A 72089-nucleotide genomic window follows, 5' to 3' on the forward strand; every position below is an offset into this window, starting at 1 on the left:
AATCATACACAGAGGTCAGATAATTAGTTTTTAGTCCAAGAAAACCATCAATTCTTAAATTTGACTCAGCTATTGGCACACAAATGTTGTGGCTACTTCAAAGAATCAGGATACTTTTTCTGTTAAATGAAAAAAATATGAGTGCCCAAAGACATGCAATCATCAGTCTGACCAAGCTTATCATTTTAAGTTTTATGGAGATAGAAAAATTGATGAAAAAGTAGAACAGATCCTTACATTTAAGGGATACATAACACCCATGAGATCATGAGAATGTCATTGAATGAAACTAAAAGTATAATGTTTCAAATGTTGACATAGCCTCTGGTTTAAGGTAAAAAATGAAAACGCAGAGATTCTTTTGGAGGTGATCAGAGTTTGATTTCCTTGGTCTTTTATCGGCGTGAAAGTCGTTGACATTGTTAGAGAAAGAGTTATGTACAAAAGAATTTTATGGTTGGTCTTTTCTCTATAAAAATTGTTATTTTAATTGAAGAACTTGTTCACTGATATTATCCGATTTATTTTCATTCAAAGTTAACCAATATGAATTTTTAAAGGACTATACCAAAATTTATATATTAAAAACATACGTAATTTGCAAAATATTGACTTGCTCGCTTTTAAAAAAACACAACCGTCATATAAATTTGAAGAACATTATGAAATTTCCAATGATTTCAAAAGCTTATTGCATGTATTTTACTGCTGGAATTTTCTTGCATAATTCGTTGTTCTTGTTATCTATTTAATAAGACTATTGAGATACTTCAATTCACACTAATTTCCACAATTTCCAATGTTGAACTAAGGCTAATTTTTTAGAAAATGCAACTGTGTAATTTTGAATGGCAAATCTGTAATTTCTGAGCTTGGATGAGAAATCAGAGCTGCCGACAAGTCCAGCTGTCTTTTCCAACTGCGACACGTGGCAAAAAAAATCTTGTAAATACTAAATAACCCACAACGTAATAATTCTTTAAGATTATTAATATTGTCCTCCCATATTCCTTATTTTCGCTAGTTTTTTAACTAATAATTACGAGATTAGATTAAGTAAAAATTATTAATCGGGAAGAAGTGTAGAAAGAAAAAAAAAGTTATTGAATTGTAATTTGTTTTTTTAATTCCGACGATCGACGCGGCAGTTTTCAAATCCAGAGACGGCCGTTAAATTAACCGTCTTAGTCGCCGTTAAGGAGAGAGGAGAGAGAATCAGGGGGCGTAACGCCTACTGCTAGAGCTATTTAAGCTCTCTCTAAGCAGAAGAGAGAGAGAGAAGAGAGAGATAGAGAGAGGAGAGGAGAGAGAGAGGCGACGATGGGGTTGATCTCGGGACTGTTGATGGGAATGGTGGTGGGAATCGCGCTGGTGGCAGGTTGGGATCGAATGATGAAGTATAGAAGCAGTAAGCGCATCGCCAAGGTAGAAATTGCTTCTAAATGGGCTTTTTTCTCTGTTTTTCTGCTGAATTCCTTGGTTTTTCTTGCTCCTGTCAGTTTAAATTCGGCTACAAGAGTATAATTTTCAGTTATGATTTTTTCTCGGGGTGTAGAATAGGTCATTCGTTTCGTTGTTCCGCTTTTCCTCCAGTGGATCTGTTGTCGCGTTGCTGAAAGACGGAATTTTGTGTTTTTCTTGCATCACGCAAACAAAAAAATTGCAATTCTCAAAAAAAATTGCCGACAGCCGTAGCCTTATGTCCGGTGACGTCGTGAATTCGACTGCTGGCACAAATAGAAGAGCTAATTACGAAGGAGTGCTTTGCATCCTTGGTCTGAAGTTGAAACAAATCATTCAATTGAGCATTTCTTTGAATACCGAGGAGGGGTTATCCAGAGATTTGTGTACATCAATAATTCAACCCGATTTTTACTATCTTTTTTCAGGTGGAATAGTAACGTTCCGTATTTTTTAAGAATTCCGGATATCTTTTAACGAATATGGAAAAATATCTACCCATCGTTTTCACTCTAGACTCATAGGGCACTCAGCGGCAACGATCACACATGATATTGTTTTTGCGGAGAATTCAGTGGCTTAGGAAAACCGGAAAATTATGAAACGATGGAAATTCATGTGATCAATTCCTCTGGGTCACATTTGATATTTCCGATCTTGCTCTTCAGAGCCTCATGATTATCTCCACTCAAAAAATGATAAAATAGTGCGGTACTACGGATAATCTTCATCGTCCTATCAATTCGAATAATGATTTTAAGCATTCTATGACTATTTACGAATAAGAGTCTGCACGTGTTCAATATTTGCATTTTCTTAATTCATCTCTGGATTTACTGAAGATAAAATTGTATTTATATCTTCTTTGCAGGCTGTTGATTTGAAAATCCTTGGTTCCCTCGATAGAGATGATTTAAAGAAAGTCTGCGGTGACAACATCCCTCAGTGGATATCATTTCCAGTGTTTGAACAGGTTCAGGATTACTTTCAGTGGCAAAAAATATGACTGTGAATGTTTTTTTTTTTTTCATCTTCTGGGTTTTCATTCGATCGTATGACAGGATAATATTTAGATCATGTCGGAATTCATGATCAAATTGCATCTGCTCCACACATTTTCTCAGCAATAGAAATATATTTAAGAGTGCTCTCCTCTCCCCTGTTCCGTTCTAATTTGAACATTATCATCACGTAAATTTGTCAAAATTTGGTTGCGATCTAAATGGATATTTTTGGGAGATGAGATTTCTTGCACTGAGGTGTGATCCTCTCGAAATCCCACACTGTTACTTTTTTCTGAATGCAGTGCCCCAGCGTTAATTTTCCTTATAAATGAGAATTAGAATGGTAAAAAATTTAAAATATCATCAATAATTGAAGTCTGCTGTGGCCCTAAGGTTATAGGTCTGCCAATGTTCCGCCGGATGATATTTATTGCCCATTAACATCCACGTATCATTTTATTCCCAAGAAAGTTGCCTTCAGTTTTCATCTTTAAATGGACTATCCTTGTATGGGCAAGATAATTATAATGGGAAAATAATGTTATAGTGTTATTCTGACAACAAAATCGGAATTTGGACTTATTTAATGAATCCGTAAATTGAGTGCATTATTAACACAAAAAATGCTCTTGCTAGAACATGAAGTTGATGTGTTAGGATTTCTTCTTTTTTCTGTGGTTCATAGATCTGGGATAATACTACCTTTCATATCTCAGTGGATAAACGGTCAGCCTTCAGGTATGGCTCGTTAGGGAAAACTTTCCTGCCACAGCATTCTTGACATCCTGACCCACTCTTCAAATATTTCTGACCTCCAACTATTTGTATCTATCATGTCAAGATATTGCACTCCGAAGGTTGATATATTTATTCTGTTTCTATTTGGTTGATTCTTTTTTCGTTTTCTATCCGTGTTACTCTTATGATTTTTCTATTAATCTTCTTGTACCTTAAGAAGTCAAATATATATATATATATATATATATATATATATATATATATATATATATATATATATATATACTTGGCGAACTGGCAGTATATCAAACAGAGCTTTGCTTCATGAGAAAAGACGATGGATGAAAGACCCTGATATAATGTGAATATAGAGCTTTATGGACAAAGATGTTAGAGAAACTCTTTTGCATCTAAATGTTACCACGTTAGTGTTAGCAATTGGGTTTACTTGTGTTGGCCCTCAATTCCTGTAAGATATTTTATTGTAGGTTTCATCATAAATTTTGCTCTCTTTTTATGGAACGCATTTCCTATTTCCTATTTTATTTGGGCTTTTAATATTTCCGGTTGATTTTAGTCATGTACTGTTTTTTGCGTTTTGGCTATTCCTCGTCCACTTCTCAATTTGTGAAACTTGACATGCAGGTTAAATGGCTGAACAAGCTGTTAAGCAAGTTGTGGCCTTTTATCGCTGATGTAAGAGACATTTGACTTTCTCCTTCATGGCATGATACTCCCCTAGAACTTTATTCAAGTGATACTAGTTGAATAAATTGATTCACCTGAGTTCTCGATAAAGTAGATAACCTCCAAAATGAATAGACACAAGGATTCAGTGTTAGCATTTTATCACATTCCTTATTTATTCCTGATTGGTTTGGTTTTTTGAAGAATTCTCATTCCTCTCAATATTTTTTTACACAGTTACACTCAGAAATATTAGCAGGTTCTCTAATCACATCAACCTAATTAAAGCCTCTTACTATTTCATTCCTTAGCGGCTAACTAATCTGAAGGAAGATGATTGCTTGCTGTTATGGCTTTTGTAGGTTAGTTTTCATGACCGTCATGTTTGTTTGTTGATAGAAAATTGGAAGCTTGAAAACAATTCAGGTCATTGATTTCCATTGCAATGATGCTTCTTATCACTGATTATAATCAATGGATGGATTGTATTTCATCATTTTCTAAAACCGAACCATGAAATTTTTGTTTTGGTGGATCATCGATTTTTCTGTTTATTATATTGGAACTAATTTTCCTTTTTTTGTGTGTTTATTTAATTAGGCTGCAACGGCTGTTGTAAAAGAATCTGTGGAGCCAATACTAGAAGATTACAGACCTCCTGGAATATCTTCACTAAAGTTCAGCAAATTCTTTTTGGGAAACGTGCCACCCAAGATAGAAGGTGGGTAATTAATGATTGAAGGCAGTTTATCATGTTCTTTCACCGGATTAATGATTGAAGGCAGTTTATCATATTCATTTTCTTCAAAAAAAAAAAATCATATTCAAATGCAAAAAAAAGTTTTTTTAGGGTTTCGTTCCTTTTCTATGCATGAACTTCCCACAAATCTCCCGTTTAATATGATTACTGGAGATGCACATTTTTTTACGTAGAGACAATCATAGAAAATCTTGGCAAAGAGATTCCCTGTTGGAGACCTACTCAAGGAACACTTTCTTGACTGCCCTCCTTTGGGGAGGATTATATGTATAAAGGGAAACTTTTTTTTTTTTTGAATTAAGGGAAAATATTCTATGAGTAGATCACAGAATTACCGCTGATTGGGTTTGGGATCTTGACACCAATCATATAAACAAAAGTATATAGTCCTTGGTTTTGCCATCTTCATCTTCTCTTTACGCATTCTTGAGATTCCAGGTATCCGTGTTCAGAGCCTCAAAAAAGGTCAAATTACGATGGACATTGATTTCCGATGGGGTGGAGATCCTAGCATTATCCTTGGCGTCGAAGCACTTGTCGCTTCTCTTCCCATCCAGGTAAAACTTGATTGTATATTTCTCAATTCTTAGACACACCCTAATTTAGAAAAAGGTTTTCAGTAAACTCAATCCGTCTATCATGTAAAATTTAAATCCTATTCTGTACTTATCATATATTTCTGACCTTTTGATGTCATTTAGATGATTATTAAGATAGTTTCCTTATGCAACCCGCAGTTGAAGAATCTACAGGTTTTTACTGTTGTACGTGTCATTTTCCAACTATCTGAAGAGATACCTTGCATTTCGGCTGTCGTCGTTGCCCTTCTTTCAGAGGTATAACATTTTGGAAATTTCAATTTATTTCTCGAGGCATTCAAGTGGCATGCATTTCTCTTTTCATCTTCACTTTCGTTTTGATTTTGAGTAGACTCAGGTCTTTGAATTTTAAAAATATATTTAATATCATCTTCAAGAGAATGATTAATTTTTGCTGCCTAACTTGATGTAGCCCAAACCTAGGATAGATTACACACTTAAAGCTGTAGGTGGAAGTCTTACTGCGATACCTGGACTCTCTGATATGATTGATGTAAGTTTTCAGATCAATGCAAAGATAATTATCTCAATTGCCGTCCTGATTTAAGCCAGTTTAACACAATTACTTACATGCTCTCAGGACACTGTGGAGTCAATCGTCTCTGATCTTCTGCAGTGGCCTCATAGGATTGTAGTCCCAATTGGCGTTGATGTGGATACAAGGTATGTAATGCTTTCTTCATCGTTTTGAAGTAATCTTGTCCTAACTTGTCCTAACTTAGGTGTAATATTTGTATGAATCAAATATACTGAGACCTCAAATCTGATTCTAATGTTTCCACGCTTCCTAATCTAAGATTTTTTCAGGAAGATTGTCTCTATTGTTCTGGATATCCTTTCTTGTCTCTAATATTTATACGAATTGAATGCTGGAGATCCCACCTTTCCTGATCTATGACATTGCTAGCCTATCGTTACTATTCATAGCTATGTCCAAAAATACTTGAAAAAACGTCTGGAATTTAGCTGATCTAATGCGTTTAACGTTATGATGAGTGCAATCATCTGTTGTATAACTTCTATGCTGGACAAATGGGTGAAATTTTATTGTTGATTGTATTTTACTTCTGTGGTATCTTCCATGATATGTATCCAAACTTTCAAACAAATTAATGTTGGATTAATCCTTCCGACGGCATATCTTTGCTCTTTGATGTTTTAATTTGAGCCCATATTTCTTCTAGCTTACTTGAATGAATTACATATCCATGAATTGATTCTCCAATCTATGGATGGGCAGCGAGTTAGAGCTCAAACCACGAGGAAAGCTTTCAATTTGTGTTGTTAAGGCAACTGCACTGAAAAACATGGAGATGGTCGGGAAATCTGATCCTTACGTTGTTCTCTACGTCCGGCCAGTCTTAAAGAACAAGACAAAAGTTGTCGACAACAACCTCAATCCAGTATGGAATGAAAACTTTGATTTGATTGTGGAGGATAAGGAAACCCAGTCTGTTACCTTTGAGGTTTGTCGTCACTTAAAATATTTTTTCCACTGCAAAAGAAAACTCTTTCTCCATTTCTCGGTCGCTATATCTAGTTTTCTCTCATATGAGATATTTATTTTATCAGAATTCTTTTTTGCTATTTTTAGGTGTATGATGAAGATATTACCCAGGACAAGAGATTGGGGGTGGTGAAGTTGGCGTTAAATGACTTGGAACCTGACATACTAAAAGAGGTTGATCTCAGATTGCTTCCAGCCCTGGACATGCTCAAAATCAAGGACAAGAAGGACAGAGGAACCCTTACAGTCAAGGTTAATATTTCAGATCAAAATTATTCCCACTTATTTCATTAATGTTGGTTTCCGTTCTCAAGGTTTCCTATAAGAATTATAATGGGCCCAATAACGGCATGTTGGCCATTAGATCTAGGGTGTCTATATAGGGTCATATTTGGGCTCCATATTCTCTTCGTCTCTCCCTCATTTACCTATATTCACTATTTCATAATCGGGTATCTTTCTCAGCTTCATTTTCAAATTAGTTTCCCAGATAAATCATCCATCTCTTTTCATTCTCAAGTTTCCTTATTGGTTTCACTTCCTTTCCATTTATAATCTATTTGCTTGTGTTATTCTATATTATATGATCAGACTTTCTATATTATCTTAGAGGTTGAAATATAGGATATGAAAGCCGTCAAGAACATGTTTGAATAGGTTAAATTTATGCCTTGAGGATATTCTTATGTGTGCTAATAATTAAGGTTATTTCTGTTATATAATCCGATTAGGCTTTGGGTTTCTTATCATTAGGTTTTGTTTCTCTTTAAATGTCTGTAGCCTTCCCCTGTAGAGATGGTTAGGGAGTTAAGGAAGCAGCTTAGGAGCCGATTCAGGGCAGTTCTAATTCTCTCTCAACGTTCTTTTGCCTCCTTCTATTGCTCTATATCTCTCTCACTATAACGATATTTTATGTAATTTGTAGTAGACTTACCGGCTGGTTATTATCATATTTTAAGCCCAACACAGTTCTAATAACGTATTATGAATGCAATCATTCATCAGTCATCCGTCATGACCTCGGAATGGAAACACAACTACACCATGCCAGCTCCCATTCCATTCCGTCATCAAACGCCGTGCAATTAGTCAATTTTTAATTTTCCCTCAGTCTGGCCCAAAATTAATAACAAGCCTCGTAACAGATGATAGAACGGAATCCCCTCCAGTACCGTTCCAGCTGTCTTGGACCGTTGTCCCTTGTCCAGCCTCAAGCTTTAGTTCTAATATTCTTTTTGGTAATTTTCAAAAAAAAAATCTTTTTGGCTCAAATTTCAGGTTTTGTACCATGAATTTAGCAAGGAGGAACAGGAAGCAGCCCTGGCAGAGGAGAAGAGTCTTCTGGAGAAGAAGAAAAAGCTAAAAGAAGAGGGAGTAATTGGCAGCACGATGGACGCGTTTGGGTCTGGTGTGGGTATGGTGGGAAGCGGCCTCAGCGCCGGTGTCGGCGCGGTCGGCTCGGGCCTCGGCGCCGGCGTTGGGCTTGTGGGCAGCGGGTTTAGTAAGGCCGGCAAGTTTGTGGGCAAAAGTTTCAACTCAAAGAAGGCTGGTCCTGCTAATCCTGTCAAGGCAGAGTAATCTATCTCATGTGTAAGTTAATGTTAATTTCCTTGCTCCCAACCTGCTATGCTGGCTCAAATAAAAAATAGAAATATAATTTTTTTTCTTTATTTCTTTGTCTTGTTAATAACTGTCCGCAGATTATCAGTTTAATTGATATATAGCATGTATCTCATGTGCTGCATGCTCCGTTTTTCGCGTAATTATGCGAACTTCAATCGATCTTTGCGAGGGTGATTTATAAGTGGGAGGGATGTGACACTATCCTAATTTCATCTTGAGTTATTTTTAATATTTTCAACAACTACATGTGGATCACTGTTCTTGGGTGATCTTCTCTTTAAAAAGATGTTGCATTGTCTTGTTAATATTTGTCTGCAGATTATCAGTTTAATTGATATATAGCATGTATCTCATGTGTTGCATGCTCCGTTTCTCGTGTAATTATGTGAATTTCAATCGATCTTTGCGAGGGTGATTTATAACTGGATGGGATGTGACACTATCCTAATTGCATCTTGAGTTATTTTTAATATTTTCAACAACTACATGTGGATCACTGTTCTTGGGTGATCTCCTCTTTAAAAAGATATGGCCCTTGCTTGTTTGGAGCTTAGTGAAGAATTAATTGGATGTTCCACTTGGCTAAGTTCATGAGAAATATAGGGTTTAATTATTCAGACATGAGGATTCTTGGACTGTCTGGAAATATATGATATGGGTGAGATTTAAGACTCTCTGTTTTGACAGCTTTTAAGGAAATTTTATAAAGTGATAAGCATAATGTTGGATCATAGAACAACAATGAACCATAATTAATGATGTTAGAGGAATGCACAGCCAAAGATCTCAAGCCGATGAGAAAACAGACAGGACAAAGAAAATTGAAGAGTTAGTATTTCTCCCTTTGCTTGATATCATTTATAGTATTCCACAATGTTGAGTCCTAGGAGGTTCCATAATTGTCAGGATGAGAACCTGAATATACAATAATTTTATTTTTCATCAACTAATATGGCATTTTTTGGTCAGTTTATGGTATTGTCTATGTGACTACTTTAAAATGGTCCATAGGAAATCAAGGATGTGGAGATTGGGTTATTGAGAACTCTATAGTTGGGTGAATTCACGAAAATGGTACATTTGTGGGTTCAAACTATCATTTTGTTATACTATCATATCAAAATAATGAAATTTTTATTGATTTTATATTTTTTATAAATTCATTTAATAATACATGATTTCTACGAATAGAATTATTCATGGAGCTTTATTTAAATTCTTTCCATGAGATCGTATCAACTGTATGTTGCCATTTTTAATTATCTTTACCATAATATGTTATAATCTTGATTTTTCAAAAAAAGCTTTGAGTATTTTTCACCCAAAATAAACATCATACAAAATAACACTCTGATTCTGAAAATTGATGTCTATTTTGCTTTTTAGATATATTTTTTTAACATAAGACATAAATTGTGTCACAAAATGGAATACTTTCATTGTATTGATCCCAATAATACATCGAGACATTATTACGTCCATTTATTGATGTATCTTATTGTTTGTCTAATTTAAGTTGTACTTCAGAATGTGTCAGCCATACACGACCCCAAAAAACGAAGAGGGACAGTATTTTGATATTGGTTGATTGAAAAATAAAAAATGGATGAAAAGACCAGAACGTCATCTACCAATGCATGTCAAAGGTGACATACATATTAAAATACAGGTTGAACTTTGTGATGAGTTTTTTTGAAGTCCCGAGAAAACTCGCTTTCATGAATCTGATCTAAGAAAATAGATAGAAGGATTTATTGATATATATATTTTAAAAATAATTATGTCCCATATGTATAGTGCAGGGATGCGGACGGGACGATTTTTTTGTCCCGGGATGAAAAAATTGTCCCGTCCCAGGATACGAATGAATTTCGGGACGAACTTTCTTCCGGGGACCACCAGACGGGACGGTTTTCGTCCCATAGGACGAAAAAAGCATTTGTCTGGAGGTATCGGATGATGGACGGACGATTGAGATGTTGCTACGTCGCCTCGCTATGACAATTTGCATCAAAGTCCCTGTATTTTTAAGTGCGTGCAGACGGACGCCGCTCAGAAATATTTGTAAATATGTCCCTTCGCATTCTCTCTCCTCCATAAATCCCTAAAAAACTTGAAAAATCATATTAATGTATTAAAAATATAAAAGAGGTTTTTTCATCTGGGACGAGGGCTGGGACAAAAATTCATCCCGGGAGGACTGGACGGGGGGAAAAACCGTCCCGGTATGATTGGACAGGACGATTTTTTGTCGTTGGACGAAATACCGTCCCATCCTTCGTACCTGAACTTACTCTAGACGTCGGACAGGACGAAATTCGTCCCGTCCCGTCCCGTCCATCGACCATATTCGGGACGATCCGGAACTATACCCATATGTAATGGGATTGAAAGGAAAAGTTACAAGAGTTCTCCTTCGGGATTTGGAACTTGGATATTTTCTATAATATTTGGAGGCTTCCTTAGGAAAATAGATGGAAAAATGTTAAGTTCATCGTTGCTTAATATGAAACCCAAGGGAGTGGAATTATTGAATTGTAAGAAAATTTTATGAGTTATATGTATAGATCTGGGACGTGGACAGGACGGTTTTCCGTCCCTGGACGATAAAATCGTCCCGTCCAGGGGCAAAGACGAATTCTGGGACGAAAATTCGTCCTGGGAACCACCGGACAGGACGGTTTTCGTCCCGCGGGGACGAAAAAATCATCCGTCCGGAGGTCTCTGGACGACGGATGGACGAATTTGGACGGGAAACCGCCGGATTCACGTCTGACGGTTGAGATGTTGCCACATGGCCTCGTGAGGACAACTTATTATATATTATACATATATAACGTATTATTTCGTCCGGGACGATTTTGGGGACGAAAATTCGTCCCTGGAGGACTAGACGGGACGAAAAACCGTCCCGTCTTTCGTCCCTACGCTAACATGGGACGTAGGCCCGGACGAATTTCGTCCCGAACCGTCCACGTCCCGTCCCTGCACTATACTTATATGTGGGTCTATGTGACATATTGCAAAGTACATATAGTAATCATCAGTATCATCATCGTAAAAGTCAACGTCAACGTCATCGATGACTGCGAGCGAAGACTAGAAAGAGCAGCCTACAGAGCTCTCGTCAATGGCGACGAGATCTTCCCTTGTCCCTCTCGCAATGCTGCGCTCCGCCTCAACCCGGCGGCGGCCCCGCCGCCGCCGCCACCTCTGCTACGCCGCCGCCGCCGCCGCGTTCTTCCTTCTCCTGCTCTACTCCATCGCCGTCCTCCCCACCCAACAATCATCCCCTTCAAATTCCGATTCTAGGGCATCCCCCGACGCGATTTCCGGCGATTCTTCCGCTTCCGACGATCGAATCGACGCCCTCGACGTCGTCGACGAATCCGAGGCCGAGATCGACCCACAATCGGCGCGACCGGCCTCGCAATCTTCTCAATTCTTCTGGGATCACTCCGCCGGCGCGATGCGCCGATCTCTGGGCGTTCCTCTTGATCGTCGCGATCTTGGGGACGATTTTGCTGCTCGGATGAAGGTCTCCTTCGCATCCGACGATCAGCCCGTTGACCAGGAGATTAGATCGAAGCTGGGTTCTGTTCGTTCTATCGAGGACGCTCTTCTGATCAAGACTGGCGGGCCTTCCCCGCTGAGAGAGGGCTGGGCGACTTGGTTTGAGGCTAAAGGGAGGTATTTGAGGCAGGATCGAATGTTCAGATCGGGGATGGAGTTGATGAATCCGATGAATCATCCTCTGCTTCAAGATCCAGATGGGGATTCGTTGACTGGGCTCAGCAGGGGCGATCGATTGCTGAAGAAGTTGATGTTGAAGGATCTTAATAGTTCTCCCTTCGTTGGATCAACGCAGAGGAAAGTTCTTGGCACGGATTCGAGTAAATTTGAAGGTTTGAATCTTGATGAAAGAAGCTCGCATATTTATCCTGATGGGAGCGATTGGGGATTTTACCCGGGGATTGAACGGTATTTGTCGTTCTCTGATTTTGTGGGGAAGTTTGTTTATGCTGAGGATTGCTCGTTGAGGGTTTTCATGGTGTGGAATAATCCTCCATGGGCTTTTGGCGTTCGCTACTGGAGGGCTCTTGAAAGCCTCCTGCATCACCATAAAGATGCCTGCGTTCTTGTGTTTTCGGAGACGTTGGAGTTGGATTTTTTTGCTGATTTCGTCAGAGATGGGTAATTTCTTGGCACTCTGTACAGTCTCTTGAAATGTATGTATATGATATTGTGAATTACTCGTAGTATTTATTGTAATAATATGATAGTGCTTTAGTATTTATTTTATGAGCTTGTGATCTTTTATAATTCATAATCTATTTTATTTTATTATATTGAATTGGCATCCATAGTTTTATTGTTATATTCTATAATATAGTTTACTTTTGTTTATCATTTTCTTGCTTTCTCACGGTTATTTTATAACTTCCATGATAAACGTTTGACTGTTTTAGCATTTCAGAAGGGAAGTTATAGTTAGGGTTTGACGGTCCCGGTCCGGTCCGGCGTTTTAGCAAAAACCTAAACCTTACCTGAACTTCTGTCCGGTTCCAGTCCGTTCTTGTTCGGTCCTGGTCCAGTCCAGACCAGTCCCTGTCTAGTGAGGTTGACTAGTCAATGTCAAATTCAAAGTAGAAAATTTACATTCAAAGTAACGTTAAATATCCTCTACATCCAGTGGGTGCCCACAGATGGTCAAATATAAGGTGTCTACGCTGAGCTCAATAGAAACCTCTCCGTTAATTTGGATTTGATATTTTTAGAATTTTATAACAAATATCAAATAATATGCTTGGGGTTCTGGTCCGGTTTGACCCGTGGACCTAAACCTGTTTGACAAACCGGTCCACCCTCAAATGGAGGACCTATGGTCCCGGTTTGGTCCAGTGGTCCTCGGTCCTAAATGTCCAACCCTTGTTATAGTTACCATGTGGATAAATTACTAATGTCTAGGAACCAAAGTGACTGAACACGAGCCAATAAGTTAGTCTCATTAGTAGATATAAAAGCACCTCTCACCCGTCTTTAGAGAAAATAATTGGCCAGAGACAAATGAGAAAAATCATGAAAGAATTCGCGAGATATACCATACTGTGCTGGTCAACACCAAAGTCTTCTGCTGGGGTCAATCTTATGGTCATCCCTTGGTCACCACTGACATCTTCTGTTGCGCCGACCCTCAGTCACTGGCAAGGTCTTCTATCATAGTCAAACCTCAGTCACTGCCAAGGATTTCTGCCCTGGTCAACCCTCAGTCCCTGGCAAGGTCTCCTGCAATGGTCAACCCTCAGTCAACACCCCAGGTCTTCTGCCAGGGTCAACTCTTTGTCAGTGCCCAGGTCTTCTGCCACGGTCAATCCTCGGTCAACACCCAGATCATCTGCCGCTATCCACGGCATGGTCCTCCTGAAGTCACACAGTCTGCTGCCGCTATCATAGTCGTCACCATGGTTATGGCAGTCGTCATCCATCTTTCCCATGGGTCTTCTTCTGAGCCAAGGTCAATCATACAGTCGATCCTCAGTCAATGCCAATGTCTTCTGCTGCACTAATCCATGTTCAACCCTTTGTCAATGCCAAGGTATTTGAACACAGTTAACCTAGGTCAACACCAGTGTCTTCCCAGGAGTCAATTCCTCAGTCTCCTGCCGCGGCCGATGCTATGATCCTGGGTCCGGCGGGTCATTTCCCAATCTTCCACTTCTCCTGGGTCTCCCAGGCCTCACCCAGGTGTTTCCCTGTCTTCCATTTTTGCAGTGGATCCTTCCCCGGTACTCACCTGGCTTCCCCTGGTCTTGTCTCCCTTGGAATCTTCTAGCTTCTCCTGGTTCTCTCCAAGGTCGTCAACTGTCCCTTGAATGTCCTCTCAGGCTTCTCCTGGTTGTTGAAATGGGCTACAGCAAGGGGCTCCAGAAAGGGCTATGGCAAATGAGACCTGTGGGCAAAACCAGATGGGGCAAGCGCACCAAAGAAAATAAGTCCTGCCTATGGGCAGATGACTTTGGTTGTCTCTGATTGGTGCTACCCAATTGCATGCTAAATGCAGCTGCCGGGGTGTTAGCTTGGAGTCTTCATCGCGGCCACTCAGTGCCTGTGCCTCCTTACATGTCGTGATTTATTCATCTGCCTTGAATGCAACTGTCTAATCATGTGGCCGATGGTGCTCGAACACTGCAAGCACGTCTTTTAATGGCCTGATTAGCTGCCGTAATGATTGCACCTCCTCCATGCCACCCATTAATGATGCAGCTTAGAACTCTTGGGGGCATGCTGCACTGTTGGCTGCAGTGCGTTCACACGGGATGGTGTGGTTGCCCCCATTCTTCTCGTTTCTTCTTCTTCTCCCCTTATCTTCGTTTTCATCTTCCTTGAACTTGCTAGGATACCATGTCAATCTTTGGATGAGCCGAAGAGAGAGGAGAGGCAGCACAAGGGGAGGAGCGTGAAATAAATCCTAGAATTTGCTAAATTTCATGTACATTCTTTCAGTCTTAATGAGGCAGACATGATATTACACTTTTGTAGGAAACCCTACATAAGTTGGGAATGACATGATAACCTGCCGGCTGACATGAGAATAAAACGTTGATTTATTTATATTTTATTTTATTATTCTAAAGAACTCCAATAAACTTTGATTTTTCTCACATTCTGCAGATTTAAAATAGCTGCTGCCATGCCGAATCTTGATGAGCTTCTTGAAGCCACCCCTGTTCATGGGTTTGCCTCGGTATGGCACAACTGGAGAAAAACTAGATATTATCCCCTTCATTCTAGTGAGGTCATACGGCTTGCTGCTCTTTACAAGTAAGCTCATATTTTACATTAACAGAAGTCCAATTGAGAAAATCTCCTCATTTAACTTACCTATGTAGTGTGGAAAATGAAAAGTTCAAGATGACAATCAATGTAACTTACAAAGTCTTCAATAAGTTCGGTTTCATATCTCTTCTCTTTTGAAATGTCAGATATGGAGGAGTCTACCTCGACTGGGATGTGATAGTTCTAAAGCCGTTATCCTCTCTGAAGAATTCTGTCGGTGTGGAAAATGAAATCAATGGCTATCCAGTGCTTAATGGAGCAGTAATGGCATTTGACAAGCATAGGTATCTAAATGTCTTGATTATTTTTCTTCTGCATCTACTTTTGCTGTGCTTGCTTTGAAGGTATTGCTCTCGTTCTTTTCCTTTCTTTCAATCAGCAATGGAGCCAGTTGATTTTTGTAGAACCTATTGTAGGAGGGCGAGAGATCAGTGTTGATCAGGTGGATATCTCCTTTTATTTTGATGTGTTTTAATTGGGCCAAGTGTTATAACTGGCACATGGGCCACATGTGTATAAGTGGCCCGTATGACCTTTTTTCAGGGACTTATGCCGATGTGGGAATAAGTCACTTCAGTAAGGGGGCCCCAGCCCATGTGTCTTATTCATTTTTTCAGTCGATGGGCTTAGAAGATGATGTACTGAATATCAATAATTGGTATTGATATAAATCCTTGTTCACGATTGTGTCATTGCCAAAGACAGTCAGTTATCCTTCCTGGGAAATTATTCCACAAATTCCTCATAAGTATGAATTACATGGTGTTAACCTGTTTCCATGGAATGATATCTTGAGACAATCTTTTTGCAAAAGAAAAAATATTATCATCGCAGGCAAACTTGCCATAGTCCCGAATATGCAGGCCATGATTCTTGGAGAGAGGATGATGCAAGTTTTAGTGGTCACTTATTTAAAACGACAATCTCAGTCTCTTGCCCACTCTTACCATTTCCTCCCGCAGAAGACTGTCCCTGCACGGTAAAATGAGCGCCCAGAGGGGGGATGGATCCATCCACAATTGGGGGGCTGAGAAAAGATGTCCATTGGCACCATTATTGTTCGTTCTGGAAGTGGACCGGTACCGTTCAAGCAAGTGCACATGGCCTGTTTAGGGGTTTCTAAACCGTGAGCTTCTCGATTAGCATTCCATTACTCCAATATGCAGATGGCACCACATTCTCTATGGAAGGCTCAGTGGAGGAAGCTAGGAACCTCTGTGCGTTATTAGACCTATTTGTAGATTTTTCAGCCCTACAAATAAATGGAGCCAAATCAACATTTTGTGGGGTCTGAGCTATCACCAGAGAAGGAGGTACAGCGCTCTAGAGCCCTGGGAACACCCACGGGGGCAATTCCTATGCACTATCTAGGCCTATCATTGACGGGAGGCTGACTCTCAATCACAGATTGGCAGCCGCTGATTGAGAAGATGGAGAGTAGATTGGAGGGATGGGCAAACAGAGTATTATCTGAGGGGGGGCGCTTGGTGCTGCTGCGATCAGTCCTTTCAGCGATATCAATTTTTTACCTCCCGGTCTTTAAGATACCTATAAGGTAGGATTGTTGATGATGTTTTTTTGTGGAGTATCTGGGTCAGGGAATGCCAAATCAATGTCTTTGTTCTCCTGGGATGTAGTTTACAGGCCTGTGGCTTGTGGGGAAAGGGGTTGTAGGTTATCAACATACAATCCATGAACATGGCGCTGCAGAAAAAATGGTGGGCAAAATTATTTGCTCATAGGCGGATCTGGTCTTGAATGTCTTGAAGGACACTTATGGCTTGGGGCTGGAATGAGATAGGTGTGTGGTTTCAGTTCAAGGGGAATCTACCTTCTGGCATGGCATCAGATAGATCTTCCCTCAAGCAAGATAATTTTTTGGTGCCAAACCAGGGGATGGCTCCATTTTTTTATATTTGTCGGACGATTAGTCAGCTGGAGGTATTCTAAGGGAGGTGTTTCCACTCCCTTGCACAGAGCCCTCATGCCACAGTCAGGGAGTGTTGGGATGGCGCATGGAATCCAAGCTTGGAGGATGTTCTATCAGATCAGAGGGCAGAAGAATTGATGGGCATCGAACAGTCGCCACTACATCTTTGAACTCTGAACAAGACCCAAGATGGCTGGGAGTGGAGAAGCACCTCCTTTTTTTCCAGTATGACTATATGAAGGTCAAAGTGAGATTGCCAGAAGATCCAACAACCATCACCACATGTAGCATCCTATGGAAACAGAGTTCCCTTTGAGTCGGAGATTTTTGGATGGTTGTTGATTAGGCAGCAACTTGTGACACAAGCCCTCTTAAAGAGAGTGGTCCTGGATGCCTTGACAGAGTGTGCTACATGTATAAGGGACAAGGAGGACTGTTCCCATCTTTTCTTTGCCCTTCAGTGTGCCTATGCAATATTGGCAGCGCAGAAGATCCCATGGATGGATGTCTCCTCTGATGTGGCCTTCTGGGACTCTATCAAGGAAGACTGATCCAGGAGGAAGACAGAATGGGTAAGGCTCCTAATGGTGCTATGGGCGATATGGCTACAATGGATATGGGGAGGACGACCTCGACGGACAGCCTTCTTGATGAAATGGATGTTCTTGTTGATGCTTGTTTAGAAGGGAGTGAAAGGGGTCCATTTTGGTCATCATGTGTATTAATCTTTCATCTATATAATGTCATCAGGTTGATCATCGTTCTCGTGTGGTCTACCCTATTTTTCTTAAAAAAATTTAGTTCCCCAGGAAGATGAAATTCATTTGTTAAAATAACTGAAAAGGCTCAAAGCAATGTTCAGTTTGACTTCCTTGCCATGTTCAAGTGATGAATTTGTGAGACAACAGGAGTTGAAAAGTCATTTCTGTTTTAAAAGGGTGCCTTTACCCAAATTTTAATTTTCTTTTGTTCTTATTTAAGGGTAAAGGTAAGTAACGAACGTGAGATCTTCTATTGTTTTATCGTGCTCTTTTCTTTGCTCCCATGGTTGCTTGCTTGTTCCGCCCTGCCTCTGACTCTCCTTATTTCAAACAAAATCCTTGTTTTTCACTCCAGTTTTTTTTGACCTCTTCCACTAAGGGAAGATAAAATTTCTCTTCTTATCATACACTGTTCCTTGTCTAGTATGACATTTCAACATGCATTTTCATTATCCCATCAAATTTTTGAATGTTAGAAGATTGATGAAAGCTCATGGAAGATTACTTCTTGTCGTTAGTGTTGGAAGTACTGTTCCTTCATTTGAAGAACTCGAGGTGTTACGTGTTCATCTACTACATATCGATCTTAGAAAGTCAATGAAGCATGAACTTCTCATCACAACTGATGAGAATGAAGACTTGAGTTGCTTAAGGAAGAGGGGGTAATATATAATGCAGGATGTCGGAAGTCTGAAGGACCTATGCAGACTAGTGTTCTACTATTTCAGAGAGATGGAAATATTGTTGATTGCTATGAATTGCGAACAGCATAGTCTTGTATTGCTTTAGAATTTACAAGTTAATGATTTTTAAGTTATAACATTGATAAAGATGAATACTTCCTTGGTATGGAGGTGACATTCTGGGGCAGATTTTTTTTATCTAAGCAATAGTAGTGTTCAAGTAAGCTTAAAGCTTGCAAGACGCTTAAGAAGAAGGGCAACACAAATCTAAATATCCATACTGTGCAGAAGATTGATCACCAGTTATAGTGCAGTTACTGTGATTAATGGAAAGAGAAAAAAGAAGAGAGAAGAATTTGGGGCAAGAAGGAATAATTTTTATTGCTGAACTGGGCCCCCTTTTATAGAAGAAAAACTTCACTTGTTAGAAAGGGAATATTCCTAAGGAATATTCCCTGTTTCCAACGGTCATATATTTTGAATATATGACTGTTTGAAACAGAGAGGTCCAGCTGCTTTTAAAGCAGCTGGACTCTCCAATGGCTGGGTTTCAGCCGTTGGAGAGTTGGGCCTGACTGTGGTCAGGCCCAACATATATTAGGCCCTACTGGGCCTAATATATGGGCCCTACTGGGCCTACACTAATGGGCCCTTAATGGGCCCTTAGTGGGAAGTTAGGCGGCCCATGTTGGGCCTGAAGTAGTTATTTTTATTAATATCTCCTAGGGTTAGGCTATTACAGAGTACAATGCCTCGGGCCCATTAGTTAGCTTAAACCCTACTAAGTATCCTCCATGACCTAACAGTTACAAATAGGCTGTTGTCTCCAGGTTTATTGCAGAGTATGTATGCAGAACAATGACGTATGTACCTACCACTGTGTTAGAAAGCAATATCTTACAGCAAGGGTGCTTTTTCTTTTATTAATGCTTAAGCACGATGTTGATATCCAACAGAAACAATATAACGTACATCTGGCTATAAACATCTGCTATATACTGGTGGCAGGTGTTGTGTGAGTGTTGGAGATCAACATCCTCTTTAAATTTTAGGAAGAGAAATTGCCACCTGGTTATAATCGAAAGCTTTTAGTACATCGGGAATGGCTTGAATCTTAACATGGTGGCTGTGATGACAGTGAATTGACTTCACGGATTCAAATTTTCCAGTGATCAATTATCAATGAGGGACAACAGTTTGGGCAACCGATTCCATCTCCCCCCTGATACATTCTTTTTAAGTCAGGTCACACGTGCGACCCTACTATAAATCAGCCAGACCACTGGGCAAGAAATACAGTTGTTCAGTTGAATCGGCAGTGAGAACTGAGGCTATAGTGGGAGGCACTCCGCGACCAGAAAGGGGAGATGGGGAGATACATGCCAATCTTCATTATCTTCTTCCACCATTCAATCTTCTCCATCTTCTTCCGAAGTCTGTAATCGTTCTCTTCTCATCCTTGGTGACAATTCAAATTTCACATTTATCTCAGTGATTGCTATTCAAGGTAATTCTTGAGATATCCAGTTCAAGATACCTGTCCATATCACCACCCCACACCCCTCACCCCACACCCCCTCACCCCCCTCACCCTCACCTCCCTTTTGCGGTGGTGGGGCTCAGCAACACAGGCCCCGGCAAAGCTGCAATTGTGGGAAATCCATTATCAACTTGAGGATTGTTGGAAATGGGAGATAAATACATTAATGGTCTTTGGGAGTATTAGTCTTAAGGGTTTTCATCTACTATAAAGAGGTATGATGAGACCCTCTTATGTCATCCCCTTTTGGTGCTTTTAGATTTTATCTATTTTGGCTTCTAGGGGTGCGCCATGCCTATATCTCTTAAAGGCATTTTTTGATACATAAAAATTATTAAGCTATATCATGACAAGTAATCTATTTCATAATCCAGTGAGTCATGATAGAATTATATATTTGGAGCTAGATAAGCACTTTCAGAGAATGGAAATAGTAGTCAGTATGCGTTTTTACAAAAGGAACTGTTTGGTCATGTGCTGCAGTCTTATCCACATGCTGGGAATGAATGACATCTACTTGCCTCTATGAATTCATATTGTTAAGATATATCATTCCTTCCTCATTTGTCTTTTGTAGTTCTTTCTTTCATTTGCTCTTGTTTCTCATAAATTAGGGACTTGTTCTTGGGTTAGAGGCAATGCTGGCGTATTTTATATAAGCATATCCTAACCCTTGTAAAAATGATTCTTCATCTTTTTTCCCTGACTTTGTCCTCTCCGTCTCTCTCACTCTCTCTCTCCTGTGTGTTGGCAGTCACTCAACTTCTCGAACTTTTTTTTCACAATTTTTACTAGAAGTTCAAACAACTGGAAATGATTGGGCACCCTGATTATAGTTTTAATAGCTATCATTACGAATTTCCTTTGCGTTGAATGAATGGTCAAGATTAATGTTACGACTCCTTCCTCTCAATGAAATCAACACAGAATCAATGCAAGAAATCTTACGTACCAATACTTCTAGTCTCCTCGATGCCTCCTATCCCCCTTGGATGAAAAGTTCCTCCGTGGAATGGATCGTCACCGAAGAGGTCCCTCTGGCATGTCTCCAACCGGATGCAGTCGCAACTCCCAGAAGATACCTTGCGCCAGATCTGCTCCCCGAGGAGATGTCTCCCGCTCCCTAAAGAAGTAGAATAACCACCAATGCCTGTTCCGTTCTCTCCCTTCTTATTTATATTCCTATTCAAACATCAACTTTCCCACCAAATTACCTGGCGGTTATTCCCACTGCCAGCACATGTCATCGATCAAGCTGGATGACTCCTTCGTTATTGGTTCCTTTTCCCATTTTCTTACCTTCCTCTTTACTCTTCCTCATATACTTCAATGCTGATATCGTAAAAATATGTTATTCTGGAAATAAGCATGGTGCTAGTGATGATACCAGAGAATAATTTGCTTTGTCCTATTTCATTATGTATGTTTTAAATTCACTTGTGGGATTTTTACCAAGAAATATGTGGGAAACATTCGCAGTCCATTCTTAATGGAGTGTATGAAGGAGCTCCACACAACATATGACAGCAATAACCCGAGCTGGAACGGGGTCCAGCTTTTGACAAGAGTTGTCCGCAGGCTCTCAGGCAATCCAGAGAAGCTTCAGAAAGAGTTTCCCCTCAATTTGGAGCCAACTCATAAATTCTTCCCTATCAATGCTAATAATATCATCAGGTACATTTAAATTTCTGAATCAAGTCCCATAAAGTATAAGATCCACCTAAGCTGAGAAGTGGCACCTTAGTAACTTCATCATCATTTAAATATTTGGAACAATAATAAGCTCCATGAATAAATTAAGAAAAATATATCTTGCGTTACTGGTTCATGCGGAACTGTTGTGTCTTCTGTTTTATCTATTTGCAGGTATTTCAGTGCTCCAGTTGACGAAGCAGATGAGGCCCAACAGTCCAATCTTTTGACCAAAATCTTGAATGAGTCTGTTGCATTTCATTTCTGGAACGGTTCAACCTTTTTCCTTGTTCCTGAGGCTGGTAGCCTCTCTGAAAAGATTATAAATATGTACTGTCTGCGCTGTATATATCTCTTGTAAACATTCTTTTTGGAAATATCTTATGTGTAACTAATGGTAATCACATTCCTTTTTAAGGAAATTAATGAGATCTTAGTTGCCACTTAACACCTCTATGAATTCATATTGTTAGTAACTCTGAAAAACCGTTTTCTGCGTATGAAGAATGAGGCTGACTGAATTTCTGGTTAGGCTCCCTTGTAACCCTAATCAGAAGATTCTTTTTTTATTAACTTATATTTGAAAATCCATGTATTTTACAGGCGGCTACTGACGAAGAGAGGACGAAGACGGTCATTTTTGGGCATTTATCTATGTTGTTCTGTACTTGTCCTAACCATAATCAAATATGTGTTGATAAGATAAAATTTAATACAGGTTTAGAGCGCCTGTTGTGGACTTAGGGCTTTAACTCTGTTTGATTTCCAAATGAAAAAAAAAGACTTATCAATATAAATATTTATGTTACACAACTTCATAAATTTCCTCCTGGTATGGTCCTGAGTCCTGATTTTTCTGGCATAATCACAGCATGGAACCAGCTTTCTAAGTCCTCTTCAGACATAAAAGACCCATAGTTTATGTACATTCCTTTGGACCACAGAGGACTTTCTCATCATGGATGATTATAAAAGATTATTGAAACTTTCAAAGTCCTAGAGGTATAGATTTTAATCATTATAGCTAAACTCTTAATATGTGTAACAAAAGTTCCCTATCAGAAGTTCTTGAGACCATAAGTTGAAACTATAACTTGAAATTCTTTGGAGATCTATTTTCTGGGAACTATATCTTCAAGTGTTTAACTTTTGGCTCTTGATCTGTGTCAGAGCTCAGGGAATTGTTTGACAATTCATCTAGATAGTGTAAGCATTACTGGGAAGACAAAATATAGGATACAAACAAGAATTTAGTTTAGTGACTTGTTAAAACAATCGATTCAGGGTCCCGATCTTCTTAGAGCCGCAACATGCTTATCTCATGTTTAACCATTTTATGATATTCACATTAGACCACAATGGTTAATGATATCTTCATGATTAACATTTAGAATTTTGATTTTGAAGGTATCTCTTTTAAATATGGGCCTTGATAGCCAACATTTTTATGCCTGGGTTCAATTCTTGGCAAGGATGGTTCTATGGAGATTAGCGGAATTTGCCTTTAGACTCTTGAAACATTTGCTGAAGTCACGTTCTGAACCTCAACATTTGAAGGAATCTTGAAGGTCTACACCACAGTGACTGTCTAAAGTTTTGCATCTCCATTTTGTTTATAATATCTCTTAGTAAACCTAATAGATAACAGGAGTAGATTCACAGAGACGTTTTCAAACAGTAAAATTAATATATGAATAAAAAGAATAGAGAGTACTTGGTCCATTGTGAATAGTATATGAAGAGTCTAAAAAAATCAAAGGTACGGGGATTTGACTTCCACTCTAAGTAAGATAGAAAAGAAGGCATTGACCCGATGTTTTATTATGATAGTTATCAATTTTACTTCAATATAGTTAAATCAACATTTTTAGATAATGTTTCGTAGGCATTACTTCTATTATATTAAATTTTTGAATACATAATAAATTATTAAAACTTTAATTTTCATTTCAATTTATAGTTCTCATGCTTTAACTTTTGTGGTACAGATTCACATGGTTGATGACTTGTTGAAATCAATAACTTATCTTAAGCTTTTATCAACTGTGACTTGAGAATCTCCCATCAAACAGTTACTGATGGGCATTATTTTTCCACAAAATAGTATTTTTGGTAGTGCTTGCCACTCATGCTATAGAACATATATATTTGACACCCCGATTTAATCATATGTCTCTTTGTTGAAATTATAGTCAATAAATGTACTTGGTCAAAAGTTTTATTGTGGTAGTTCTAAAAACAAAGAGTAGGCAGAATATGATCAAAAAATGATTATTCCCAGCTATATCTTCATTTATTTAGTTTTAACTTGTGTTATCAATTCACTTATTTTTCACGAATGGTTGCTGTTATCTTACTGGTCATGTAGTTTACTTTTCTTGACTAAAAAATAAGAAAGAAAATTTTATTCTGTCAAAATGTTTTGGATTTTCCTTAAATAATAAAATATTTTCAAGGAGTATTTTAATGAATACAATCAAATTAAACAAAATTATTTTTTCTAGAAGAAAACCTATACCACTTTGAATCACCTTATAGAAACTTTAGGATAAACTCACAGTACAAATTTATTTTTGTTTCTCCTTACCATGATCAATGTCATTTTACGTAAAAATATTTTAGGATGAATGGCAGCTCCCCCTTCCTTGAACATATTTCTTGAAAAAACTTTATCATATAGATTATGGATTTATGGTGACCTGAGTAAAAAAAATGGGAATGATAACTTCTGATGAAAGTAGTTGTATTTTAAAGAAACCATAAAAATTACGAATACAGTTTGCGTTGATAAATTTGAATCCCCTCTTAGAACCACACGAACTAAACAAAAACTTTGGTAAAAGCTGAGGGAATATTTTCTTCCAAGAAAGATTTAATCTAATTTTTTGTTCCCTAAAAAATGCGATATTTGACTTGATACAATAAAACGAAAGGTTCATGTAATCAGGGTTTATTTTTAGTATAATTTAAGTTTATATCTCTCTATATCAATATTATCTTATCCATGTTTACTAATAAAAATCGTGACCTCAAACTAATTGTAAAAGTTTTTGATTGAGGCCTTCGACATAAGAATACTTGAACCAAGTCCATCCAATCTTAATATAATGACACATTGATAAAAAAATTTTAAAATAGGGATTTTCTGATATCATTAATTAATTAAAATTCACACTGATTTTACATCTATAATTTGTTAATATCTTCGCAGTGTGAAATTTCATAACGGACCTTAAATTTTTGTTATTATAAAATAATCTGAATTGAAAAATATCATGGGATCATTTAATAAATAACCTTATAGTTCCAAACTATAGTTTCCAGTTATTTGATCTCAAGATGAACATGGCCTACTGTTGAAAATACAAATTCGAGTCTTAAGTTATGTGATCCAAAAGTAAATGGTTAAACACAAAAATTTATTAAAGTGGAAAAATACAGAACATTCAAGGTTTATCCTATATCACTTCCATAAAGTTCATATGTATTTTTTAAGGTTTAAAACTAATAATAATTTATTCTGATAAAATTTTTCATTTGATGTTTTTGGATTACTAAGATAGTTGATTTTTTTCTTTATATTGAATAAATAAATTATTAAATAATAAATATTCACTACTGTTCATTAATAGGGGTCACTAAGGCATATATACTTCATGGCTAGTTATATAAAGTAAGGATTTGAATCTTACTGTACGGTATTGAACTATATTTAAGTATAATGATATGAATATCATCCATATCCAAAGATCCCTCACGTTTTGGTATCCATTCAAATCTTCCACACTTAATACTTGATAATAAACATGAGCTTTACACTCCAAATAAAATATATATAGAGAGAGAGAGATATAACAGATGACCCTTGATGGTTTGACTCTATTTCAAGATCCCTCATCTTATCTGACACCATTTATATCGATATATCAATGATGTATAATAAATATGAGATTTATTATAAATTTGAGGTGCTAAAATTCTATGTCAATACATAAAGGCCATAGTTCTTATACAAAAATATCAACCAATTCAATATCTTTTCAAGCTAAATAGTATATCTCCACCCAGGCTCAAGAAATCATCAGAATTTTTTTTCAACAACCCACTTCTTAGATGCTGCACCTACCAAAATTAAGTTACACCTTGTCTGCATTTCCATCATTAGTTGTTGCAGTTTTGCAAGCAAGATCTGCCAATATTCATGTAAATCCTAAGCTTATCATGTGATTTCCATATCACATTGACTATGTATCTAATGCAACCAAGTAGGGTTTTTTTTTAGCATACAAACACTTCCATAATTTTCTGCCACTTCATAGCCATTGCCATTAACTATTGGTGTTATAATGATAAGGTTCTTAATCCAAATTGGCAAGCCAATATGAAATGCATGGCCTGTTGTGTGTTGTACTGAATATTACAGCTTCATCCATAAACTTATTTTTTAAAATTTCAGCATAGTTATATTACTAGTAACATTGTTAATCATGACAACATATACTTGTGAATTATAAAAAAAATGTGAAAATAAATGTTAAATAGATTGGTTATATTTTTTAACCAGAAAGTCATTTAAAATGTAATTGAAATCTGATAGATCAGATGATCTGAAACAATATTCATGCATCTAAAGAAATACTAATTAAACTAGAGCTTTAAATAAAAGCAAAACATGTCAATAATCAAATGACCTTACACTAGTATAAATCCTTCATCTATTTATTCCTTCAACTAGTCTTCTCTCAAGTGGCACATGTCTTAACATGTCAGAAAGTAAAATCTAATAGTGCATATATAAATCTTATTTATTAGTGCCACCATAAATCTATGAGGGTCTTCTCTCCATTCCAGTCACACCAGGAAAGAAGGGTGATGTATATTATGTGGTTGTGAAGTCAATCACCACCATACATTTATATAAGTTCATGGAATGAAATATTTATTCATGTTTAATGTTTATAATGAAGTCCTTGAATACATGCAAATAACCTACTCAATTGTGATAAGATCATAATCCAATGATCACAAGTCTTCAAACATGTAATCTAAATATCCCTAAGCAATGGATAGTAAAGATGGACATTGAATTATCTAGATATAATCACATTATATGCCCATATTAATGCGATAGGTATGGCTGATCCTATGGCCATTAGTGTGGGGACACTAAGGGTAGATAGTGGGTGCTCTTTAAAGAACGAGTTCACTAAATTGATCCATATGAATCACTAAATGGTATTATACATAAACATCAATCAATTTATTTATTTCAGGGTTGTATAAGTGATCCATTGGTCTGAGATACCACAAACATCTTGAGGATGTTGTGGATGGACAATGATAATATCAATTTTAGGGGTTTAATTCATCGTTGGTAATTGAGATTATTCAACAAATTATATTTAACCGCACTTAAGATACTTAGTTAGTGATGAGTACGGATCGTCTCCACAGGGAACGATGATTAAGGAATTAATTGCTTCTGATAGTTATGATTAATGAGAGAAACGATGAAGACGAGAGTAGAGGATACGAACTAGTTATACCGAGTAAAAGGACATAAGTTATATGTTAATATAACGAGTAAGTTAAGGATACGGTGATGGTCGAGTGTGTGAACAATGATAGTGGTTGAATGTAGACGGTGGTGAATGTGTCATGAGAGTGACGAGAGATGGTTAATTAGGATTCTACTATTTAGGGTTTAAGATATATGAGGATGGAGAAACGAGATGGGGTCATAACGACGACGTGTTAGATGGTGGATACGATGAGTGATGTAGTGATTTCGAGAAGGGATATATACGAGAATAGAATAGGCGAGCTAGTGATGTGGAGTATAAGGATGTAATAGTTATAATTCAACTTAAATTAGTAAACAAAAGAGGAACTAAAAGTAGAATTATGAGGTGTGTTACGAGAATAAGGAAGAAGACGTGTCGGATATGATAGTCATCAAATGCGTGAATAATGTGATGGTAGAGCAGGAAGATGAGATAATAGATACATAGTGGAGTAAAACGATAGGGAAAAGATAAATATAAGGATGCTAACAAACTATAATTATGATAATGATGATGTCGGGAGAGAAACAAAGTAAGGCAAGGACACTTACCTTAGACCCTTATGTTGCGCCAAGATTACATCAATTTGTGAGTGCCGGTAAGCTCCCCCTCTTCTCTAATGTTTCTTCCCACACACCCAAGACACCAAGAACACACTTGATGGATCTCAAAACTCACTATCTTTCAATCAGCCCACACAAGTGGGAAGCAAGTTCAAGATGAATTTCACAATGATCCTGGCCTCTATTTAAAGATAAAAGGGCATAAATGGAAAGCGAAGGGGAGGACAAAGCCGTGCTCAAAATTTCAGCTCAATCAGAGTTGTAGATCAAAAGTTATGGCCATTTGATGTTGAAGAAATCCTAGCCCTTGATATTTTCTCTCTCCTCATCATTGTCGTCATTTTTCGTGCATGTTGAGAAGTCAAAGCACTCAAAATTATGTGCTTTTCATATTTCGCATGGCACTTGTCATATTCCGTGCCATGTGCACCTAGGGAGAAGAAAAAGACAAAATAGAGAAAAAAAAGAAAGAAGAAAAACACATTAAAAACATGTTTTTCCAGAGGCTGACGTGGCGGCACGTCATCGAGCACCATGCGCCCTCTTCCCTCTATTCTTTTTTTCTTCTTCTTTATTTTTCATTTTAAATACTTGGAAGAGATTGCACCATGTCATCGTGCGCCAAAATCCAAAGGGAGAGAGAAAAGTCATTTTTTATCTTTTGTATCTCGGTATTTGTAGCATTTATTAAAAAAACTGCCATCCTTTTTGTATTCGTCCACGTTGCCCTTTTCTTGATTCGAGGTGTTAGACTTAAAATGCAATCATCACTTCGTGAATCGCGAAACAATGATTGCTTGTCTGAATGATTGGATGGCACTAATCATTAACTAAGTTAATGATTGTCTATCGCCAATCATCAGCGATCATGTGATTTGTCGTTGTTCGACAAATCGAACGATGACACGGGGTGGTGCGAGATAAAATAAAGGCTAAAATATTTTAAAATTCATATTAAATAAAATTAAATCCCAAAAAATACGTATAATTATATATGTTGACATAGAAAAATCATATATTTCCAAATTTAATGTCAAAAAATTCCATAAAAATCATATTATGTCTAAAAAATTATATTCTTTACGAATCAATTGTTATAGAAATTTCAAAAATACATAAAATTTAAAAATTCATTCTAAAATAGATTTACTCATTTTAAGCTTGATAACATGCAAATATAAGTAATTTAATGTATATTAACAAATATGATCATATAAGGTACTAAAAATACATATTATCAGATGATTATGTTTTGACTATGGTTTAGAAGCCTCTAACCATGGGATTCGAACAAGTATTATATTTGGATAACTTAAGAAGCATACAGAGGTGATTGAGTAGTCAAGATGGGATCATTCGCCCTCAATAAAAGATGAGCTTTTTTCAAGGAAGATGATGAAGCTAAATCCCTGGATAGGGTAGTGAGGATATTAGTGAATGCATTCTCAATGATCCCCATTACACATCACTGATAATAGAGTGCAATATTCGGGTTTGATGATTAACCATACCCTAATTCATTTGAGAATATTGTGAGGTCAAAGGTTTATATAAATATGACAACCAATAATGGCAAAAGATTTAATGAGAAAGTTCAAATACTTCTTTGTATCTTCTAGAGAACGGGGTGTAGCTTGACACCCCACAAGATGGAAACTTAACATATCAACTAGGTTAAATAGTTCCTTATTAATTATCATCTTCATTGATATAGTAAATTGATAATGTTGGTTAATAATTTATGTTGGGCTTCTAAAGTAATTAACTAGAACGGTACGTGGGAATAGCGATTATGCGCATAAGATTATAGAAGCATTGGTGTATGTACTTTTCCTGAGTGGAATTTTGGAAAAATCTTAAGTGAAGTATAAATAGGGGAAGGGCAACATTTTTTTGGCACTCCAGCCCAGCTAGACCTGCCCCCCTTTCTTTTGTCTCATATTCTCTATCAACCAAGAAAACTGTGTTCATGGTGAGAAGATCTACGAGGGCTTCAAGAATACTTGGAGAAGAAGTAGATATCCAAGAGCACATTGATCTTGTGGATACTTCTCGAGGTCAAACAGACAAACAACTTCAAAAAAATCTCCATGGGAGCAACACAAGGGTGGAATAAGTTCACCACAAGGTACACTTCATGTGATGTGATTTATTAATTGACTAGGAATTGATCATAGTTTTCGTTTTATAGAAACTATTTTGCATCCTTCAATCAAACCACCGAACCCAAGAAAGGGTGTTCAAAAAGTAAGGAATGATTGAGATCCAAGGAGAGGCTTACATGACTGTTTCTCACTTGGACCATTTGTCATTTTATACATAACCGAGATTTTTATCAAAACCTCTGGTATCATTGAATGTCTAATAAACCTTATGTGTGTGAGCCTCTAGGCCCTTGTTTGAGCCTTATCCTCAATAATTTTTTATTTGTAAACCGTATTAATTAATTATATACAATATTTAAATTAATCCATGGAAAATAGATTCAACCTAATACTTGGGGAAATTTTGCCAACACATGAAGTGACAAACTATGATGTGTTCAAAAAGGTACACACGATTCCTCCAACTCTTTCACAAAACTTGTCTATCATCAAGTACCGTCCACATTTGATCCCTCATGTATGCAATCCACTTAGGATGACTTAGGGCACAGTCAATTTACAAACCCTAATCAATCATCATAGCAAGGATTTTTGCATTGGGAAATATTGAGAAAAATCCTTTTCTAATATTTGCACTGTTGTAAACATCCAAATTCTTAACCTATTTCTATCCAATTTACGCTATTTCTATTTTTGGACTGAAACACTGATATTTGGTGGATTTAATGATATTTTAAGTATTTTTTGAAATTATATTCTTTCTGATTCAGAATATATTTTTTATGAAACTTTTGACATTATGTTTATTGAGATATCAATTTTCTAATTCAGAATATCGATATTTATTTATATTCTTATGACATAGGGTTTACTGCATTTATTAATTAATTAATATAAGGTCCTAAAATTGTGTGCACCATTCGATTCATCAGTCCATCAAATACTAACTAATCAAGAGTTTCATCAATGCTGGCAATTTTTTATTTGTTTATTTGCAGGGGTGATGAAAACCAATTGAAGAAAATTCATGAATGCAATGTTATATTATGACTCAAAAAATTATTTCTTTCAAAATATGTTGTCATAAAAATCCCTAAAATTACTTTAAAATTCACAAAATTAAAAATATCACTCTAACAATAGATTTAAGCATTTAAGGCTTGATAACACACATGTGTAATTAATTTAATGCAAATAAATATGTAAATATTCCCATATTGGTTAAATGTAAAAATGACGGTGACATGGTGATAAAAATTGTGTTGCATCATCACACAACTATTTTATGTCACTTAGGTTCTTCTTATGCAAATGACATGTCATTTAATATATATAGAAGAAAAATATAAAGATGGTGACTTAGCAAGCTGTGGCGCACTGTCGCAACACAATGATTAAATAATAGTAAGAAAATGCCTTTTGTCTTTTTTTGCTATGCAGGGACATGTGGCGCCCTTGAAGAAATGGATCATGAAAGACGAGGTGATTGTGTCTATCGTTAAATGAAGAACTATTGAATATTCTAATCATCAACAATAAATGAAGACTTGACATTGCTGATGATGAAGAGAGTGAAAAATGGATGGCCATGATTGCTCCAAGTTCAAAGCTTGATATCTCATGATCTATAAGGTCGGTTGAGCTGAAATTTTGAGGATTGCTCTGTCTTCGCCCACTATTTCTACTGATGCCTTTTTTTATAAACAGAGGTGTAGATACTTGTTGAATTCATCTTTAAAATTTCTCCCTACACTTGTGGGCTGGTTGAAAGCTAGTGACTTTTTTAGATCCATCAAGCTTGTTCGTGATAGCTTAGATTTGTGGGAAGAAGCAAGAAATAAGAGGGGGATCTTACTTCCACTTGCAAATTGTTGAGATCTTGGAAGAATGTAAAGATTTATGATAATTATCCATGTCTTACATCGGTTGTTCTAGGCACTTTCACATCCTACTACTAACATGTTGCAATATATTCCCCATGTCCCCCATCAACCCCTTACACGACTCATTGTTTTCATCACATCACTCCCTTGTATATCGTTATCATCACTCCATTCTTTTTCTCACTTGTTCTTCTAAAAGTCTGATTATTAATATCAACTATATATTATAATCATCTTGATTTTTTTAATACTTATCTCCATCTTGCCTTACATTTTCTCATCACTCGACCACCTAGTTTATATGTATCTCATCTCATCTCAATAATCATTATTTAAAGAATATTAAATCTTTGATTATTTTTCCCCTACGGAGATGATCCATATGCATCACTAGCTAAATTTATTCCATTATATGTTTATAATTTTATTGATTAAACTCAAAAACAGAAACCACAAATGAACACGTTTATTTTTATTTTATCAACTATCTTGGCCAATGATTCCACCGTGACTGGAATAGTGAGAAGATCCTCTTAGATTTGTAGTATTATTTATCAAGAAAAAGATGAAGAGATCCAATGGGCTGAGGACCACAAGAATATGTCATGAGGCTACACGTGCAGATTGAGAGGACACACTTAGAGGAACCAAATGGTAGAAGATTTGACTCTATGAAAGGTAATTTGTCATTTATGTGCTTTGGCTTGGTTTGAAATATCTGATTTGATTCATATTTATTCCAATCTCATCTATAACTGTTGATGATGTCGAACACAACACACTTGTCCTCCAGCAAGAGTAAAGGAATGTGCAGTCTGAATTACAAAGATATCAACCTCCTTTTTGGAGTGATTCACATTCGAGCCATCGAATTGGACCTCGAGGTTCTTTTTAGAGGGAAATAATCTTGGGATTTCTTGGTGATCTGCTAAAACATTTGTAATTTTAGATGTGCAGAGGGATGATATATTTATATATGTATCCACACTTTGGACGTGCATCCATACTCCTCGTTGGAAATGATAACTTCCCATGGGGCTTGAAAAGGTCATAGGCGTACTCATTGTTCATTGGAGAGAAAAATTCATCATTTTGTAAGATCCTCAAGGTAATCTTTGATGAACTCAAAATTAGGTCAAAATTACATTGTTGTGGACTTGGGTTTCATCAATAACGCTTATAATCCTTAACTCATTATTATTATTTGACTAGTTAGTGATGAGCAAAGGCTGTCTCCACAGAGAATGGATCTTAGAGAAGTACTTATTCTCTGAAGGGTGAATTTGAGTTGACAATAAGGGATATGTATAGCATAAGAGATAAAGATAGGAATAAATTTTTATCAGAGATATAGATAATAATTATTTAATAATAATAAGACAATTATTACACAAGTCAAAGATAGTGTATTGTGAACGCAGCGAGTGAAAACAAGAGGATAGGATCGAGGAAAACATGAAGAGGTGAAAGTAAATCGAGAGGGAAACATGTGATGAGAGCATGAAGACGTGTATAAAACGTGGCGTAGGTAGTAGATGATATGCGACCTGGATGGTAGATGACGATACATAGTGATCAATGATAGTGTATAGTGATGATGGAAGAATAAATGATAATGATCTAACTAATGGATATCACTATTTAGGATATCATTATTTTGTGAGATGTAGAAGAGGATGATGGACTAAATAATTTAGGGTTTTTAAATTAGACGAAGGTAATATGATCAAGATTGATATCAGATATTGTTGCAGTAGGGTGAGAATATGGAAGTTGATGGGGAGAACGGGATGATGAAAATAGGGATGCAGATCTAGCTAAAAAGATGTGAAGGAGAGAAACCAATTTAAGGCAAGAGACTAACCTTAGAATCATATATTCTGTCAGGATCAATGTGTTTTCCTAATGTAGATCAGCCTCTCTACTTCTCTGTGAATGTTCCCCAATCAATCAAAATACCAAGAATACTTTAAATAACCTAAAAAATCATCACTCTCTTTCAAACATCTTCTTTAGGAGGTACTGACTTCAAATATTGTTTTCATAAAAATCAAAGTCTCTATTTATAGGTCCAACCATATGCAAGGAAAGAGGCAAGAAAAGAAAGTTATGCTCAAATTTATCCCAAAACTAGTTCTGGATCCTCAGATATCACAATTTCGATTTTAATCATTCTCAGCCTCTAATTTCCTATATCCTCCGATTTTAGAAGACCAGAAAAAGTTAAAGATACATTAAATAGTTCTAAAAAATAGACTTTAATTCATAAAAATATTAGAATTATATTATTTTCAATTTAAAACAGGCTATCTCTTGAAATATAACGCCAAAAAATTTGAGAAAAATCACATTCCAACTCAAAGAATTATGCTCTTTCAGAATATGATGTTATACGAACAAGTAAAATACTTAATAATTCATAAATTTTAAAGTATAATTCTAAAAAATGAATCATTTTAGGCTTGATGATACACATATGTAATCAATTTAATGCAAATAAACATGTAAATATGGTCAGATTAACCTACTAAAATGTGTGTTATCAATATTTACACTCTCATGCGATGATATATCGTCCACATTTATTCATTATTATCACTTACCATTTTTAAGATATTCCAAATGTTAAACCAAATATCCATAAAAAACAGAAGAGCGAATTATTTGTTTTAATAACATGAGCATGACCTCGCCCATTGCCATTTGAGACACCTATTCTCCATCTAATTCATCATCAATTCCATCCAGCGCATCAGTAATAGAATGAAACTGTAGACTTTGTTCACCGACCTGATCAGCTAGACCGACCCAACCCAACCTACGCAACATCACCAAACCTAACTTATGGGACAGACTGAACGAACTTGACTGGTGCTTCAAGTCAACTTGACGGGCATCACTAACCCAACTGATGGGACGCAAAGAGAATGAAACTACATACACCCAATTGATATCCACATAAAATGGGGATGGTTTCAGATACCGAGTAACAGATGTCAGATGGATATTGGGACGAATATCGTCAGCCTCCGGACCTAGTGGATGCCAGAACCAGATATTGAATCGAATCTTGGAATATCGAAATCCATCACGAATATTGGAATATGGATACCAGTTTAAAAATGACTTATTGTGCCATATGGGAAAAAAATTAAGTTTATAATAGTATAAATGAACATATTTGAGTCTAATAAAAACCTGCTCATCATCCTCCATGACGACCACATGCACAATGGGTCCATATTTGGCTTCCAGAATCATTAAGTCTGCTCCATTTTGTACTCGGCCAAACTAGCTATGAAAGATTAAGTAAAATATTAATCACAAAACCTTTAAGAAAATTAATCAATGCTCAAACATACTATATAGCTCCCAATAGCTTAGATTTGCTTTACAAGTTATTTAAAGCGATACCTGACAATGACATCCAGTAGTTGATTATCCAACCCTTGAGATGAAGACAAATACTGATCTCTGGATGGTTTACGGCATCGAACATTGATACTGTAGCAATTGATATCTGATATCGTCACACAATGTCCGGGTATGGGCTAGATACCATTATAGTGCAGGGACGCAGACGAGACAGTTTTTTCATCCCTGGACGAAAAAATCATCCCGTCCATGAGGTTGGAAGAAAATCGGGACGGAAATTAATCCTGAGACCTCCGGATGGTATGGTTTTCGTCAATTGGAGGGAAAAACCTTCTCGTCCGCGTCCCTGCACTGATTATGTCCCGTCCCATCCATTGTCCACCTCCCGGATTATCCTGAACTAATGAGTGCAGGGACGCGGACGGGACTGTTTTTTCATCCCCGGTTGAAAAAATCTCCTCGTCCGCGAGGTTGGGCGAAAACCAAGACATAAATTCGCCCCGAGACCTCCAGACGGGATGGTTTTCATCTGGACGGGACAAAAAATCATCCTGTCCGGGGATGTCCGACGAAAAAACCATCCCATCCATGTCCCTGCACTGATCCTATCCATCGTCCACATCCGGGACGATCCGCAACTATATAGTTCATACCATTCAGCATCAATCCACAAGACTTTATTAGAGGAAGAAGTCAGTTATCAGTCCATTCAACCTGTAGTTTTGGCGCGTTCGTTCTGCTCAAGGATTTGATGGGCGCCATGCCCAGCCCACTACGAGCAGTCGGACAGGCAGTCTGTTTCCTGGCGGGGGGCTTCTTCACGCTGACTCTGGGAATATCCGCAACGTACGAAGTCGTCAGAAAGCGCGAACAGGCCAATCTGGTAATACCCAGAATCCATCAATCTTTCGATTAATCAATCGAATACTCAATACCCAACTCTCGATTTCCAAAAAAGTTCTATCCTTGATCCCTCATGCCACCATTTCTACCCGTCTCCGCTCAAGATTCAGTCTCTCATCCCATCTCTCTCTATTTTATATTTCTTTATCTATCAGTCTATTTATGTTGACGGACGGAGCAGATTTGCTATGATTTGTGGATAATAATCTGGCGATTAGCAGAGGCGATTGTTGCCGCCTTGTGGAAGATGCAAAGGGAGAGGATTTCACGCTTGCAGGCTCTGCGGAGGGGCTTCTACCGTTGAATGGTCTCCTCTGTACGATCCGCTTGCCATCAATCCTTGTCTCTGCCCAACGTGCGATGGAAAGAAGTTAGTGGGTTGACGAATTTCCTTAAAATTTTAGCTTAAAATTCATCGATTTCATTCGGGTTCGAGATTGATTTCTTAGCATGCGTTGCTTGTTCGGTTCTTTGATGATTGGATGATTTGTGCCAATTCAATGTTAATGTTTCAGAATCCAACGCTGCATGAATTGCATTGGGAAATGCTATGCCTGATTACTCCTTTTAAAGCAACTACTGTTCTTGGGGACATTTTTGGAGCTTTAACAGAGCAGAAATTGTAGAACCAGGTATCGTTTTATTGATTCACATGTTGAAATCCTCTGCTTATTTGCTCAGGACGCGATTTTTTTTTCTGCAAGTTTGGGAGATTGATTATGGCAAGAGGGCTTTTAATCATTTCGTTTTACTGAAGTAGTATCTGTGCCAAGTCCTCAGTTCTGAATCATACTGGGAAGTTTGCAGAAAACTGTCCAATGGAGCATCTAATCAATCAAAGGTAGTTGATCTGGCATGAGGATAAAATACATCATAAGAAGAATTATAGACTGATTTCCTTTCCGAGGGTTTATCAGTCTGAGTGTCTTTGTTGGACACAGAAAAATGCCTCCGCTTTCTAAGAATGAGTGATGAGGAAGAAGATTAATCATTGAATGATCTAGAAATCAGGGTTTCAAGAAGAAAGGTGAAGATGTCAATTTTTACCCAATCTAGTAATAGGAAGAAGCCATGATTAGGCGTTTTGAGTTTTGAAGGTCTCATCAAGTACAAGAAAGGATTAAACCAGAAAATAAGGAAAGAAAACTATTTTAATTCAACAACATAGATCTAAAATTCTTCTGTCTTTATCTTTGTATGTTTTTTCTCTGAATGGCAGTTCGCCGTACCTTCATGGTGGGCGCAAACCGAGGGATTATCTTGATTATTTTCTTTCTGTACACAAGTTTGCACCTCATTTGGAATGCTATGATTGGACATTAATTTCATGAAGATGGTGCAACGTATATGCTGAAACTGTCAGATGTCTTAATCACATGAGATCTGAAATTTCTGCATTATGTTGCATCATCTCGTCTATTAATACCATTCTTTTTTTGAATTTTCAACATGCTCTATTATCTATTTTTCTTTGTTTAACTTGTCTCTTGTTCATCTTTAAACATATGGGTAAATGGCCCCTGATGACCTTTATGTTTCTTGTTGTTTTTTAAAGCTGCTCCGAGCACATCTTTATTGTCTTGATTGCAAAAAGAAAAAAAACCTATGATTAAACGAAAGATCAAGAGCTTAACACAAATACTTGTAGTGATATTTTGGCAATCAATATGCCAAAAAATGCATTTGGATTGAAAGGGTAGTGATATTGGGCTACTGCTATTTAAGGACATGCCATTCACAGCAAACTAGAGTTGCCCCCATCTGTCACTCACTAGAGAACAGAATGGTAGAACCATTTTTTTCTCAATGTGGATAGTCATTTCATATATTTCTTTAAAGGAAGGGCTTTCTGATTAGAAAAAAAGATAGAACCAGAGTGGATAGATGAGAGATTGATTGTAGTGGGCAAGAGGCTGGAGATTTAATGGTAGAAAGACAATGAGTAGGAAGATGAGCTGCTGAGCAAATAATCAATCTTCAATTCATTCTTTGGGTGTAACTATTTCACAGAAAGTCAATGATCCAAAAACCCTTTGAGCATAAGATCATGACTGGGGAGTTGGAAAATTCTGCTGAAGAAAACCTGCAATTTAAAGGATTAAAAATATACTATCTAAAATCCGAGACAGCGGATAGCGATAGAAAACATTGCTTCTTTAATTTTTATGATATTTTAAGATCTCAATATTGTAATTTGTTCTTAATATACCATACTAAATGTTTGTTATTTTATCTCTAATTAATTAATATATAAGTACTGAAAATATTGTCCTTTTTTTAGCTGGACATGGGGAGCTGGTGAGATAGAGGTAGAAAGGGAAAATTAAAGAGAGAGAAAGAGATATATATAAAGGAATGACTCAGGTTGATCACCGACTTTGGGTGATCTTCCCTCTTTTTCTTCAAAAAGAAATGAAGTAATGAAATGAGAGTTGAGGGAAGAGAGATTGTAGAGTGTGAATTTGATATTATAGAGTTAGAGAGAAGCAGCTCTCTTGAACATCACAAGAGGGAGGGTACTGATTTACATGGGAAATCAGTGCTTTTGGGAATCAGACTGGTGTATTGACATGCCTCTTTGATTTCTCATTTCTTGGACTTACATACCTACCATAAATTATGTGGAAGAGGTTGGAAAACAATGATGATGGATGTCTTACTGTACCACAGCAAGCACCAATGCCATAAAAAACCAACTTTGGTGGCATTTTATGGCATCAATTAATTTAAGTCATTTTGATTAAAGTATGGATAGACTTGGGGGAAAGCTAATTGGTCCAATTCACCTGACTTTAATCAATTAAAAAATAGTAGTGGACTAATGGAGAACACTGACAATGGTGTCTCGTAATCTGCATATAGTAAATAACATTCTCGAAGAATAATGACCCATGTTGTAGAAAAATAATTATGGCCAGATCCTAAGGAAAACAAAGTGTGGTTTGTGCGCAATCTTATGTGTTTTACTAAGTAATCCAGACATGAAAAGTTAATGAATTAGAAACTGAGTGAAAATACTGATTTTGAAAAATAATGACATCATTAACGTGTTCAAACAAAAGGGTATTCCCTACAGTTCTCAAATGTCATATTTTGATTTTGTTATCCTATGAAAGTTCTGCTAATTTATGTAGTGATGTTTTGCTAAATTTAACCATGATTTGAGTATCTAATTTAAATAACCATGCCAAAAAATAGTGCCTCTCTACGGAGACTCCAGATGAAATAGTTGAGAATAGTCAGCCGTAGGTATAGATTGAGATCAGGTTAGAGGCAGAAGCAGGTTCACCAAAAAAGAGTTCATTTTATAAAATTGTCTATGGTGACTATGCCGAAGATACTAGTGCAGTACACCTGTTGTTTTCTTAAACTTATAAATATTTTGTAAATACCTTTTGTAATGAGTCAAAGGAGTGATTATAAAGAGATTAATATAAGCTGGAGTCCCAAAGCTCAAGCTTCTTATTTATTTTGAACCAGGTTCATTTTAGCAGAGTTATTTAAGTCTTCCTATAGGATAATATTTTATTTAAGTCTTCCTATTGGAGAATGCGACACAATCAATCACATATCAACTTGTTCGTATTCCAAATGCCAAAATATTTTAAGATAAAGCCACATTAAAATAATCATGAAAAACTTGAACATGTCATCTGGTTAAGAATAAAATGTCTCACTTTGATGGTAATTGAACCTTGATGGAATATACATTCGAATTGGAAGGTTTGGGATGGAAGTTTACTATCATCATTTAGTAACCACTGCAAATTCAGATAAGAGATACATGCTTTAAATGTTTGATTGTGATGCATCTTAATTGGTTTAAGTTATGAGTATGAGAGGTTCACACATCAAATTTAAAAAATAGAGAGAGGATGTGAGACCTTTGAAGTAGCAGTATCAATGTTTAAAACAGAATAGAGTAAAGAGAAAATAGGAGGATCAAATAAATATGATTAGATAGGAGAAAAAAACAGTAAAGATAAAATAGGAAAAAAATTGCAAAGCTAATTCAGATAGGAGGACAAAATAAACATAATAAATAATATATCACTGTTTAAAAGAGAATATATAAAAGAGAAAATAGCATAACCAAATAAATAGATTAAAGAAAAAATAGGTAAAAAACAATGGCCATGGTAATTCAAATAAGAGAACCAATTAAATATAATAAATAATTAGCTTCTGGTATTGACCAGAAGGGTTGACAAGTGGCTGCAACCACTGAACTAAAGAAGGATACTATAGAAATTTTTTCAAGATCTTATTACGAGAAGCACCCACTAAGTGGCATTTCAAGAGGATCCATAGAAGGCTACCCCGATTGTGGAAGGTTTAAAATGGTTCTATCAACAAATGAGAAATCATAGGGATCAAGATTTCGTGGGGAAATAAATCAAACATCTAAGAGATTATTGGAATAAAACACTTCTTTCAGATACCCCTTGTGTGAATCATACATTCATCTTGGGTGAGATACCGAATCTCACAAAAAATTATAAAAATGAAGAATCTTATGAATTGTGTGCATCTTTAGCTTATTTAATAGAAGATCTCATTCTCATATGCATCTTTTTTTCTGAAACTATCACATAAACTTGGCTGAAATGGGTTTGGATATTGGACTGAGGGGAAAGATATCAGTTGACTCCTATAATGGGTTATTTTTTACTTAGTTTCCATGCTCTATTAAACGGTACATATTGATTATGAAAATTTGATGTTTGTTTTTGGAATTTCAATGGAGAATGTTCATCTTCTTCAAATTCGTGAAGGATTTGTGCATGACTGATCATTTCAATGCTTCCTATTTCTCAAGTAATTATGTGGTCTTAATGGTGTGAAATATTGTCTAATAATAATGGATATTTTGATTATGAAAAGCTTTAGTCAAGAGTTTTACTTATTTGTACATAGGATGATATAATATTATATGACAGGTCGAATTTTTTCAAATGCAGTTCAGGAGGAGAATAAAATTTTTGGATTGACGAGATTTTGAAGACCATATTTTAGATTATTTATCCAGCATTTAGACCTTTAAACTTTGTGTCTGGATCCATCAAAATTTAAAACTGATTTTAATATTGTATGGCACGCCTAATGAAAAAATGTTAAATACAAGTGTTTCCTTAAGTAGATTAATGTGCTTCTATTAATCTAGAATAATTTGTGGGCTACATTAGCAGTGGCACCATCTAAGGGTCCTTATGGTGTATTGATAAACCATAAATTGGAGTTACTTATGTCATTTAAGGATTCTGATTTATGCAACAAAATTCATAAAAATTTCCTTACTAAGCACAATCTAATAAAGGGTCCAGTCCACATAAAGAAGGTATTTAAAAAGTGAACTCTCAGTTATATATATATATATATATATTGTTGATAATAAACTAATTTTAGGTAATAAAAGAATATATATTTTTGATGATAAACTATATAGGATTTGTCAGATTTTTAGTAATTTTTAGGATTAATAAAGAAAGAGTTGAATTAGAAAGATAAATTTGCCTTCACCTCTATGTTTCAGAGGGTTGTGGGTGCCCAATTTTAAAGCAGGCATTCGTTGGATGCGGCCACACATGACAAGTGGCGTAATTGGGCTACAATGTTTATGCAGGATTAATTTTTTATCCTGCTTTGATACTTTGTAAAGGTTTGGATATTTTATCTTTATGAATGCCCCCAAGTTTTTTATCATGACTTCCTCTCTTAACAAAAAAAAAACCAGAAAACAAGGGAAGAGTAAAAGAAACACACAAACCTTTTATGTGTCACTCTTTTTGGGGCCTAAGATGGTGTGATGTGGGACACGATAGCAGACTTTGGGAAATTTCTAAATTAATACCAAGTGATAGTAATAAAATATTTCCTGCGGGTGATCAAAATGGTTCTAATCCAGTAGAATGGGACTAACTTTGTGAAGTAGGGATTTAACAATGACAAACTAAGGAAATGATTATGATATCCCGAACTTAATGGAAGCAGAGGATTGAAAATAATCAATCAAAGTTTCAAACAAAGGGATTCATATGGTGAACAACCACTCAGAGAAAATCAACAATTATCATAAACCAACAATTATCTCAAGGTAAGGCGTCACAAGGTACCTTGGAGAGGGAGCTAATAGCTTGGTTGTTCTGATGTTGAATGGCCTCGTTTGGCATTGATCTGTAGCTCCACAGACCAGTATGAATGAGAAAAGAAGGTACAGGAAATGGATATGATGGGACTGAAATAATCGGTTGGCAAGAGAAGGTGTTCACATGTAACGCGAGAAGGGTGGAAGTGAAGTGCTGAAAGTGAACTCACAAAGGCATGAGAGGGGATGAAGGTATGAAGAAGGTAGAAAATGAGAGGCGAGTTGGAGATTGTGGGGGTGAGACGAGGATGTGTGGTCAATGATGTCATGGGTTAGATGTTTGGAAAAGGATAAGGTATAGAAGAAAGAGAAGGAGGAACCCAAGAGGAGCTGATCGATGTTGAAAATGAGATGCTGCAATAGTCATTTCCATTGCTGTTATTGCCAAAGAATAATTCTTATCCAATTAACAAACTTCACAATAATATCAAGCAAAAGTATTCTTACAGACACACTCACATCCCTTTTAAAGTAAAGAAAACATGTACTTAGAAAGCAAATAAAACCGTGGATCATTTAAGAGAGAAGAAGTGGGATTGGTGGTTTACGTGGAATAAAATCATTGGAGAACAGTAAGGGACAGAGGTTGTGAGAAAAGTCAAATTTGTAAGTTATAGAGAAGAGAAAAGAGAGTGGTAGAATATTCAGTAATAGTGGGGAGTTAAGAGGATGAAAGAGTGGATAGAAAGAGAGTGAATAGGTGGATAAAAGTCAAATAAAGTGGTTGAGTGAGGAGAGATAAAATAATATGGGAGAGATAGAGAGTAAAGAAAATTCAAGGGGAAGAACGAGAAAAAGAGAAAGGGAGGCGAGGGAAATGTTAAACATTTTCCATCATGATGTTATTTCTTATTCTTCTCCACTTCAGCATATTTCAATTGTTTTTCTCTCAATATGAAACCCTAAAGAAATAGTTGAATCAATAAAAATGGTGCACTAAGGCCACCAATAATGTATGGGGACCTAATTCAAGAATAAGATACGAGGAGGGGGGAAGAGAAGTTTTAGTAAGCCAATTTTTTTCACTTCTTGGATCTAATTCCAGGGATTCAAGAGACTATTCTATCTTCAAATCTACCCTCGATATAATTTTTTTTATCCTCCAATAGAACATCAGCTTCCAAATTCGAGATCATGGAGTTTGTCAAAATCATGCCTCATTTTGACATGGTCTCTTACGGGGATTAACTTGGGCCTTTTATTCTCGGCGATCATGGGACCCCTATTATGATAGATCATGTCTTAGGCTTTCTCCTTATCACACATGTAATATTTTGCATCAAAATTTTAATATTTTCTTTATCTAAATAAATAATTTCAATAAAACTAAAATAAAAAATAAGAATAATCCTCTTGATTCAAAAGAATCTAGTGGGGTTAGTTTCAAAAGGACATAAATAAATGTAATGAAATATAACTCAATAGGTAATTTATGATTTTCACATTTTAATAATAAATAATGCATATATCTGTTTAAATGAAAATCAATTGTGAAATGAGGCAGAAATATACAGATATGAGATCAGTTGTAATCGATAAGTTCAAATTTTATTTTATTTTCTATTTTTACTCTAATTGGGTGACTATGTAAATTATGATCAAAAGGTTTTGTTCAATAAACAGATATCATATATTAATTTTTGTGGAATCAGTTTTTAATCTTCTTCTATCGAGACTCTGCAAAAGAATGGCATAACTTATAGAAAAAAGGACATCTATTAGATATTAATTGAATGACATATTATAGTGACACCATGTGTATCTGCCATAGTATTAAAAAAGTTGTCATTATTGATGCATTCAATTCATCAATGATGTGATGCCTATGTTCATTCCCTTATTTGATGTGCAAAACATTCATTGCACTTTAAATGTGCATTTTTTTAAAAAGCGTCACGTGGCCCTATGTTTCATTATTTGAAATCACATTTTATTGGTCCACATCAACCTTGTGCATATAAAAATAAAACAATTGTCAAATAATGATTGGCCATCATGGAAGCACTAATTGTGATGCCATAATGGCATATTTTTACAGAGATTTGTTGTATCAATCATTACAGGACAAGGTGTTTGGGGAGAAAAATGATTGCTAAACATGTAAATTTTATGATATTTAACAAACAATCAGTGTGTTATCATGTTTACGCTTATAAAAGGGCCATGGGAATGACCACTACATGTGTCTATAATAACAAGATAATTGTTAAATTAGACTCATGAATTTGACTTCTTAGTTGCATAAAATTTTCCATGTATGTGTGATATTATTAAGTGTAATTTTAGGATGATTTTTTGATTTTTTGGTACTCCAACCAATCTTTTTGACATCCTATCTGTCAAGAAGATAATTTTTTAAGTAGGAAAATATATTTAGTTAATTAGTGGAGTAGTTTAATGAATTTAAAATATGATTTATCATTGGTTAATCACGTCACCATCTCAGCATATCTGTTTGATTTATTCGAATTACGGCCAATCAATGGCTGCAGCCAATCTACGCCTACGGCCAATGATTAGATGGTCCAATCATTACAAAAAGGTGAAACTATGTCATTGAGATTCATAATCCCATTATGTCCAATCATTTTGCTAAATTTTTTCTGTTTAAATAGTGTAGGGACATGTGGAGCCAATCTATGGCTGCACCATATCAAATCGATTCAGCACATGGACATGTGTCAGCATAGAAAATCCAGATATTATAAATAAAATAAGTGTGTTCTTAAAACACCACTAGGCTAATACATGTGGCAATATCTTATTGAATAAAACATAATATTTAAATGTCAAATGCGGACAACAAGATGCATGTTGCAAAAAATGTGATGTACTTTTTATGCGCGTTATATTAAGGATTTACGTGAAGACGTATAAAAATAAAATATTCAGGAATCTAAGGATTCAGCTGACACACCAGTGATCTGGCATGTGGAGTAATCTAGGTAAGAGGGCAAATAAACGTCTGAAAATAATTCAACTTCATATTTTTATAAATAATGACCAAGAATGAGTTTTAGACACTATAAATAGTCTCTCTTTTGAGGAAAGCTTTGTCTCTTTCTCTCTCCTCTACGTGTTAGGCGCCTAACTAGGCGGCATTCCTTGCCCAGAGGCCTACATGCTTATTGGGAAGGAACGTCCATGTAACTCGGCCCACGATCGTTTGGCCGTCGATCTGTCCTCCTTCTCCTTGCTCTGATACCATATGGATGAAAGAGAAAAATAGATTGATCGATTGTTAGGGTTTGCACAAAGGGGGAGATACATATAGGAGAAGAGAGAGAGAGAGAGAGAGAGAGAGAGGAAAGAGAAACCAATATGGGCCTTAGTGGGCCCCCATTCTCACAAAGACGAAGCAAGCAAAGCAACGTCACAAGGGTCTGGTACCCCGCTATGATGGACCTTTCGAAGTGGTGGCAAAAATCGAGCGGGTTGCCTACGACTCAACATTCCCTGTCGGTTGGTGGCCCATCCGGTCTTCCATGTGTCGGTTCTGAAGAAATATATACCAGATCCCGAAGACGCGGCGAGGAACCAGCCCCAACGTGCACCACCAAATGTGCGAGCGCACTTCAACCAAGAAGCATAAGCTGTCCTGGCGAAGCGGGAAATTGATCGGGGAGGACGTCACGATTGCTATCACAAGATCGAGTACCTAATCAAGTGGAAAACAGACCAGAGGAATCAGCAACCTGGGAGCTCGACTCGGACTTATCGTAGTTCGAGGACCTACTATGAGCATATGAAGCAGAGCAGCAGGCGTCGACGAGGGCGTCGACAAATTCAGGCGACAGGGGCGTGTTAGGCCCCTAACTAGGTGGCATTCCTTGTCCAGAGGCCTGCGTGCTTATTGGGAAGGAACGTCCATGTAACTCGGCCCACGACATTAAAGGACTGAGTCATCATGGGTAACGATGCCCAAATACCTGATCTTTCAGGCCATTGCCACTGTAGGTGGTGATTCACGGCAGACTGTGCACGTGCCCGTCCATGCCCAAGGCGGGATGGATCAGGTACGGTCCGCGCGTGCTAGGTGCGCGGGCTAAACGATGTGTGTGCGCGAGCGCCAAGCGCCGCGCGCCAACGCCAAGCGCCACGCGGGCGCCGCGCCACGCGCCAGCGAGCACTGCGCGCGGTGCAAGACGCGCAAGCCGCTGGCGTGCGCGTTGTTGTGCGCGGAGTTGCACGGGTGCGTGCAGCGGCCAGGTAGCGCGCGCATTGCGTGTGCAGGGCGCGGGCTGGGAGACATCGCGCCAGAGACTAAGGCATGTGGCGCATGAGAGCGCCGAGACGGCACGCGGGCGCGCAACGCCCTGCGGGTAGTGCTGGGCGCGCAGCGTCTATCTTGGGGCGCCGACGCGCAGCGCCGCGCAGACTGCATGCTAGAGTGTTGACACGAGTGCTGGTGGCATGTGATCGTCAGGCAGGGGTGGTGTGTGATCGCCAGGCCCGCGGCGCCCAGCCCGCGCCTTGTGTAGCGGCAGAGCGGGCGCGTGCACGTGGAGCGGCAGCCCTGAAGCGATGTGGCGACATTACCTCGGCGCAAAGTGCCTCGTCTCATTCGCTGTATCACCCCTCGTCTTCCCCCATGTAATTATCCCCAATGATGATGTACTCGTTATGATATAAATGCAATGACCCTATTCCCTGACGGTGCTGAGCACCACCATCTCCTCTAACCCCTTCTATGTGATCTTAAGTAATCTACAAAGCTTCCGATGTAAGAGAACAAGGCTTATCAGTGTTTTTCCCTGAACATTGAGGCCGGCACACGCCAAATTTGAGCGAGAGACCTAGCTTGGGATTTGATCGTCTGACAACTGGTATCAGAGCCACGTTGGATCGCCTCCCCCTGTGCTTCTTACTTCGGTTGAGGAGATGGAGTCGTTTCGCACATAATTACGCAAAGAGAGACGGCAAAAGGAGGAGCAGAGGCTGACTAATCGCCTGCTGCACAAGAACGTGATGGGTTTGAAGACCCACGTTGATAAGAACTACGACGAGCTAAAGTCGGATGTAAGAGAATTGCTGGTGGAGACCCGCTAGAGGCATGAGGTCCTCAAAGAAACTATTAGACAACGTGAAGATACCATCCGACAGTTGACCGAGATGGTCCTGACACTAAAGCTCAAGATGGAAAAGCCGGAAGAAGGCACCAGCAGTCGTCCCAGCCATGACGACAGGGAGAAGCACTCACTCCCCGAATCGCGGTTTGACGATTCTCGCCGGGAGGACGCAGTGGCAGATTTTCTATATGACTGCGACCGGTATTTTGGCAAAAGACAACTTTCAGATGAAAGAAAAATACTACAAGCTAGTTACTTCCTCACAGATGAGGCAAAGTCGTGGTGGCGACAGAGGGAAGAGTGTGGAAATTGGCCACCCCCGACATACGAAGAGTATGTGCGGGAAGTAAAGGAAAGCTTCATGTCGCATTACACGGCGTGGATTGCGAGGAGAGAACTTGAAAATCTCAAGATGACGGGCAATCCGAGGGAATATGTGGGCCAATTTGTGTCCATAATCCGGAGGATCACCGACATGTCTGAGGCGGACAAGCTCTACCGCTTCAGCAAGGGCCTTCCCCACTGGCTCCAGATAGAGCTGGAGAGGAGACAGTACAGAGACCTAAACTCGGCCTACAAGGTCGCGGAAGGAACGGAGCTCCGCCCCTCTAGACCTGCCAAAACAGAGGACAGACCCATGAAAGGGAACAAGACGCGCCAAGAGCGCGCCGAGGCACCAGTAGCACCAAGCAGTCAAGGCATGAAAAGGATGTTCAAGCCAGGCCACGGCAAGAGCCGAGACAAGGGCAAGAGTCCGAGACTGTGGAAATAGAGTCCAGGCGGTGGGGGCAACAAGTTGACTTGTTTTACTTGCGGAGGACCCCACTTCATGTGGGATTGCCCAAGAGGGACGGTAGCGGCCACCAACGTCAATGCGATGGTCGTTCTGCCGGCCCAACCGGATGTTCTTGGGGGAAGCAGTACGGTGACCCTGAACCCCTTGTAGTGCTTAGCGACACTGCAGGGGGGTGCCCCAGTCCAGTATGAGGGTCTGAACCTCTTGCATGTCCCGGTACTGATCAACGGCAAGCCCTCCACGGCCATGGTTGACACGGGGCGATGCACAACGTCCTCGCTGAGAAAGAGGCTAAGAAAATCGACTTGAAGCTATCCCCAAGTGCGGGGAAGATCAAGGTCGTCAACTCGGAAGCGCGAGACATCGTCGGCGTGGCCAAGGGGTGCTTCTGCAAGTGGGAACGTGGGAGGGCCGGACCAACTTCATGGTGTCCCCCATGGATGACTTCACGGTTGTCCTGGGTTTCGACCTTCTAATGGGTTCACATGTTGTTGTGTTCCCCCAGTACTGCGGCGTGCTGTTCCCAGAGGGATCTTACCCATGTTTCGTGAGGGACCAAGGGGCCCAGAACACCATGGAACACGACGACGACAACAACCTCAGTGCAGTCGCGGGTGGACTACCGGGGCCAATTACGAATGTACTGCGGGAGTTTGCCGGGGTGATGCCCGCGCAACTCCCCGCGAAGCTGCCGCCAAAGAGATGTGACCATGAGATTTAATTTCTCCCGAACACGCCCTGCGGGCACCCTACAAGATGCCCCCCCTTGCCTGGAGGAGTTGAGGAAGCAGCTCCAAGAGTTGCTGGAGAGCAAGCTCATCCGGTCGTCCAAGGCTTCCTTCGGCGCTCTAGTTCTCTTCCAGAAAGAAGAAGGATGGGTTGCTCCGACTTTGCGTGGACTACCGAGCGTTGAACAAGGTAACAGCGAAAAATAAATATCTTGTACCAAATGCTGAAGAGCTGTTTGACAAACTCGGTGAGGCTCGCTACTTCTCACGGATGGACTTGAAGAACGGGTACCACCAAGTGCAGATCAAGGAGGGAGATGAACCAAAGACGACATGCGTGACTCGCTACGGATCCTTTGAATTTTGCGTGATGCCTTTTGGGCTCACGAACGCTCCAGCTACATTTTATTTCCTGATTAACAATATTTTTGGGATTATATCGATGATTTTGTCGTTGTATACTTGGATGATATTCTCGTATACAGCCAGAGCTTGGATGACCATGTGAGGCACCTAAGGAAGGTGATGGCCAAGTTGAAGGAGCACGAGCTCTACCTCAACCCAAAAAATTGTGAGTTTACCTTGCAGGAGATTGAGTTTCTTGGACACCTAGTCGGGAAGGGAAGTGTGCGCATGGATCCCTCGAAGGTGAAGGCCACAGCTTAGATCTTTCCTCGGGTTGGCTAATTACTACCGGAAGTTCATCAAAGGCTTCTCCCGATTAGCTGCCCCTCTGACGGACTTATTGAAGAAAGATGTGAAGTGGCAGTGGACAGACCAGTGTCAAAGAGCATTTGACAAGTTGAAGAGTGCAGTCTCCAGTGAGTCGGTGCTTCGATTGCCCCAATTCAACAAGTCGTAAGAGGTACATGCTGATGCTTGTGATTTCGCACTTGGAAGTGTCTTAATGTAGGATGGACACCCTGTGGCTTACGAGAGTCGCAAGCTTAACGACGCGGAAAGGAGGTACTCAGTACACGAGAAGGAGATGACGGCGGTGGTCCATTGCCGGAGAGTTTGGCACCACTATCTCCTCGGAGGAAAATTCGTGGTCTACACTGACAACGTGGCCACCAATTGCTTTGAGTCCCAGAAGAAGCTGACCCCGAAGCAAGCGAGATGGCAGGACTTCTTGGCGGAGTTCGACTTCAACTTGAAGTGCAAGCGGGCGCGCCAATCAAGTGGCGACACCTAAGCCACAAAGAACCAGAAGTGTTTGTGGTCGCACTTTCAGCAGTCCAAGGAAGCATTCTCGATGAAATCAAGTTAGCGCTGAAAGATGATCCAGGAGTCGTTCGCCTGATGAAGTGCATTACTACGGGTGAGACAAGAAGATTCTAGACAGAGTATGGCATTATATACGCAAATGAGAACAGGCCGTATGTGCTGCGTGCGGTGGGTTGCACCTAAGCTCCTTTACGGCACACCACGCTCCCACGCCAGACACCCAGGGCAAGCCCGGACGCTTGCACTCCTGTCCAGCAGCTATCACTGGCCGAGAATGGAACGAGATGTAGACGCCTATGTTCATTCATGCCTGGTGTATCAACAAGACAAGACGGAGAAGGCCAAGGTAGCTAGAATGTTGGAACCTCTCCCGAGGGCGAGCAGACCGTGGGAGTCTATTTCGATGGATTTCATCACTTGCCTTCCGCGCGTGAGTGGGCACGACGCCATCCTGGTTGTCGTGGATTGTTTCTCCAAATACGTGACGTTCATCCCCACCACGTCAGAAGTGCGCGCAGATGGCGTGGCTCGTCTGTTCATGTCCTATGCGCGGCATACCGGGTCTTCTACTGGACATTATTAGCGACAGAGACACAAGGTTCACTGGTCGTTTCTGGGAGTCGTTGTTCAAGTACATGGGCTCCAAGCTCAAATTTTCTACGAGCTTCCACCCCCAGACAGATGGTCAGACGGAACGTGTCAATTCCATGCTCGAAGAATACCTCCGGCACTACGTTTCGTGTCAATCAGGAGAATTGGGTGGAGCTGCTGGATGCAGCACAATTTGCGCACAACATGTCACTCGCCGTTTGAGATTGCAACGGGAAGACAGCCACTGACTCCTCCAGAATTTGTGAAGAGGAAAGGGAATGGACATTTCCCTGCGGCTTTCTGATTTACGCGCGACTATCATGCTCGCATTGAGGAAGCCAGTGAGGCACTGAAGCGTGTTGCTCAAAGAATGAAGAAGTACGCCGAACAGCACAGAAGGGACGTAGAGGTCCAAGTGGGAGACAAGGTTTTGTTGAAGACCAACGCGCAGATGTTGAAGACTGTGGATGAAAGAGGAAAATAGATTGATCGATTATTAGGGTTTGCACAAAGGGGGTGATACATATAGGAGGAGAGAGAGAGAGAGAGAGGAAGAGAGAAACCAATATGGGCCTTAGTGGGCCCCCATTCTCACATTCACCCTTATTGAGTTTCTTTTCCTTCCTCCTTGATCGGAGCATAGATGTCAATAAGTCCCAGCTTGAGACAAAAAGTGTCATATGAGGTAGTGCTCAGCCCCTTTGTGAAGATGTCAGCAAGTTGGTCGGATGATGCAACATACGGTGTCGAAATCAGACCCTCCAATATGCGCCACCTAATGACATGGCACATGGTTTCAATGTGCATGGTACGTAGTGAAAAAGTTTTATGCGTCAAGATAAAGATTGCCGCTTCATTGTCACAATCGGCATGGCCTCCTGTACGGGGTGTCCAAGTTCGTTCAGCAAGTTCCTCACCCATAACATGCACGATGATGTCTCGTGCATAGCTCTATATTCGGCTTCACAACTTGAGGAGGAGGGAATTCTTTGTTTGTGGCTGGTCCATGTAACTAAATTTCCTCCCACATATATGTAGTACCCCGTTGTGGACTTCCGATCTTCTCGGTCACCCGCCAGATTTGCATCAGAGTATCCAGTCACCCGCAAATGACTATGTCGTCGAAATATCAACCCCTTCCCTGGTGCATGTTTTAGGTAGGCTAGGAGTCGTAGAGCCCCATTCCAATGTATCTCCCTTGGATTATGCATGAATTGGCTAAGGAGGTTGACGGTGAAGGCAATGTTCGGTCTTGTCACAGTGAGGTAGATCATCTTCCCTACCAATCTTCGGTATTGTTGAGGATCACTAAGTAGAGGAGACTGCTCATCCCAGAAATCTGGCCGGCTCTCGATGGGTGGCTTCTGTGGCTTACAGTCAAGGAGATTCATGTCCTCCAGAATATCAAGCACATATTTCCGCTGGTTGAGTACCACTTGTCCATGGCTACATGCAAACTCCACGCCAAGGAAATACTTTGGAGTCCCCAAATCTCGGATATCAAGATGCTTGCGGAGGAATGTCTTCGTGTCTTCATTACCTGCTCGACCATCACCAGTGATCAACATATCATCTACGTACACCGCCAAAATAGCACTCCCAGTGGGTGTGGATCGACAAACACCGTAGGATCAGTCACATTCCCGGAAACCATATTTCTCGATCAGAGTGTAAATTTGTGAACCATGCCAGGGGCTTTGCTTGAGCCCATAAATAGCCTTTTGAAGACGACATACCTTCCCTGAGTCGACAGATGCAACATATCTTGGGGGCTGCTCCATATACACCTCCTCTTCGAGATCACCATAAAGAAATGCATTCGAGACATCCAATTGGTGGAGTGGCCAGGCTTGATTCACTGCCATGGAAACGAGAATGTGCACCGAGGCGAGTCTTACCACCGGTGAAAAGGTCTCAGAGTAGTCGATGCCGTACTTTTGAGAGAAACCCCGAGCCACTAGTCTTGCTTTGTATCGGTGGATTGATCCGTCCGGAAGATACTTTGGGGTAAACACCCACTTGCACATCACTATGTTGGCTCCTTGTGGTCGCGGAACTAATGCACAGGTGTCACGACGAAGGAGGGCACCATATTCTTCATCCATAGCGGCCTTCCATTGAGGAATGGTCACTGCATCAACGTGAGACTTGGGAATATATTGCGAAGCCAGGTGAGTCGCAAATGCTCGGTATGCTGGTGATAGGATACCACATGGGTCATAGGATGAAGAGTACAAGAACGAGTACCTTTCTGTGCCGTAATAGGAAGGTGCAGATCGTCGTACACTGGCAGTGGGTCGACAACGTTTGGTGAAGAAGGGCCTGTACCCTGGGGCGCTTGTCCCGGGGTCCCTTCAAGCCGCAGCGGTGATGATGTAAGTGGAGGAGACTCTTCAAGTTGAGCAGGTTCGGGAGACACCCATTGTAAAGCTGCATGTCGAGTGGGCTCGTCTGCCAGTATGGGATCGAGCAATGGGGTCGAGACCCCATTGCGCCTATCCTCTGCCAGGGGCATGGACGGGGATGAGGGGGCATCATAATACCGAGTGTCCTCGTGGAAAGTAACATCTGCTGAAACGACATATTTTCGTCTATCCGGAAGATATACCCGATACCCCTTTTGAGTACGAGAGTAGCCCACAAATACTCCCTTGAGTGCTCTTGGCGACAGTTTTGAGAGATTTGGTGTAGTATCTTGAACGAATGCGACACACCCGAATACCCTTGGAGGCAGAGGAAATAAATCTTCTCCAGGCTGTAATCGTCGTAGGGGTATCTCATCTCCCAGAGGAGAGGATGGCATACGGTTGATAAGGTACGTCGTTATGAGAACCGTGTCTGCCCATAGATAGTCCGGTGCTCCCATTTCGAGGAATGTACGAGTTGTATCGAGAATGTGCCGATGCTTTCGTTCAGCCACACCATTTTGTTGCGAAGTATACGGCCATGTCGTTTGGTGTCGAATTCCCATCTTCTTACAGTGACTCTCCATGTCGGCTTTCGTGAACTCCAGTGCATTATCTGTCCTTAAGACCTTAGGAGTTCTCTGCCATTGTGTTTTTACTTCATCCAGAAAACTTGTGAGATGGACCATTACCTCAGTACGATCCTTCAACATATACGCCCATGAGGCACGTGAGAAGTCATCGATGATGACCATGTAATATCGGAACCTGCCGAGAGAGGTCACCCTGGATGGTCCCCAAACATCACAATGGATAAGATCGAATGGGTGTTGGCATGGTGGATCATGACGTCGTGGATAGGAAGCACAAAAATGTTTGCCAAGTTCGCATGATTCACTCTGATATTTACAGATGGAGATGCCCGGAAGAGCTTGTCTTAATTTTGAAATGTTTGCATGACCAAAACGATGATGCCATAACAACGATGAGTTTTCCTCAGAAAACAAACAAGATAGTCCGGCTGATGGTGTGTCCGGCGCCAGTTCATAGATGCCCCGTCCGGTGTCTCTACCCAAACCAATCCTCCGTCCCGTATGCAAGTCCTAAAATATACAATGATAAGGAAAGAACTGAACTGAGCAAAACAACTCTTTTGTGATGGCGCTTATGGACAATAAATTGACACTGAGATTCGGGACGTAGAGAACGTTCTCCAGGTGTAGGTTTGCATTTGGCTTGGCTACCCCTTTGCTTGTCACCGAGCATGCACGACCATCTGTTACCGTCACACTTTCAGGAGGATGTAACAATTTCAGGCGGGAGAGCAACGACTGCGTGCCAGACATATGTGCAGACGCACCAGAGTATATGATCCAGGTGGGACTCGTGGGGTTTTGAGGAACCGTACCTGGGGTAGGAGCCGTTGCAGCAAGGTGAGCTGTGACCTGAGTCGTCATTGCAGGTTCGCTGGTGGAGGTTGAAGGGGAACTCGCGACGGAGTTTGAGACAAAACCTCTCGGCGGAAGTGGGTACGGATAGTCTGCAGGATAGCCGAACTTGGTGTAGCACTTCATGGAGCGATGATTATTCTTCCCACAATGTTTGCGGGGGGAAGAGGGGGTCGGCCTCGGTTACGATCACGCCCTCGACCACGTTCCAAAGGTGCGCCCCGACCGGATCCAGTTACCGAGAGAGCAGCCGCCTCCGTGGTTGTTGTAGTTGAGGAGGCGATTGGGGCAATCCGGCGAACAGCATTGAATGTCTCTTCCAGCGTGGGTGGAGTCGCGCCATTTAACACTGATCCCTTTACTTAATTTTCTAAAGTGGGATCGATGGACTCCAAGTATAGCGTAACGAATAGTTCTTCTCGATACCTTTGATTCACGTCGGGGTCCGAGCTGATCGGCTGATATTAGGCCAGCAGATTCGCGTACTTCGTCAAGGCGAGATACGTGCTCTGCCAATTTGAGGACGTCCCACGGAGTTTGAGCATGTCGGTGTAAATATTCATCGTGTGCCCAATGCTGCCTTTTCGCCCCAAATGACCGTTGTAGCTTGTCCCACATCGCTTTGGCGGTGTCCAAGTACTCAATGGTACCTGTGAGCGCCGGAGACACCATCTTTACTATCCACGCTTGAATGATTTCATCTTTGGAGAGCCAATTGTTATACCCTGGATCAATTGACTCCGTGGAGCGTCAAGTAGATGCTGATGATACCCATGAATGCTGAAGAACCGTCGGAAATTATGCGCCCATTGATGGTAATTGATGCCATCGTCCGCAAGTGGAGGTCCGGGCGTGTGCAGCTGACTAAGCAAGATGTTCGCCGGCGTAATTGGGCCCAGTGGTTTGCTGCTGTTTCCCGAGAGATTTGGAGATGCAGAGGACTCCTCGGGCTCCATTATCTATTTAGCGATCACAAGTTAGGAAAGGTTTTCTATTTTCCGATCAAACCTGGATCCGACGAAGGCAAGTTTGGCCCCGCTGGAGATGGCAGCTAGTTGGATATTCGGGCCGGTTGGATGTTCTGGCCGGCTGGGTGTTCTGGCCGGCTGGGTGTTCTGGCCGGCTGGATAATCTGGACGGCTGGATGTTCTGGCTGGCTAGATATTTTGGCCGGCTGGGATCGTGGCGAAAATCCTGCCAAGGATTGATAGATAGGGATATGATGGGCGATTTCTGATCCGGGCGAAATTAATGCCCTAGATCGTTTGGCCGTCGATCTGTCCTCCTTCTCCTTGCTCTGATACCATATGGATGAAAGAGAAAAATAGATTGATCGATTGTTAGGGTTTGCACAAAGGGGGAGATACATATAGGAGAAGAGAGAGAGAGAGAGAGAGAGAGAGAGGAAAGAGAAACCAATATGGGCCTTAGTGGGCCCCCATTCTCACAAAGACGAAGCAAGCAAAGCAACGTCACAAGGGTCTGGTACCCCGCTATGATGGACCTTTCGAAGTGGTGGCAAAAATCGAACGGCTTGCCTACCGACTCAACATTCCCTGTCGGTTGGTGGTCCATCCGGTCTTCCATGTGTCGGTCTGAAGAAATATATACCAGATCCGAAGACGGCGAGGAACCAGCCCTAACGTGCACCACCAAATGTGCGGCGCACTTCAACCAAGAAGCATAAGCTGTCCTGGCGGCGGAAATTGATCGGGGAGGACGTCACGATTGCTATCACAAGATCGAGTACCTAATCAAGTGGAAAACAGACCAGAGGAATCAGCCACCTGGGAGCTCGACTCGGACTTATCGTAGTTCGAGGACCTACTATGAGCATATGAAGCAGAGCAGCATGCGTCGACGAGGGCGTCGACAAATTCAGGCGACAGGGGCGTGTTAGGCCCCTAACTAGGTGGCATTCCTTGTCCAGAGGCCTGCGTGCTTATTGGGAAGGAACGTCCATGTAACTCGGCCCACGACATTAAAGGACTGAGTCATCATGGGTAACGATGCCCAAATACCTGATCTTTCAGGCCATTGCCACTGTAGGTGGTGATTCACGGCAGACTGTGCACGTGCCCGTCCATGCCCAAGGCGGGATGGATCAGGTACGGTCCGCGCGTGCTAGGTGCGCGGGCTAAACGATGTGTGTGCGCGAGCGCCAAGCGCCGCGCGCCAACGCCAAGCGCCACGCGGGGGCGCCAACGCCACGCGCCAGCGTCGAGCACTGCGCGCGGGTGCAAGACGCGCAAGCCGGCTGGCGTGCGCGGTTGTTGTGCGCGGAGTTGCACGGTGCCGTGCAGCGCGTGGGTAGCGCGCATTGCGTGTGCAGGCGCGGGCTGGGAGACATCGCGCCAGAGACTAAGGCATGTGGCGCCTGAGAGCGCCGAGACGGGCACGGGCGCGCAACGCTCCGCGCGGGTAGTGCTGGGCGCGCAGCGTCTATCTTGGGGCGTCGAATCGGCAGCGCCGCGCAGACTGCATGCTAGAGTGTTGACACGAGTGCTGGTGGCATGTGTGATCGTCGGCGGTGGTGTGTGTGATCGCCAGTTCGCGAGCGCCCGCCCGCGCCTTGTGTAGCGGCAGAGCGGGCGCGTGCACGTGGAGCGGCAGCCCTGGCGATGTGGCGACATTACCTCGGCGCAAAGTGCCTCGTCTCATTCGCTGTATCACCTCGCCTTCCCCATGTAATTATCCCCAATGATGATGTACTCATATGATATAAATGCAATGACCCTATTCTCGACAGCGGTGCTGAGCACCACCATCTCCTCTAACCCCTTCTATGTGATCTTAAGTAATCTACAAAGCTTCCGATGTAAGAGAACAAGGCTTATTGTTTTTCCCTGAACATTGAGGCCGGCACACGCCAAATTTGAGCGAGAGACCTAGCTTGGGATTTGATCGTCGACAACTGGTATCGAGCCACGTTGATCGCCTCCCCGTGCTTCTTACTTGGTTGAGGAGATGGAGTCGTTTCGCACATAATTACGCAAAGAGAGACGGCAAAGGAGGAGCAGAGGCTGACTAATCGCCTGCTGCTGCACAAGAACGTGATGGGTTTGAAGACCCACGTTGATAAGAACTACGACGAGCTAAAGTCGGATGTAAGAGAATTGCTGGTGGAGACCGCTAGAGGCATGAGGTCCTCAAAGAAACTATTAGACAACGTGAAGATACCATCCGGCAGTTGACCGAGATGGTCCTGACACTAAAGCTCAAGATGGAAAAGCCGGAAGAAGGCACCAGCGATCGTCCCAGCCATGACGACAGGGAGAAGCTCTCACTCCCCGAATCGCGGTTTGACGATTCTCGCCGGGAGGACGCAGTGGCAGATTTTCTATATGACTGCGACCGGTATTTTGGCAAAAGACAACTTTCAGATGAAAGAAAAATACTACAAGCTAGTTACTTCCTCACAGATGAGGCAAAGTCGTGGTGGCGACAGAGGGAAGAGTGTGGAAATTGGCCACCCCCGACATACGAAGAGTATGTGCGGGAAGTAAAGGAAAGCTTCATGTCGCATTACACGGCGTGGATTGCGAGGAGAGAACTTGAAAATTTCAAGATGACGGGCAATCCGAGGGAATATGTGGGCCAATTTGTGTCCATAATCCGGAGGATCACCGACATGTCTGAGGCGGACAAGCTCTACCGCTTCAGCAAGGGCCTTCCCCACTGGCTCCAGATAGAGCTGGAGAGGAGACAGTACAGAGACCTAAACTCGGCCTACAAGGTCGCGGAAGGAACGGAGCTCCGCCCCTCTAGACCTGCCAAAACAGAGGACAGACCCATGAAAGGGAACAAGACGCGCCAAGAGCGCGCCGAGGCACCAGTAGCACCAAGCAGTCAAGGCATGAAAAGGATGTTCAAGCCAGGCCACGGCAAGAGCCGAGACAAGGGCAAGAGTCCGAGACTGTGGAAATAGAGTCCAGGCGGTGGGGGCAACAAGTTGACTTGTTTTACTTGCGGAGGACCCCACTTCATGTGGGATTGCCCAAGAGGGACGGCAGCGGCCACCAACGTCAATGCAATGGTCGTTCTGCCGGCCCAACCGGATGTTCTTGGGGGAAGCAGTACGGTGACCCTGAACCCCTTGTAGTGCTTAGCGACACTGCAGGGGGGTGCCCCAGTCCAGTATGAGGGTCTGAACCTCTTGCATGTCCCGGTACTGATCAACGGCAAGCCCTCCACGGCCATGGTTGACACGGGGCGATGCACAACGTCCTCGCTGAGAAAGAGGCTAAGAAAATCGACTTGAAGCTATCCCCAAGTGCGGGGAAGATCAAGGCCGTCAACTCGGAAGCGCGAGACATCGTCGGCGTGGCCAAGGGGTGCTTCTGCAAGTGGGAACGTGGGAGGGCCGGACCAACTTCATGGTGTCCCCCATGGATGACTTCACGGTTGTCCTGGGTCTCGACCTTCTAATGGGTTCACATGTTGTTGTGTTCCCCCAGTACTGCGGCGTGCTGTTCCCAGAGGGATCTTACCCATGTTTCGTGAGGGACCAAGGGGCCCAGAACACCATGGAACACGACGACGACAACAACCTCGGTGCAGTCGCGGGTGGACTACTGGGGCCAATTACGAATGTACTGCGGGAGTTTGCCGGGGTGATGCCCGCGCAACTCCCCGCGAAGCTGCCGCTCAGGCGAGATGTGGACCATGAGATTTAATTTCTCCCCGGAACACGTCCCCCTGCGCGGGCACCCTACAAGATGCCCCCCCTTGCCTGGAGGAGTTGAGGAAGCAGCTCCAAGAGTTGCTGGAGAGCAAGCTCATCCGGTCGTCCAAGGCTTCCTTCGGCGCTCTAGTTCTCTTCCAGAAAGAAGAAGGATGGGTTGCTCCGACTTTGCGTGGACTACCGAGCGTTGAACAAGGTAACAGCGAAAAATAAATATCTTGTACCAAATGCTGAAGAGCTGTTTGACAAACTCGGTGAGGCTCGCTACTTCTCACGGATGGACTTGAAGAACGGGTACCACCAAGTGCAGATCAAGGAGGGAGATGAACCAAAGACGACATGCGTGACTCGCTACGGATCCTTTGAATTTTGCGTGATGCCTTTTGGGCTCACGAACGCTCCAGCTACATTTTGTTTCCTGATTAACAATATTTTTCGGGATTATATCGATGATTTTGTCGTTGTATACTTGGATGATATTCTCGTATACAGCCAGAGCTTGGATGACCATGTGAGGCACCTAAGGAAGGTGATGGCCAAGTTGAAGGAGCACGAGCTCTACCTCAACCCAAAAAATTGTGAGTTTACCTTGCAGGAGATTGAGTTTCTTGGACACCTAGTCGGGAAGGGAAGTGTGCGCATGGATCCCTCGAAGGTGAAGGCCACAGCTTAGATCTTTCCTCGGGTTGGCTAATTACTACCGGAAGTTCATCAAAGGCTTCTCCCGATTAGCTGCCCCTCTGACGGACTTATTGAAGAAAGATGTGAAGTGGCAGTGGACAGACCAGTGTCAAAGAGCATTTGACAAGTTGAAGAGTGCAGTCTCCAGTGAGTCGGTGCTTCGATTGCCCCAATTCAACAAGTCGTAAGAGGTACATGCTGATGCTTGTGATTTCGCACTTGGAAGTGTCTTAATGTAGGATGGACACCCTGTGGCTTACGAGAGTCGCAAGCTTAACGACGCGGAAAGGAGGTACTCAGTACACGAGAAGGAGATGACGGCGGTGGTCCATTGCCGGAGAGTTTGGCACCACTATCTCCTCGGAGGAAAATTCGTGGTCTACACTGACAACGTGGCCACCAATTGCTTCGAGTCCCAGAAGAAGCTGACCCCGAAGCAAGCGAGATGGCAGGACTTCTTGGCGGAGTTCGACTTCAACTTGAAGTGCAAGCCGGGGCGCGCCAATCAAGTGGCCGACACCCTAAGCCACAAAGAACCAGAAGTGTTTGTGGCCGCACTTTCAGTAGTCCAAGGAAGCATTCTCGATGAAATCAAGTTAGCGCTGAAAGATGATCCAGGAGTCGTTCGCCTGATGAAGTGCATTACTACGGGTGAGACAAGAAGATTCTAGACAGAGTATGGCATTATATACGCAAATGAGAACAGGCCGTATGTGCTGCGTGCGGGTGGGTTGCACCGGAAGCTCCTTTACGAAGCACACCACGCTCCCCACGCCAGACACCCAGGGCAAGCCCGGACGCTTGCACTCCTGTCCAGCAGCTATCACTGGCCGAGAATGGAACGAGATGTAGACGCCTATGTTCATTCATGCCTGGTGTATCAACAAGACAAGACGGAGAAGGCCAAGGCAGCTAGAATGTTGGAACCTCTCCCGAGGGCGAGCAGACCGTGGGAGTCTATTTCGATGGATTTCATCACTTGCCTTCCGCGCGTGAGTGGGCACGACGCCATCCTGGTTGTCGTGGATTGTTTCTCCAAATACGTGACGTTCATCCCCACCACGTCAGAAGTGCGCGCAGATGGCGTGGCTCGTCTGTTCATGTCCTATGCGGCGAAGTACTGGGGTCTTCTACTGGACATTATTAGCGACAGAGACACAAGGTTCACTGGTCGTTTCTGGGAGTCGTTGTTCAAGTACATGGGCTCCAAGCTCAAATTTTCTCTGACTTCCACCCCGGACAGATGGTCAGACGGAACGTGTCAATTCCATGCTCGAAGAATACCTCCGGCACTACGTTTCGTGTCAATCAGGAGAATTGGGTGGAGCTGCTGGATGCAGCACAATTTGCGCACAACATGTCACTCGCCGTTTGAGATTGCAACGGGAAGACAGCCACTGACTCCTCCAGAATTTGTGAAGAGGAAAGGGAATGGACATTTCCCTGCGGCTTTCTGATTTACGCGCGACAATCATGCTCGCATTGAGGAAGCCAGTGAGGCACTGAAGCGTGTTGCTCAAAGAATGAAGAAGTACGCCGAACAGCACAGAAGGGACATAGAGGTCCAAGTGGGAGACAAGGTTTTGTTGAAGACCAACGCGCAGATGTTGAAGACTGTGGATGAAAGAGGAAAATAGATTGATCGATTATTAGGGTTTGCACAAAGGGGGTGATACATATAGGAGGAGAGAGAGAGAGAGAGAGGAAGAGAGAAACCAATATGGGCCTTAGTGGGCCCCCATTCTCACATTCACCCTTATTGAGTTTCTTTTCCTTCCTCCTTGATCGGAGCATAGATGTCAATAAGTCCCAGCTTGAGACAGAAAGTGTCATATGAGGTAGTGCTCAGCCCCTTTGTGAAGATGTCAGCAAGTTGGTCGGATGATGCAACATACGGTGTCGAAATCAGACCCTCCAATATGCGCCACCTAATGACATGGCACATGGTTTCAATGTGCATGGTACGTAGTGAAAAAGTTTTATGCGTCAAGATAAAGATTGCCGCTTCATTGTCACAATACATCGGCATGGCCTCCTGTACGGGGTGTCCAAGTTCGTTCAGCAGGTTCCTCACCCATAACATGCACGATGATGTCTCGTGCATAGCTCTATATTCGGCTTCACAACTTGAGGAGGAGGGAATTCTTTGTTTGTGGCTGGTCCATGTAACTAAATTTCCTCCCACATATATGTAGTACCCCGTTGTGGACTTCCGATCTTCTCGGTCACCCGCCAGATTTGCATCAGAGTATCCAGTCACCCGCAAATGACTATGTCGTCGAAATATCAACCCCTTCCCTGGTGCATGTTTTAGGTAGGCTAGGAGTCGTAGAGCCCCATTCCAATGTATCTCCCTCGGATTATGCATGAATTGGCTAAGGAGGTTGACGGTGAAGGCAATGTTCGGTCTTGTCACAGTGAGGTAGATCATCTTCCCTACCAATCTTCGGTATTGTTGAGGATCACTAAGTAGAGGAGACTGCTCATCCCAGAAATCTGGCCGGCTCTCGATGGGTGACTTCTGTGGCTTACAGTCAAGGAGATTCATGTCCTCCAGAATATCAAGCACATATTTCCGCTGGTTGAGTACCACTTGTCCATGGCTACATGCAAACTCCACGCCAAGGAAATACTTTGGAGTCCCCAAATCTCGGATATCAAGATGCTTGCGGAGGAATGTCTTCGTGTCTTCATTACCTGCTCGACCATCACCAGTGATCAACATATCATCTACGTACACCGCCAAAATAACACACCCAGTGGGTGTGGATCGACGAAACACCGTAGGATCAGAGTCACATTCCCGGAAACCATATTTCTCGATCAGAGTGTAAATTTCGTGAACCATGCCAGGGGGCTTTGCTTGAGCCCATAAATAGCCTTTTGAAGACGACATACCTTCCCTGAGTCGACAGATGCAACATATCTTGGGGGCTGCTCCATATACACCTCCTCTTCGAGATCACCATAAAGAAACGCATTCGAGACATCCAATTGGTGGAGTGGCCAGGCTTGATTCACTGCCATGGAAATGAGAATGTGCACCGAGGCGAGTCTTACCATCGGTGAAAAGGTCTCAGAGTAGTCGATGCCGTACTTTTGAGAGAAACCCCGAGCCACTAGTCTTGCTTTGTATCGGTGGATTGATCCGTCCGGAAGATACTTTGGGGTAAACACCCACTTGCACATCACTATGTTGGCTCCTTGTGGTCGCGGAACTAATGCCCAGGTGTCACGACGAAGGAGGGCACCATATTCTTCATCCATAGCGGCCTTCCATTGAGGAATGGTCACTGCATCAACGTGAGACTTGGGAATATATTGCGAAGCCAGGTGAGTCGCAAATGCTCGGTATGCTGGTGATAGCATACCACATGGGTCATAGGATGAAGAGTACAAGAACGAGTACCTTTCCGTGCCGTAATAGGAAGGTGCAGATCGTCGTACACTGGTAGTGGGTCGACAACGTTTGGTGAAGAAGGGCCTGTACCCTGGGGCGCTTGTCCCGGGGTCCCTTCAAGCCGCAGCGGTGATGATGTAAGTGGAGGAGACTCTTCAAGTTGAGCAGGTTCGGGAGACACCCATTGTAAAGCTGCATGTCGAGTGGGCTCGTCTGCCAGTATGGGATCGAGCAATGGGGTCGAGACCCCATTGCGCCTATCCTCTGCCAGGGGCATGGACGGGGATGAGGGGGCATCATAATACCGAGTGTCCTCGTGGAAAGTAACATCTGCTGAAACGACACATTTTTGTCTATCCGGAAGATATACCCGATACCCCTTTTGAGTACGAGAGTAGCCCACAAATACTCCCTTGAGTGCTCTTGGCGACAGTTTTGAGAGATTTGGTGTAGTATCTTGAACGAATGCGACACACCCGAATACCCTTGGAGGCAGAGGAAATAAATCTTCTCCAGGCTGTAATCGTCGTAGGGGTATCTCATCTCCCAGAGGAGAGGATGGCATACGGTTGATAAGGTACGTCGTTGTGAGAACCGTGTCTGCCCATAGATAGTCCGGTGCTCCCATTTCGAGGAATGTACGAGTTGTATCGAGAATGTGCCGATGCTTTCGTTCAGCCACACCATTTTGTTGCGAAGTATACGGCCATGTCGTTTGGTGTCGAATTCCCATCTTCTTACAGTGACTCTCCATGTCGGCTTTCGTGAACTCCAGTGCATTATCCGTCCTTAAGACCTTAGGAGTTCTCTGCCATTGTGTTTTTACTTCATCCAGAAAACTTGTGAGATGGACCATTACCTCAGTACGATCCTTCAACATATACACCCATGAGGCACGTGAGAAGTCATCGATGATGACCATGTAATATCGGAACCCGCCGAGAGAGGTCACCCTGGATGGTCCCCAAACATCACAATGGATAAGATCGAATGGGTGTTGGCATGGTGGATCATGACGTCGTGGATAGGAAGCACAAAAATGTTTGCCAAGTTCGCATGATTCACTCTGATATTTACAGATGGAGATGCCCGGAAGAGCTTGTCTTAATTTTGAAATGTTTGCATGACCAAAACGATGATGCCATAACAACGATGAGTTTTCCTCAGAAAACAAACAGGATAGTCCGGCTGATGGTGTGTCCGGCGCCAGTTCATAGATGCCCCGTCCGGTGTCTCTACCCAAACCAATCCTCCGTCCCGTATGCAAGTCCTAAAATATACAATGATAAGGAAAGAACTGAACTGAGCAAAACAACTCTTTTGTGATGGCGCTTATGGACAATAAATTGACACTGAGATTCGGGACGTAGAGAACGTTCTCCAGGTGTAGGTTTGCATTTGGCTTGGCTACCCCTTTGCTTGTCACCGAGCATGCACGACCATCTGTTACCGTCACACTTTCAGGAGGATGTAACAATTTCAGGCGGGAGAGCAACGACTGCGTGCCAGACATATGTGCAGACGCACCAGAGTATATGATCCAGGTGGGACTCGTGGGGTTTTGAGGAACCGTACCTGGGGTAGGAGCCGTTGCAGCAAGGTGAGCTGTGACCTGAGTCGTCATTGCAGGTTCGCTGGTGGAGGTTGAAGGGGAACTCGCGACGGAGTTTGAGACAAAACCTCTCGGCGGAAGTGGGTACGGATAGTCTGCAGGATAGCCGAACTTGGTGTAGCACTTCATGGAGCGATGATTATTCTTCCCACAATGTTTGCGGGGGGAAGAGGGGGTCGGCCTCGGTTACGATCACGCCCTCGACCACGTTCCAAAGGTGCGCCCCGACCGGATCCAGTTACCGAGAGAGCAGCCGCCTCCGTGGTTGTTGTAGTTGAGGAGGCGATTGGGGCAATCCGGCGAACAGCATTGAATGTCTCTTCCAGCGTGGGTGGAGTCGCGCCATTTAACACTGATCCCTTTACTTAATTTTCTAAAGTGGGATCGATGGACTCCAAGTATAGCGTAACGAATAGTTCTTCTCGATACCTTTGATTCACGTCGGGGTCCGAGCTGATCGGCTGATATTAGGCCAGCAGATTCGCCGCATTCAAAGGCGAGATCGTGCTCGCCAATTCGAGGACGCCCCACGGAGGTTGAGCATGTCGGTGTAAATATTCATCGTGTGCCCAATGCTGCCTTTTCGCCCCAAATGACCGTTGTAGCTTGTCCCACATCGCTTTGGCGGTGTCCAAGTACTCAATGGTACCTGTGAGCGCCGGAGACACCATCTTTACTATCCACGCTTGAATGATTTCATCTTTGGAGAGCCAATTGTTATACCCTGGATCAATTGACTCCGTGGAGCGTCAAGTAGATGCTGATGATACCCATGAATGCTGAAGAACCGTCGGAAATTATGCGCCCATTGATGGTAATTGATGCCATCGTCCGCAAGTGGAGGTCCGGGCGTGTGCAGCTGACTAAGCAAGATGTTCGCCGGCGTAATTGGGCCCAGTGGTTTGCTGCTGTTTCCCGAGAGATTTGGAGATGCAGAGGACTCCTCGGGCTCCATTATCTGTTTAGCAATCACAAGTTAGGAAAGGTTTTCTATTTTCCGATCAAACCTGGATCCGACGAAGGCAAGTTTGGCCCCGCTGGAGATGGCAGCTAGCTGGATATTCGGGCCGGTTGGATGTTCTGGCCGGCTGGGTGTTCTGGCCGGCTGGATAATCTGGACGGCTGGATGTTCTGGCCGGCTAGATATTTTGGCCGGCTGGGATCGTGGCGAAAATCCTGCCAAGGATTGATAGATAGGGATATGATGGGCGATTTCTGATCCGGGCAAAATTAATGCCCTAGATCGTTTGGCCGTCGATCTGTCCTCCTTCTCCTTGCTCTGATACCATATGGATGAAAGAGAAAAATAGATTGATCGATTGTTAGGGTTTGCACAAAGGGGGAGATACATATAGGAGAAGAGAGAGAGAGAGAGAGAGAGAGAGAGAGGAAAGAGAAACCAATATGGGCCTTAGTGGGCCCCCATTCTCACAAAGACGAAGCAAGCAAAGCAACGTCACAAGGGTCTGGTACCCCGCTATGATGGACCTTTCGAAGTGGTGGCAAAAATCGAACGGGTTGCCTACCGACTCAACATTCCCTGTCGGTTGGTGGTCCATCCGGTCTTCCATGTGTCGGTTCTGAAGAAATATATACCAGATCCCGAAGACGCGGCGAGGAACCAGCCCCAACGTGCACCACCAAATGTGCGAGCGCACTTCAACCAAGAAGCATAAGCTGTCCTGGCGAAGCGGGAAATTGATCGGGGAGGACGTCACGATTGCTATCACAAGATCGAGTACCTAATCAAGTGGAAAACAGACCAGAGGAATCAGCAACCTGGGAGCTCGACTCGGACTTATCGTAGTTCGAGGACCTACTATGAGCATATGAAGCAGAGCAGCAGGCGTCGACGAGGGCGTCGACAAATTCAGGCGACAGGGGCGTGTTAGGCCCCTAACTAGGTGGCATTCCTTGTCCAGAGGCCTGCGTGCTTATTGGGAAGGAACGTCCATGTAACTCGGCCCACGACATTAAAGGACTGAGTCATTATGGGTAACGATGCCCAAATACCTGATCTTTCAGGCCATTGCCACTGTAGGTGGTGATTCACGGCAGACTGTGCACGTGCCCGTCCATGCCCAAGGCGGAATGGATCAGGTACGGTCCGCGCGTGCTGGGTGCGCGGGCTAAACGATGTGTGTGCGCGAGCGCCAAGCGCCACGCGGGGGCGCCAACGCCACGCGCCAGCGTCGAGCACTGCGCGCGGGTGCAAGACGCGCAAGCCGGCTGGCGTGCCGCGGTTGTTGTGCGCGGAGTTGCACGGGGTGCCGTGCAGCGGCCGCGTGGGTAGCGCGCGCATTGCGTGTGCAGGGCGCGGGGCTGGGAGACATCGCGCCAGGAGACTAAGGCATGTGGCGCACAGAGAGCGCCGAGACGGCACAGCGGGCGCGCAACGCTCCTGCGGGTAGTGCTGGGCGCGCAGCGTCTATCTTGGGGGCGTCGAATGCGGCAGCGTCGCGCAGACTGCATGCTAGAGTGTTGACACGAGTGCTGGTGGCATGTGTGATCGTCAGGCAGGGGTGGTGTGTGTGATCGCCAGGCCCGCGAGCGCCCAGCCCGGCGCCCTTGTGTAGCGGCAGAGCGGGCGCGTGCACGTGGAGCGGCAGCCCTGAAGCGATGTGGCGACATTACCTCGGCGCAAAGTGCCTCGTCTCATTCGTTGTATCACCCCTCGTCTTCCCCCATGTAATTATCCCCAATGATGATGTACTCGTTATGATATAAATGCAATGACCCTATTCCCTGACGGTGCTGAGCACCATCATCTCCTCTAACCCCTTCTATGTGATCTTAAGTAATCTACAAAGCTTCCGATGTAAGAGAACAAGGCTTATCAGTGTTTTGCCCTGAACATTGAGGCCGGCACACGCCAAATTTGAGCGAGAGACCTAGCTTGGGATTGGACCGTCTGAAATCTACACATACACAATTTGTTTCTATAAATATTCACCCATCGAAGTGTAAAAATACTTGATTAAATCCTACAGTGGTAGGTCGAGTGAGATAAAGTGATGTTTAAGAACCATCAAATTTCTAGGTACAAATCATTGATTCAAGATGGAAGACAAAATTGAGATGGAGAGCTATCAACCGGCAACAAATTGCCAAGATCCTAGGGCAATATAAGTATCTAAGGTGAATTCTTTCTCCTACATTGTCATATTCTTCTCAACACCCATTACAGCCATCTAAATATTTTCCAACTATATCATTCACATCCCAAACCCTTCATCAATGATTATGTCCTCCATTCCATAAATAAATTTATATACTATTTATTAGTACATATATATCTATCTCTAGCTATCTTCTCACCCCTTCACCATTTACACACTTTATCCTTCATCTATTTACTAAATCCAAATCTGTTTTCCTTATTTCATCATAATATATATTTAAGATATTCTCATATTCCCATCATTATCTTATAAAACATATATATTATCTTTCAAAACATCAGTTATCATACCCTAATCATCATTTTAAACACCATTAATTCCCTTATCGCTATTCTTTGTGGATACAATCCTTTCTCATCAATATCTAATTATATTATGAAGATTCAACATATTCAAATGTTAATGTTTAATTATATTATCAACAATAAATCAACCACGCTAACTTTCAGTTCATTATTCCCTCTAGGCCACAACCTAACTGTTTGTGATTGGGATACCCTGCTAGACCAGTTTGCCTTATTCGAGTAGCCCACCCAACCATTAATTTTAGGTTGCAAACCCTATGGTCTGCAAAATTTGCCCCCCATTGTGGGTGAAATGCTTGTAGTAGTGTGAACAAGATGGACAGAAATTTCAGAACATTGGTGGATGGGAATACATCTTATGTAATCTCATATCAATGTCATGTGCCCCCAGAAATTTCATCAAGCTCCCCATGATAGTTTTCAGCCATTGCAGTGATAGAGCAAGCTACTTGTTTATCATCGACACAAACTTTGTGATGTCTGACGTCATCTAGGACGTCATTCAGTCGACACCGAATATGATGGTTTGGTGCCTACAAGGGATGATGGTATCGAACGTCGATAGTGTCGTCGTCCGACGGGTGATCCTAACGGGTATGTAACTACGTGATGTGGAATGCCCTACGTGTCGTACGTGCAGGCTCCGACTCGAGGGAGATGCCGAGCTCCAAGCTTGGATGGGAATCGCCAGGTGACGGCGGCGATGGCCTCTCGAACCTCGTTGGAGCGATGAGGACGTCTACGGCCGAACGAACTCAATCTGTTGGGCTCGCACGAAACGGACGTACTCGTCCGTACTGGTAAGACACTCACAATTCGTAGTTATCTCTCGTTTGGCCCTCTCTCACCTACCTAGCCTGAGCGCGGTGGAATCGAGACGACGATATACTGCAAGTGGTAAATAAGTGAGCGACGGGAGAGGACGGCGTACCTCGTCGACTGTGGCTCGTAGTGCAGGACTTCATCTTCGTCGGCAATGATTCGGAGCGGGTGGAGCGAAGGGACGCCAAAGTAGACACGGTGGCTCGACGTGCAGCAGATGATGCCGGAGCGATGCTAAGGGTCGCCGGAGGGGAGGCAGGGCCGAGGATGCTCGCAGTCCTTTCCAACAGTGGCCGAAGGGGGAGCCCGAGATGCGGCTCGGTCGGTCGCGTTGGCCGGATGTGGCATGGCGGTCGGTCAGCTCATCCGGCTTGACAGACTGGATCGGTCGGGTCGTCCGGTTAGATTGACCGGGTCGACCTGGCCGGCCAGTTTGAACAACTAGTTCAACCCCCGAGCTTGACCAGCCCGGTCGATCGGGTCGGTCGATTAGGTCAGCCGGTCGATCGGATCGGACCAGTCGATCGGGTTGGACCGATCGATCAGGACAGTCCAGTCGGTTGACCGGTCGAATAGCACGTCCAGTTCAGCCGATCAGTGGCGTCGGTCGCGGGGTTGGGGCCGATTCGCGGCGGTCGGCGTCGGCGCGCTGGGGGAGTCCGTCGGCTCGCCGGTGGTCCGGCGTGGACGAGGGCGGGCAAAGACCCCTCCCTGTCAGTCCTGGCCGTGGCAAGCCCGAAGGTCAGCGGACGCCGGTCGGGGTCTGGCCGGGCGGGTTGTCGGCAGAGAACCTGTCCCGACGACAGGGAAGAAAGGGAGCGAGGAGAGTGGCCGGTCACCGGTCTCGCTCGTCCGGGCTGGAGGCCCTCTCCCCTCTTCTCCTCTCGTTCTTCTTCCCTCTCTTTCTTCTCCTCGTTCTTTCTTCTCCTTGCTTCTTCTTGTTCAACCTTCCCTTGTGTTCTTCTCTTGACGAGGAAGGGAGACCAGCAACCCGTTCGATGAAATGCTTCTATGAAAATTACTGGTCTGCCTTCTTCGGGCGCCCATCTCCTCCCTTATATGGGGAAGGAAATGGGCCCCTAATTGGGCCTTAAAAGGGTCCACTTGGAGAGCCCTTCTAAGTGGGCTCCCCTTACAAACAAGAAGAAAACAAGAAGATAAAGGGGAAATTAAAGGGGAAATAAGAAGAGAAAAAGGAAGGGGCAAGGGGGAAAGGGTTACAGAGAAGCCCATCCCCCTCGACGGCAAACGAGGGGCGGACGAAAGACGTCGCAAACGCGATGAGACACTATGAAAACAGGACGAACAAGAATGGAAAAAGAGACAAAACACGAGAGTGAGAGAGAGACGAGAAAATGGAAACGGTAAGTTGAGCAGCTTCACCCGGTCTTCAACGTCGAGGGCGTGCGGCACGGATGACGTCGATGACGACTTTCGATGGTGTGCGATATCACTTTGATTTAGGTTCTTATTAGGGCGGGGGGAATGATAAGTCAAACATTTAAGGTAGATATCAATCGGGGAAGAGCACCCTGGAGACCCAATGAATGGCTTAGACCAGAGAATTCGGGGCATCAACAAGTGGAGGAGAACTAGTCAGTACAAGTAGGAATCATATTGAAGGGGAGCTAGCTAAAGATCTGGTGAAGTAATTATAGAAGAAAGGGTATGGTTGGACAGTCTAGGAGACAAGACTGAGATGAATTGTGGAGACAATGAGCCAAGGGCAGTCTCACTTCATTTTTTATTATCCGGTAGCAATTGTTTAAATAGAAATGAGAAAACTAATCTCAAAATTCTGAAATAACTATAATGTCCCTCGAATGAGAAACAAAAATCGAATATAGCATTGGGGTATATGATCATAACTACAATTTGCATTTGTGCTAGAAATCTCTTTTAAATCCAATACCAAAAGACTCAAGAGGAATAGTTAGGAAGTGGAGAACCTGAAATTCAATGGGTCATTGATTAAAGGCATCAAATGAAGCATGTGCTGAAAATTGAGGGTTGTGGTGAATATCTCCCAAAGATGTAGTATGATGGCCACACAAATCACAGATGGCAGACACTTATGAGCTAGAAAATATGATGGACACTCACTAGAACGAGAATAATACCACTACAATATATTTTTTACTCCTTCTAGGCTATTTCCTAATGTATTTAAGTGAAAAGTAAAAAACTAAGGAAGATGGAAGATTTTAAATGTTTTCATGAATGAGTTTTATATTTATAACCTTATTTGTCTTCAGTTCATTATAATTAAATCTACTGTAAAAAATAAGTAAGAAGGAAGAAAGAAATGCTTGCGGAATAAGGGAAAAGCAAAGTATAAGCATTAAGTTAGTTCTCATTCTCGTATTTTCTTTATTCTGAATTTCAGGAACATGTGGTGGCTGGATCTTCACCAAGAACTAAAAATTAATAATAATAAGAGTTGAGGAAACCAAGGAATACAAATAAGAAATAAACATATCGTGCAATAGTTTAGTATTGTTGTTTCTTTTGTACCTTTCTTCATTTTTTCTTGATATTTTATTTCATACAAAGCAGACATGGGATCTCTCTTAAAGAATTGATGGAATATATGTGGTCGGCAACCCAGTCACACATTCTATATCTGTTTGATGTTCATTGGTAGAACATATTCATTATAGTGCATGTGTTCTAAATGTTCCTATTCGAAGAATACTCAAGAGGGACATCAAAGTGTCCAAATAGAATAGCACTATCTAACCTCACTCAAATGATGCCTGTGGCCTTTCACGTAGCCATT

At 41.9% G+C, this 72089-nt stretch overlaps 2 protein-coding genes across 2 annotated transcripts; both read left to right on the forward strand.

Moving 5' to 3' along the window:
* The first annotated feature begins 1266 nt into the window (after positions 1 to 1266).
* NTMC2T4 (Calcium-dependent lipid-binding (CaLB domain) family protein) lies at positions 1267 to 8426 on the forward strand. The gene is made up of 11 exons (XM_078572596.1): positions 1267 to 1425; positions 2333 to 2434; positions 3849 to 3899; positions 4491 to 4611; positions 5089 to 5207; positions 5388 to 5486; positions 5662 to 5742; positions 5830 to 5912; positions 6490 to 6715; positions 6844 to 7008; positions 8035 to 8426. Exons 1-11 carry the CDS (start codon positions 1321 to 1323, stop codon positions 8332 to 8334), a joined length of 1452 nt encoding a protein of 483 aa, XP_078428722.1. The 5' UTR covers positions 1267 to 1320; the 3' UTR covers positions 8335 to 8426.
* A 3045-nt stretch (positions 8427 to 11471) lies between these two features.
* LOC144700975 (alpha 1,4-glycosyltransferase family protein) lies at positions 11472 to 22270 on the forward strand. The gene is made up of 5 exons (XM_078572597.1): positions 11472 to 12573; positions 15052 to 15201; positions 15363 to 15500; positions 21610 to 21804; positions 21997 to 22270. Exons 1-5 carry the CDS (start codon positions 11510 to 11512, stop codon positions 22181 to 22183), a joined length of 1734 nt encoding a protein of 577 aa, XP_078428723.1. The 5' UTR covers positions 11472 to 11509; the 3' UTR covers positions 22184 to 22270.
* Positions 22271 to 72089: the final 49819 nt, after the last annotated feature.

This window comes from Wolffia australiana, chromosome 3, assembly GCF_029677425.1.
Source record: "Wolffia australiana isolate 7733 chromosome 3, ASM2967742v1".
Lineage (NCBI taxonomy): Eukaryota > Viridiplantae > Streptophyta > Magnoliopsida > Alismatales > Araceae > Wolffia > Wolffia australiana.

Excerpts from the sequence above, each read along its gene's own strand:
- NTMC2T4 (XM_078572596.1), top strand. The coding sequence starts at position 1,321 with ATGGGGTTGATCTCGGGACTGTTGATGGGAATGGTGGTGGGAATCGCG. Across the intron at positions 1,426-2,332 it reads GCAGTAAGCGCATCGCCAAG|GCTGTTGATTTGAAAATCCT; the intron begins GTAGAAATTGCT and ends TCTTCTTTGCAG. Across the intron at positions 4,612-5,088 it reads CGTGCCACCCAAGATAGAAG|GTATCCGTGTTCAGAGCCTC; the intron begins GTGGGTAATTAA and ends TTGAGATTCCAG.
- LOC144700975 (XM_078572597.1), top strand. The coding sequence starts at position 11,510 with ATGGCGACGAGATCTTCCCTTGTCCCTCTCGCAATGCTGCGCTCCGCC. Across the intron at positions 12,574-15,051 it reads GCTGATTTCGTCAGAGATGG|ATTTAAAATAGCTGCTGCCA; the intron begins GTAATTTCTTGG and ends CACATTCTGCAG. Across the intron at positions 21,805-21,996 it reads AATGCTAATAATATCATCAG|GTATTTCAGTGCTCCAGTTG; the intron begins GTACATTTAAAT and ends ATCTATTTGCAG.